General features: G+C 46.4%; 2 protein-coding genes across 2 annotated transcripts; both read right to left on the bottom strand.

The window, feature by feature from the left end:
- Nucleotides 1-11416: 11416 nt before the first annotated feature.
- LOC124006479 (ras-related protein Rab-38-like) lies at nt 11417-38457 on the bottom strand. The gene is made up of 3 exons (XM_046316520.1): nt 38137-38457; nt 23983-24263; nt 11417-11693 (listed from the first exon to the last, which is right to left on the bottom strand). Exons 1-3 carry the CDS (start codon nt 38333-38335, stop codon nt 11541-11543), a joined length of 633 nt encoding a protein of 210 aa, XP_046172476.1. The 5' UTR covers nt 38336-38457; the 3' UTR covers nt 11417-11540.
- A 200-nt stretch (nt 38458-38657) lies between these two features.
- On the bottom strand, nt 38658-44918 carry LOC124006475 (dipeptidyl peptidase 1-like). Its single transcript, XM_046316514.1, has 8 exons — nt 44532-44918; nt 44112-44257; nt 42973-43133; nt 41828-41983; nt 40868-40986; nt 39976-40107; nt 39656-39888; nt 38658-39523 (listed from the first exon to the last, which is right to left on the bottom strand). The coding sequence occupies exons 1-8, from the start codon at nt 44689-44691 to the stop codon at nt 39257-39259; spliced, it is 1374 nt and encodes a 457-aa protein (XP_046172470.1). The 5' UTR covers nt 44692-44918; the 3' UTR covers nt 38658-39256.
- Between the last annotated feature and the right edge of the window lie 20814 nt (nt 44919-65732).

Genomic DNA, 65732 nt, shown 5'->3' on the forward strand with positions numbered 1-65732 from the left:
CACGGTTGAATTATAATTATCCCTGTTCGTAGGAACTCTAAGGATTCATGCCACAATGACTACCACCCTGTAAATCACTTCTGTAATAATGAAGTGCTTTGAGAGGCTTCTTATGGCACACATTAACCATCCCAGACACCCTAGACCCACTCCAATTTGCATGCTGCCCAAATAGATCCATAGACGACGCAATCTCAATAAGAATAACAATAACGAGGCTATATACTGGGGGCCCCGGTACCGAGTCAGTGTGCAGGGGTACAAGCTAGTTGAGGTAATCTGTATATGTAGGTGGGGGCGAAGTTACTATGCATAGGTAACAAACACACAGCGAGTAGCAGCAACACAAGAAGGAAGGGGGGGGGTATTGTCAACGTAAATTGTTTGGTGGTGAGTTTTATGAATTGTTCAGCAGTCTGATGGTTTGGGGGTAGAAACAGTCTACAACTTGGGTGACTGGAGTCTCTGACAATTTTATGGGCTTTCCTCTGACACCGCCTATTATATAGGTCCTGGATGGCAGGAAGCTTGGCCCCAGTGATGTACTGGGCCGTTCGCATTACCCTCTGTAGTGCCTTACGATCAGATGCCGAGCAGTTGCCATACCAGGCGGTGATGCAACCAGTCAGGATGGTACAGCTGCAGAACCTCTTGAGGGAAAAGTTTTTGTTGTGCCCTCTTCACGACTGTCTTGGTATGTTTGGACCATGATAGTTTGTTGGTGGTGTGGACACCAAGGAACTTGAAACTCTCGACCCGCTCCACTACAGCCCCGTTGATGTTAATGGGGGCTTTTTTGGTCCACCTTTTCCAGTAGTCCATGATCAGCTCCTTTGTCTTGCTCACATTGAGGGAGAGGCTGTTGTCCTGGCACCACATTGCCAGTTCTCTGACCTCCTCCCTGTAGGCTGTTTCATTGTTGTCTGTGAACAGGCCTACCACTTTTGGCACAACAGTCAGCAAACTTAATGATGGTGTTGGAGTCGTGTTTGGCCACGCAGTCATGGGTGAAGAGGAAATGCGGGAGGGAACTAAGTACACACCCCTGAGGGGCCCCAGTGTTAAAGATTAGTGTGGCAGACGTGTTGTTGCCCACTCTTACCACCTGGGGGCGGCACGTCACGAAGTTCAGGATCCAGTTGCAGAGGGAGGTGTTTAGTCTAAGAGTCCTTAGCTTAGTGATGAGCTTCGTGGGCACTATGGTGTTGAACGCTGAGCTGTAGTTGATGAACAGCATTCTCACATAGGTGTTCCTTTTGTCCAGGTGAGAAAGGGCAGTGTGGAGTACAATAGAGATTGCGTCATCTGTGGATCTGTTGGGGTGTTATACAAATTGGAGTGGGTCTAGGGTGTCCGGGAGGATGCTGTTGATGTGAGACATGACCAGCCTTTTAAAGCACTTCCTGGCTATCGAAGTAAGTGCCACGGGGCGGTAATCATTTAGACAGGTTACCTTCGCTTCCTTGGGCACAGGGACTATGGTGGTCTGCTTGAAACACGTAGGTATTACAGACTCAGTCAGGGAGAGGTTGAAAAGGTCAGTGAAGACACTTGACAGTTGGTCCGCGCATGACAACGTCATCGATGCACTTATTGATGAAGCCCATGACTGAGGTGGTGTATTCCTCAGTGTCATTAGATGAATCGCGGAACATATTCCAGTCTGTGCTAGAAAAACAGTCCTGTAATATAGCATCCGCATCATCTGACCACTTCTGTATTGAGGGAGTCACTGGTACTTCCTGCTTTAGTTTTTGCTTGTAAGCAGGAATCAGGAGGATAGAATTGTGGTCAGATTTGCCAAATGGAGGGCGAGGGAGAGCACTGGCATCTCTGTGTGTGGAGTAAAGGTGGTCTAGGATTTTTTTTCTTCCCTGATTGCACATGTGACATGCTGATAAATATTTGGTAAAACTGATTTATGTTTGCCTGCATTAAAGTCCCCGTCCACTAGGAGTGCCGCTTCTGATTCCTGAACATCTAAATCAAATCAAATTTTATTTGTCATATACACATGGTTAGCAGATGTTAATGCGAGTGTAGTGAAATGCTTTTTTTTTTACAATAAGAACAAATTCTTATTTTCAATGACGGCCTAGGAACAGTGGGTTAACTGCCTTGTTCAGGAGCAGAATGACAGATTTTTACCTTGTTAGCTCGGGGATTCGATCTTGCAACATTTCGGTTACTAGGCCAACGCCCTAAACCACTAGGCTACCTGCTGCATCGATTCTACCTCCATCATCATTAAGTGATCCATACAGAATCTACCTCCATCACTCCAGCATCCCTGCACATGTAAATATGGTATTGGAAATGACTTTTTAAATATTTCCTGTATGTTTACCTCATATATATCTATTGTGTTTTAAATGTTTTTAATTTGAAGTAATACATTGTAATTGATTATTCCATTGTTGGGCTTTCCATTGTTGGGGTTTGCGAGAAAGACATTTAACTGTACTTGTGCATGTGACATGAAAAATATGAAACTTTAAACTTAAGTGATCGATAGAGTATTGAGGGACTTTGTCTTCATAATGTAATTTTTTAAATGAACTGTTTTGTCTTTTTCTCCTCAATTCTGTGATATCAAATGGGTAGGTACATTGTTGTCCCATCACTGTGTCGTGTCTTTGGCATCATTAAAAATGAAGACTTATTTATCAAATCACTCTCTGTAATTATTATTACGCAATTAAACTGATCAATCATGTAACTGTAATTAACTAGGAAGTCGGGGCACCAAGGAAAATATTCAGATTACAAAATTATAATTTTCCTAATATAACTTTCAGATATTTTAAAATCTGATCAATTAGTCTTCTAATTATTTAATTATTATTTACCTCATTCCAAACGTCATCCATACATCAATTGTCTTAAAATAGTTTATTTACTAACTAAGTAATTCACAGAAATGCAAAAACAAACAAAGTAGATATGGTTACAGAGAAATGACAGGGGATGTGCCCCTAGTGGGCTAAACCAGCATGGCAGCTTGGTAGACAAAAGGGGAGTGGGGGTCAGCTGAGAAGGCACTACAGAGTTGATCATTATAACAATTGAAATGCTAATCCTTTGCACATGAACGCTCACTCATTCGGGAATAATTGCAATCAATATATATATATATATATATATATTTATGCTCAGTGAGTCGTCGGGATCTCTGTTGAAAAGTTTGTTTTTGTTGGAGAGTCTCTGCTCAAACCTTGGCCCTCTCATGGTAAGCTGGTCTGCAACCTTTAGCCGTCTCGTAATTGAGGTAAGCTCAGTCTGGTGATAGAAAACCCAGGTGGGAGTTTTATTTGGGACATAGAAAAAGGCTGTCTCATAATGCCAGGTCTTGTCTGTGCCCCTGGGGGCGTGCCAATGACTTAGTGAAGCTTTTTAGGGAATTGGAGTTTCCTTCATTAAACAGTCCAAAATCACAGTACACAATTTCACAAACAGTATCATCCTCACTCATTCATTTTATACAACAATTAGATGTAAGCCTCATAACTGAGGCTATTGTATAAACAGTTTTATGGTAATGTGGCCGTATTGTCTCCCATGAGTTTCACAAACTTGTACCAAATGGACCAGTTGGTAGCTGGAATCTTCACCGATCTGTTATACCTTCTCCAGAACATAAATGTCGTTCTGTTCTCCAGTTCTGCGAGGTGGAAGAAATTCCTTTGTTCTCTCTATGAAACTCACTCTCTCTCTATACTGTGGCCATGAGGAGATAATCTCCTCCAGGAATTTACGACCTCTCTGACCACATCAGCCTGGTTGTAGGAGACAGAGAGAGATTGTGCCGAGGTAGGGGGATGGTGCTCGCAGTGTCCAAAGAGGGCAACGTCATGACAACTGCAAGTCCCGTACGAACTCGGGAGAGGCGAAGGTTGAGAGCCATGAGTCCTCCAAAACATGACTCTTCCAAGCTGCTTCTTGACACACTGGTCATTTAAGCCAGCCGCACCAATGTGTCGGAGGAAATACTGTACAACTTGCGACCGACGTCAGTGTGCATGACTGGCAAGCGGTACCGGAGCGCCAATTCTAGGTCCAAAAGCCTTCTCAATAGCTTCTAACCCCAAGCCATAAGACTGCTGAACATCTAATCAAATGGCTACACAGAATATTTGCATTGCCCCCCCACCCCACCCCCCTATTTTACGCTACTCTGTTTATTATCTATGCATAGTCACTTTAACTCTACCTAGCTGTACATATTAGCTCAACTAACCGGTGCCCCTGCACATTGACTCTCTACCCCCTGTATATAACCTCGCTGTCACGGCTGTTAAAAGGAGAGGACCAAGGTGCAGCGTGGTGAGCGTACATTTTCTTTTATTAATCAAAATGACGCTAAACAAAACAATAAACACTACAAAAACAAACCGTGAAGCTCAAAGGCTATGTGCCCTAAACAAAGTCAACTTCCCACAAAGACAGGTGGGAAAAGGGATACCTAAGTATGGTTCCCAATCAGAGACAACGATAGACAGCTGTCACTGATTGAGAACCATACCCGGCCAAAACATAGAAATACAAAATCATAGATAACAAAACATAGAATGCCCACTCCAAATCACACCGACCAAACCAGAGACATTAAAAGGCTCTCTAAGGTCAGGGCGTGACACTAGCTATTGTTATTTTACTGGTGCTCTTTAATTATTTGTTTTTATTATTCCTTACTTATCTATTTTTTACTTAACACATATTTTCTTAAAACGACATTGTTGGTTACGGGCTTATTAGTAAGCATTTCAGTGTAAGGTCAACATCTGTTGTATTCGGCGCATGTGACAAATCAAATTTGATGTAATTTCTAATCAGAGGAGTGAATATTGAAATGCTTGATAGAACATGTGGATATCTGTGGGGACATTCAGGTCATGGCAACCGGTGTGTGCTGAGAGAGATGAGGGAAAGGGGAGATACCTAGTCAGTTGTATAAGTGAACGCATTCAACTGAAATATGTCTTCGGCACTTAATCAACCCTCTGAATCAGAGAGGTGTGGGGTCTGCCTTAATAGACATCCACCTCAACAAGGGCAGAATGGTAATGTTTGAGATGTGAGCCTAATTCCGTGCCACAGGGAAGGAATCTGTTTTTCCTGAATCCAATAACAGTGATCCAAGTGGCTTGGGAATGTTTGGAGTTCTGATTGAACCAATCAAACAACAGGGTTTACAACGCATACTGCTTCATCCTGTTACCACTCTCTTTGTTTCTCTCGCTGTCTCACACACACACACACACACACACACACACACACACACACTCACACTCACACACACACACACACACACACACACACACACACACACACACACACACACACACACACACACACACACACACACACACACACACACACACACACACACACACACACACACACACACACACACACACACACACACACACACTTTATTACCTTGTATTCTCTGTTCACTGTGAGATGGTACACTGATATTTTATTCCCAAAACAGACATGAGAGGGACTGTGAGGACAGCGATCTGATTTTCTGAAGAGTCTACCGTCTGTCACATGGAAGGTCAATCAAAGGTCACTGCAATCAAAACAAACACGATTTGTTTTAATAGGCAATTACACACACAGAGAGAAAGAGCTCTAACACAGTGAGTCTCAAGTTGACACACAACAGGAAGTTGACAAATCATCTGAAAAGCTATGGTTTATTCAAAGTATAATCTCTAAAAGTGAATATAAATCTGTTATTACAACCTGGCTACATAGGTATGTACAGTTGATATATCTCTATTAATCTAATATTCAAACACATTACAGAAGGATCACAACACAACATTCATTAGATAAATACAACAAAATGTTGAGGTGGTTACATGATGGTCTGTGTTGCAATTCATTTAAACACCATATTTAAGATGAAAGTGAATAAAAACACATTGTCCGTTATAAAAGCAGCAGTCCAAGGATATTTGACTAACAGCTGTAACATATTGAGAACATAATGTACCGTGAACATAACACCAGCGCCACAAGAAATAATTAACAGATTATTACCACAATACTAAGAAGAGAATGTGTATGCAGTCCACTGTTGAGTGGACAGAGAGTGGACTGGCAGGGAAGTACTGTACTGTACTGGTGGACTGGCAGGGAAGTACTGTACTGTACTGGTGGACTGGCAGGGAAGTACTGTACTGGTGGACTGGCAGGGAAGTACTGTACTGGTGGACTGGCAGGGAAGTACTGTACTGGTGGACTGGCAGGGAAGTACTGTACTGTACTGGTGGACTGGCAGGGAAGTACTGTCCTGACAGAGAATGGACAGGCAGGGTAGTACTCTACTGTGTTACAGACTCTGTGGTAAAGCCTTGTAAATGTGATTGGTTAAATGTGGGAAACATGGGAGTTGTAGTCAGGGAAGAAGAGACAACAGAGAAAGAAAGAGAGAGATGCAGAGAAAGAGGTGATGGATAAAGGGAGAGAGAAATAAAGAGAGAAAGAAGGACGGATATATGGGGGCGAATCATTTAACAGAAGTAGCTAACCCAGAGCCGCGAAGTGTGTGTGTCTTCGTTAGCTCTGTCTCCATGGTTACAGAGACGGTGACAAGGCTCCGAGTCGCCTTGAGGGTGACCTTGTCTCTGATAAAAACCCACAGGCACAAATAAACACACACTTACAGAAACACACACAGCACAGCACAGGAGGCTGCTGAGAGGAGGACGGCTCATCATAATGGCTGGAATGGAGTAAATGGAATAGAATGGAATGGAGTGAAGGGAATGGAATGGAATGGAGTGAATGGAATGGAGTAAATGGAATAGAATGGAATGGAGTGAAGGGAATGGAATGGAATGAATGGAATGGAGTGAATAGAATGGAATGGAATGGAGTGAAGGGAATGGAATGGAATGGAGTGAAGGGAATGGAATGGAGTGAATGGAACGGAATGGAGAAGGGAATAGAATGGAATGGAATGAAGGGAATAGAATGGAATGGAATGAAGTGAAGGGAATAGAATGAATGGAATAGAATGGAATAGAATGGAGTGAATGGAATGGAATGGAGTGAATGGAATGGAATGGAGTGAATGGAACGGAATGGAGTGAATGGAATGGAGTGAATGGAATGGAATGGAATGGAGTGAATGGAATGGAGTGAATGGAATGGAGTGAATGGAATGGAGTGGAGTGAATGGAATGGAGTGGAGTGAATGGAATGGAGTGAATGGAATGGAGTGAATGGAATGGAGTGAATGGAATGGAGTGAATGGAATGGAGTGAATGAAATGGAATGGAATGAATGGAATGGAGTGAATGAAATGGAATGGAGTGAATGGAATGGAGTGAATGGAATGGAGTGAATGAAATGGAATGGAGTGAATGGAATGGAGTGAATGGAATGGAGTGAATGGAATGGAATGAATGAAATGGAATGGAGTGAATGGAATGGAGTGAATGGAATGGAGTGAATGAAATGGAATGGAATGAATGGAATGGAGTGAATGAAATGGAATGGAGTGAATGGAAGGGAATGGAGTGAATGGAATGGAGTGAATGGAATGGAGTGAATGGAATGGAGTGAATGGAATGGAGTGAATGGAATGGAGTGAATGGAGTGAATGGAATGGAATGGAGTGAATGGAATGGAGTGAATGGAATGGAGTGAATGGAATGGAGTGAATGGAATGGAGTGAATGGAATGGAGTGAATGGAATGGAGTGAATGGAATGGAGTGAATGGAATGGAATGGAGTGAATGGAATGGAGTGAATGGAATGGAGTGAATGGAATGGAGTGAATGGAATGGAGTGAATGGAATGGAGTGAATGGAATGGAGTGAATGGAATGGAGTGAATGGAATGGAATGGAATGGAATGGAGTGAATGGAATGAATGGAATGGAATGGAGTGAATGGAATGGAGTGAATGGAATGGAGTGGAGTGAATGGAATGGAGTGAATGGAATGGAGTGAATGGAATGGAATGAATGGAATGGAATGAATGGAATGGAATGGATGGAATGAATGGAATGGAGTGAATGGAATGGAGTGAATGGAATGGAGTGAATGGAATGGAGTGAATGGAATGGAGTGAATGGAATGGAGTGAATGGAATGGAGTGAATGGAATGGAGTGAATGGAATGGAGTGAATGGAATGGAGTGAATGGAATGGAGTGAACGGAATGGAGTGAATGGAATGGAGTGAATGGAATGGCATCAAACACATGGAATCCATGTGTTTGAAGTGTTCCATACCATTCCATTGATTCTGTTCCAGTCATTACCAGAAGCCCATCCTCCCCAATTAAGGTGCCACCAACCTCATATGACACACACACTGCACACTAACAAGAGAGACTTTTTGCACCTCAGAGACTATCTTGCACTGACTCACCACACATCGAATCCAATAACACACACACACACACCAATGCTGCTGTTCTGTATACTATTTATTCAACTGCGCGACCAAGACACTATCAACTCCATATTTGTAAATAAAGTCATAGCTGACATATTTAATTTATAATCTATACTGTACCTCTTATTATGTACATAGCAGTTGTATTACTATCCATATTACCATTTCATTACAATGAATCAATAATGAATCAATATTGTACTACAGTGTTGAGGGAGCTAGCAGGAAAGCATTTCACTGCACCTTTTATACCTGCTGTAAACTGTGTATGTGACCAATAACATGGGATGTTTTATATGATTTGGAAGAGGAGGGAGAGCTCCTGCACGCATCCTGTATTCTCTCCCTGCAGTTTACACATGCAGGAGGCCAGTGGAATGGAACACTGTTGTTCATATTCTGTCCACATCTGGGGGATGTGTGTAGTGGTGGAGGTCCTGGTGGAGGAGTGTGTAGTGGTGGAGGAGTGTGTAGTGGTGGAGGAGTGTGTAGTGGTGGAGGTCTGTGTAGTGGTGGAGGTCCTGGTAGAGGAGTGTGTAGTGGTGGAGGAGTGTGTAGTGGTGGAGGTCCTGGTGGAGGAGTGTGTAGTGGTGGAGGAGTGTGTAGTGGTGGTGGTCCTGGTGGAGGAGTGTGTAGTGGTGGAGGAGTGTGTAGTGGTGGAGGAGTGTGTAGTGGTGGAGGTCTGTGTAGTGGTGGAGGTCCTGGTAGAGGAGTGTGTAGTGGTGGAGGAGTGTGTAGTGGTGGAGGTCCTGGTGGAGGAGTGTGTAGTGGTGGAGGAGTGTGTAGTGGTGGTGGTCCTGGTGGAGGAGTGTGTAGTGGTGGTGGTCCTGGTGGAGGAATGTGTAGTGGTGGAGGAATGTGTAGTGGTGGAGGAGTGTGTAGTGGTGGAGGTCCTGGTGGAGGAGTGTGTAGTGGTGGAGGTCCTGGTGGAGGAGTGTGTAGTGGTGGAGGAGTGTGTAGTGGTGGTGGTCCTGGTGGAGGAGTGTGTAGTGGTGGAGGTCCTGGTGGAGGAGTGTGTAGTGGTGGAGGTCCTGGTGGAGGAGTGTGTAGTGGTGGAGGTCCTGGTGGAGGAGTGTGTAGTGGTGGAGGTTCTGGTGGAGGAGTGTGTAGTGGTGGAGGAGTGTGTAGTGGTGGTGGTTCTGGTGGAGGAGTGTGTAGTGGTGGAGGAGTGTGTAGTGGTGGAGGTCCTGGTAGAGGAGTGTGTAGTGGTGGTGGTCCTGGTGGAGGAGTGTGTAGTGGTGGAGGAGTGTGTAGTGGTGGAGGTCTGTGTAGTGGTGGAGGTCCTGGTAGAGGAGTGTGTAGTGGTGGAGGAGTGTGTAGTGGTGGAGGTCCTGGTGGAGGAGTGTGTAGTGGTGGAGGAGTGTGTAGTGGTGGTGGTCCTGGTGGAGGAGTGTGTAGTGGTGGTGGTCCTGGTGGAGGAATGTGTAGTGGTGGAGGAGTGTGTAGTGGTGGAGGTCCTGGTGGAGGAGTGTGTAGTGGTGGAGGTCCTGGTGGAGGAGTGTGTAGTGGTGGAGGAGTGTGTAGTGGTGGTGGTCCTGGTGGAGGAGTGTGTAGTGGTGGAGGTCCTGGTGGAGGAGTGTGTAGTGGTGGAGGTCCTGGTGGAGGAGTGTGTAGTGGTGGAGGTCCTGGTGGAGGAGTGTGTAGTGGTGGAGGTTCTGGTGGAGGAGTGTGTAGTGGTGGAGGAGTGTGTAGTGGTGGTGGTTCTGGTGGAGGAGTGTGTAGTGGTGGAGGAGTGTGTAGTGGTGGAGGTCCTGGTAGAGGAGTGTGTAGTGGTGGTGGTCCTGGTGGAGGAGTGTGTAGTGGTGGAGGTCCTGGTGGAGGAGTGTGTAGTGGTGGAGGTTCTGGTGGAGGAGTGTGTAGTGGTGGAGGAGTGTGTAGTGGTGGAGGAGTGTGTAGTGGTGGTGGTCCTGGTGGAGGAGTGTGTAGTGGTGGAGGTCCTGGTTGAGGAGTGTGTAGTGGTGGAGGTTCTGGTGGAGGAGTGTGTAGTGGTGGAGGAGTGTGTAGTGGTGGAGGTCCTGGTGGAGGAGTGTGTAGTGGTGGAGGTCCTGGTGGAGGAGTGTGTAGTGGTGGTGGTCCTGGTGGAGGAGTGTGTAGTGGTGGAGGTCCTGGTGGAGGAGTGTGTAGTGGTGGAGGAGTGTGTAGTGGTGGAGGAGTGTGTAGTGGTGGAGGAGTGTGTAGTGGTGGAGGTCCTGGTGGAGGAGTGTGTAGTGGTGGAGGTCCTGGTGGAGGAATGTGTCGTGGTGGAGGAGTGTGTAGTGGTGGAGGTCCTGGTGGAGGAGTGTGTAGTGGTGGAGGAGTGTGTAGTGGTGGAGGAGTGTGTCGTGGTGGAGGTCCTGGTGGAGGAGTGTGTAGTGGTGGAGGAGTGTGTAGTGGTGGAGGAGTGTGTAGTGGTGGAGGAGTGTGTAGTGGTGGAGGTCCTGGTGGAGGAGTGTGTAGTGGTGGAGGTCCTGGTGGAGGAATGTGTCGTGGTGGAGGAGTGTGTAGTGGTGGAGGTCCTGGTGGAGGAGAGTGTAGTGGTGGAGGTCCTGGTGGAGGAGTGTGTAGTGGTGGAGGTCCTGGTGGAGGAGTGTGTAGTGGTGGTGGTCCTGGTGGAGGAGTGTGTAGTGGTGGAGGTCCTGGTGGAGGAGTGTGTAGTGGTGGAGGACGGTGTAGTGGTGGAGGAGTGTGTAGTGGTGGAGGTCCTGGTGGAGGAGAGTATAGTGGTGGAGGTCCTGGTGGAGGAGTGTGTAGTGGTGGAGGACGGTGTAGTGGTGGAGGAGTGTGTAGTGGTGGAGGTCCTGGTGGAGGAGTGTGTAGTGGTGGAGGACGGTGTAGTGGTGGAGGAGTGTGTAGTGGTGGAGGTCCTGGTGGAGGAGTGTGTAGTGGTGGAGGAGTGTGTAGTGGTGGAGGTCCTGGTGGAGGAGTGTGTAGTGGTGGAGGAGTGTGTAGTGGTGGAGGTCCTGGTGGAGGAGTGTGTAGTGGTGGAGGTCCTGTTGGAGGAGTGTGTAGTGGTGGAGGAGTGTGTAGTGGTGGAGGAGTGTGTAGTGGTGGAGGAGTGTGTAGTGGTGGAGGAGTGTGTAGTGGTGGAGGAGTGTGTAGTGGTGGAGGTCCTGGTGGAGGAGTTTGTAGTGGTGGAGTTATTCTATGATTTGAAACAGGAGGAGCAGGTCCTGCCACTGCCAGAGTTTAATTGGGGGGAGATGGTGTCAGAGACTTCTGATTGGAGAAAATCGTTCTCGTTGGCGATGATGTGCTTCACCAGACAGTTAGCTGCTTCATCTATATTAATATTCTCCTAGAGAGAGAGAGAGAGAGAGAGAGAGAGAGAGAGAGAGAGAGAGAGAGAGAGAGAGAGAGAGAGAGAGAGAGAAAGAGAGAAAGACAGAGAGAGAGACAGAGAGAGACAGAGAGAGAGACAGAGAGAGAGAGAGAGACAGAGAGAAAGAGAGAAAGGAGAGAGAGAGAAGAGAGAGAGAGAGAGAGAGAGAGAGAGAGAGAGAGAGAGAGAGAGAGAGAGAGAGAGAGAGAGAGAGAGAGAGAGAGAGAGAAAAGACAATCCATTAATTTGATTAATTACTGTCCAACTCCAAGCCCACTGCATACAGTATGTGTGAATAAGTTGGTTCTGTTTCTGTGTGTCTGTGAGTGTATTACTGTGGCTGTGAGTGTATTACTGTGGCTGTGAGTGTATTCCTGTGGCTGTGAGTGTATTGTTGTGTCTGTGAGTATATGTCTCTTCAGTAGTGTCAGTGTATTGTTGTGGCTGTGAGTGTATCGTTGTGGCTGTGAGTGTATCGTTGTGGCTGTGAGTGTGTTGTTGTGGCTGTGAGTGTATTGCTGTGTCTGTGAGTGTATCGCTGTGGCTGTGAGTGTATTGTTGTGACTCTGAGTGTATTGTTGTGGCTGTGAGTGTATTGTTGTGTCTGTGAGTGTATTGTTGTGTCTGTGAGTGTGTTGTTGTGGCTGTGAGTGTGTTGTTGTGGCTGTGAGTGTGTTGTTGTGGCTGTGAGTGTATTGTCGTGGCTGTGAGTGTGTTGTTGTGGCTGTGAGTGTATTGATGTGTCTGTGAGTGTGTTGTTGTGGCTGTGAGTGTGTTGTTGTGGCTGTGAGTGTGTTGTTGTGGCTGTGAGTGTATTGTCGTGGCTGTGAGTGTGTTGTTGTGGCTGTGAGTGTATTGATGTGTCTGTGAGTGTATGGATGTGTCTGTGAGTGTATTGATGTGGCTGTGAGTGTATTGCTGTGTCTGTGAGTGTATTGCTGTGTCTGTGAGTGTATTGCTGTGTCTGTGAGTGCATTGTTGTGGCTGTGAGTGTATTGATGTGTCTGTGAGTGTATGGATGTGTCTGTGAGTGTATTGATGTGGCTGTGAGTGTATTGTTGTGGCTGTGAGTGTATTGATGTGTCTGTGAGTGTATTGTTGTGGCTGTGAGTGTATTGATGTGTCTGTGAGTGTATGGATGTGTCTGTGAGTGTATTGATGTGGCTGTGAGTGTATTGTTGTGGCTGTGAGTGTATTGATGTGTCTGTGAGTGTATTGATGTGTCTGTGAGTGTATGGATGTGTCTGTGAGTGTATTGCTGTGTCTGTGAGTGTATTGTTGTGGCTGTGAGTGTATTGATGTGTCTGTGAGTGTATGGATGTGTCTGTGAGTGTATTGATGTGGCTGTGAGTGTATTGATGTGTCTGTGAGTGTATTGTTGTGGCTGTGAGTGTATTGATGTGTCTGTGAGTGTATTGTTGTGGCTGTGAGTGTGTCTCTTCAGTAGTGTCAGTGTGACGTTTTGATGCTGTAAAATAAAAGTTGGTATCCATCAATCAATCTCAAACGCTCACAGACACACAGACGCATACACAGAGCCACACAACGACACAGATGCATACACAGAGGCACAAAACGAAACAGACACACAGACACATACACAGAGCCACACAACGACACAGACGCATACACAGAGCCACACAACGACACAGACGCATACACAGAGGCACAAAACGAAACAGACACACAGACACATACACAGAGCCACACAACGACACAGACGCATACACAGAGCCACACAACGACACAGACGCATACACAGAGCCACACAACGACACAGACACATACACAGAGGCACAAAACGAAACAGACACACAGACACATACACAGAGCCACACAACGACACAGACGCATACAAATCAAATCAAATCAAATTTATTTATATAGCCCTTCGTACATCAGCTGATATCTCAAAGTGCTGTACAGAAACCCAGCCTAAAACCCCAAACAGCAAACAATGCAGGTGTAAAAGCACGGTGGCTAGGAAAAACTCCCTAGAAAGGCCAAAACCTAGGAAGAAACCTAGAGAGGAACCGGGCTATGTGGGGTGGCCAGTCCTCTTCTGGCTGTGCCGGGTAGAGATTATAACAGAACATGACCAAGATGTTCAAATGTTCATAAATGACCAGCATGGTCAAATAATAATAAGGCAGAACAGTTGAAACTGGAGCAGCAGCACAGTCAGATGGACTGGGGACAGCAAGGAGCCATCATGTCAGGTAGTCCTGGGGCACGGTCCTAGGGCTCAGGTCCTCCGAGAGAGAGAAAGAAAGAGAGAATTAGAGAGAGCATATGTGGGGTGGCCAGTCCTCTTCTGGCTGTGCCAGGTGGAGATTATAACAGAACGTGGCCAAGATGTTCAAATGTTCATAAATGACCAGCATGGTTGAATAATAGTAAGGCAGAACAGTTGAAACTGGAGCAGGAGCATGGCCAGGTGGACTGGGGACAGCAAGGAGTCCTCATGTCAGGTAGTCCTGGGACATGGTCATACACAGAGCCACACAACGACACAGACGCATACACAGAGGCACAAAACGAAACAGACACACAGACACATACACAGAGCCACACAACGACACAGACGCATACACAGAGCCACACAACGACACAGACGCATACACAGAGGCACAAAACGAAACAGACACACAGACACATACACAGAGCCACACAACGACACAGACGCATACACAGAGCCACACAACGACACAGACGCATACACAGAGCCACACAACGACACAGACGCATACACAGAGGCACAAAACGAAACAGACACACAGACACATACACAGAGCCACACAACGACACAGACGCATACACAGAGCCACACAACGACACAGACGCATACACAGAGCCACACAACGACACAGACGCATACACAGAGGCACAAAACGAAACAGACACTCACTCACTCATGGGTTGATGTGCAGTGACACATCTGCATCTTCTACCTATTGCAACGGTTTGATAATGAGACTAAAACACCAATCCACACGTTAATAATTTGGTGTGGTTTCTGTAACGAAGCCTTCGGGGTTGAGGTGAACTATGGGATCAAGTCAGGAGAGGACAGGGTCAGTGATCACTAATGAGAAGTTAATGAGAGGGAGAACATTTAGGACAGGGATAAAAGTCTACAGTCTGATTTTAGAACATTTCAAGCCTCCAACAGCTGCTTCGCCAGCGACACACACACACGCGCACGCGCACACGCACACGCACACACACACACGCACATACACACACACAGTCTTCCTCAGACCATGGGGTGAGTTGGGCAGCAGAATTACTTGGTTGAATATTGAATCTTCATTAGGTCCTTTATCAGCTTGCTCAGCAGGATGTGACATAATGTAGTCTGCAGCAGACTTCCTCTCTAATAACATCTTACATTACCACACAGACAGACAGACAGACAGACAGACAGACAGACAGACAGACAGACAGACAGACAGACAGACAGACAGACAGACAGACAGACAGACAGACAGACAGACAGACAGACAGACAGACAGACAGACAGACAGACAGACAGACAGACAGACAGACAGACAGACAGACAGACAGACAGACAGACAGACAGACAGACAGACAGACAGACAGACAGACAGACAGACAGACAGACAGACAGACAGACAGACAGACAGACAGACAGACAGACAGACAGACAGACAGACAGACAGACAGACAGACAGACAGACAGACAGACAGACAGACAGACAGACAGACAGACAGACAGACAGACAGACAGACAGACAGACAAAATTCAGAACGGGTTCATGTAACAGAGGGGCTTTATCTAATAGCAGCCACATGACTGGTCCACACACACACATCTCAAAGCTCTTTCTGAGAAAATCAGTCATTTGCGTCATCTTGCGTTTCCACTAAGACGTGAAGAGAAACACGTCGTCATGGAGTCTTCAGGGAGATGGACCGGACAACTCAACACCACTGGAAGGATCAAGGAATTGTCTTAATGTTCTGCACACCCCTCTCTACACCACTGTCTATAGCACTCCATACACCCCTCTCTACACTAGTCTATAGCACTCCATACACCCCTCTCTACACCACTGTCTATAGCACTCCATACACCCCTCTCTACACCCCTCTCTACACCACTGTCTATAGCACTCCATACACCCCTCTCTACACCACTGTCTATAGCACGCCATACACCCCTCTCTACACCACTGTCTATAGCACGCCATACACCCCTCTCTACACCACTGTCTATAGCACGCCATACACCCCTCTCTACACCCCTCTCTACACCACTGTCTATAGCACTCCATACACCCCTCTCTACACCCCTCTCTACACCACTGTCTATAGCACTCCATACACCCCTCTCTACACCCCTCTCTACACCACTGTCTATAGCACTCCATACACCCCTCTCTACACCACTGTCTATAGCACTCCATACACCCCTCACTACACCACTGTCTATAGCACTCCATACACCCCTCTCTACACCACTGTCTATAGCACTCCATACACCCCTCTCTACACCACTGTCTATAGCACGCCATACACCCCTCTCTACACCCCTCTCTACACCACTGTCTATAGCACTCCATACACCCCTCTCTACACCACTGTCTATAGCACTCCATACACCCCTCTCTACACCACTGTCTATAGCACGCCATACACCCCTCTCTACACCCCTCTCTACACCACTGTCTATAGCACTCCATACACCCCTCTCTACACCACTGTCTATAGCACGCCATACACCCCTCTCTACACTACTGTCTATAGCACTCCATACACCCCTCTCTACACTACTGTCTATAGCACTCCATACACCCCTCTCTACACTACTGTCTATAGCACTCCATACACCCCTCTCTACACTACTGTCTATAGCACTCCATACACCCCTCTCTACACCACTGTCTATAGCACTCCATACACCCCTCTCTACACCACTGTCTATAGCACTCCATACACCCCTCTCTACACCACTGTCTATAGCACTCCATACACCCCTCTCTACACCACTGTCTATAGCACTCCATACACCCCTCTCTACACCACTGTCTATAGCACTCCATACACCACTCTCTACACCACTGTCTATAGCACTCCATACACCCCTCTCTACACCACTGTCTACATCACTCTATATCCCTCTCTACACCACTGTCTACATCACTCTATATCCCTCTCTACATCACTCTATACATCACTCTATATCCCTCTCTACATCTCTCTTCATCACTCCATATCCCTCTCTACATCACTCTCTACATGACTCTATACATCACTCTCTACATCACTCTATACATCACTCTCTACATCACTCTATACATCACTCTATATCGCTCTACACATCACTCTATATCGCTCTACACATCACTCTCTACATCACTCTATATCCCTCTATACATCACTCTATATCCCTCTCTACACCACTGTCTACATCACTCTATATCCCTCTCTACACCACTGTCTACATCACTCTATATCCCTCTATATCACTCTATATCCCTCTATACATCACTCTCTACATCACTCTCTACATCACTCTACACATCACTCTCTACATCACTCTATATCCCTCTATACATCACTCTACACATCCCTCTATACATCACTCTACATCGCTCTACACGTCCCTCTATATCCCTCTATACATCACTCTATATCGCACTACACATCACTCTCTACATCACTCTACATCGCTCTACACATCCCTCTCTACATCACTCTCTACATCACTCTATATCACTCTATATCACTCTCTACATCACTCTCTACATCACTCTCTACATCACTCTCTACATCACTCTATATCACTCTATACATCACTATATCCCTCTATACATCACTCTATACATCACTCTATATCCCTCTATACATCACTATATCCCTCTATACATCACTCTATATCCCTCTATACATCACTCTATATCCCTCTATACATCACTCTATATCCCTCTATACATCACTATATCCCTCTATACATCACTATATCCCTCTATACATCACTCTATACATCACTATATCCCTCTATACATCACTATATCCCTCTATACATCACTCTATATCCCTCTATACATCACTCTCTACATCACTCTATACATCACTATATCCCTCTCTACATCACTCTATATCCCTCTACACGTCCCTCTATATCCCTCTATACATCACTCTATATCCCTCTATACATCACTCTATATCGCTCTACACATCACTCTCTACATCACTCTATATCCCTCTATACATCACTCTATATCGCTCTACACATCACTCTCTACATCACTCTATACATCACTCTACACATCCCTCTATACATCACTCTATATCGCTCTACACATCACTCTCTACATCACTCTATATCCCTCTATACATCACTCTACACATCACTCTCTACATCACTCTATATCCCTCTATACATCACTCTATAGCCCTCTATACATCACTCTATACATCACTCTATATCCCTCTATACATCACTCTATATCCCTCTATACATCACTCTATACATCACTCTCTACATCACTCTATATCCCTCTCTACATCACTCTATATCCCTCTACACATCACTCTATATCCCTCTATACATCCCTCTATACATCACTCTATATCCCTCTATACATCACTCTATAGCCCTCTATACATCACTCTATACATCACTCTATATCCCTCTATACATCACTCTATATCCCTCTATACATCACTCTATACATCACTCTCTACATCACTCTATATCCCTCTCTACATCACTCTATATCCCTCTACACATCACTCTATATCCCTCTATACATCCCTCTACATCACTCTATATCCCTCTATACATCACTCTATAGCCCTCTATACATCACTCTATACATCACTCTATATCCCTCTATACATCACTCTATACATCACTCTCTACATCACTCTATATCCCTCTCTACATCACTCTATATCCCTCTATACATCACTCTATACATCACTCTCTACATCACTCTATATCCCTCTCTACATCACTCTATATCCCTCTCTACATCACTCTATATCCCTCTATACATCACTCTATACATCACTCTCTACATCACTCTATATCCCTCTCTATATCCCTCTATATCCCTCTATACATCACTCTATACATCACTCTCTACATCACTCTATATCCCTCTATACATCCCTCTATATATCACTCTACATCGCTCTATACATCACTCTATATCCCTCTACACATCACTCTCTACATCACTCTATATCCCTCTATACATCACTCTATATCCCTCTATACATCACTCTATACATCACTCTCTACATCACTCTATATCCCTCTCTACATCACTCTATATCCCTCTACACATCACTCTATATCCCTCTATACATCCCTCTATACATCACTCTATATCCCTCTCTACATCACTCTATATCCCTCTATACATCACTCTATACATCACTCTCTACATCACTCTATATCCCTCTCTACATCACTCTACATCGCTCTATATCCCTCTATATATCACTCTACATCGCTCTATACATCACTCTATATCCCTCTACACATCACTCTCTACATCACTCTATACATCACTCTCTACATCACTCTATATCCCTCTCTACATCACTCTACATCGCTCTATATCCCTCTATATATCACTCTACATCGCTCTATATATCACTCTACATCGCTCTATACATCACTCTATATCCCTCTACACATCACTCTCTACATCACTCTATACATCACTCTATACATCACTCTCTACATCACTCTATATCCCTCTATACATCCCTCTATATATCACTCTACATCGCTCTATACATCACTCTATATCCCTCTACACATCACTCTCTACATCACTCTATATCCCTCTATACATCACTCTATATCCCTCTATACATCACTCTATACATCACTCTCTACATCACTCTATATCCCTCTCTACATCACTCTATATCCCTCTACACATCACTCTATATCCCTCTATACATCCCTCTATACATCACTCTATATCCCTCTCTACATCACTCTATATCCCTCTATACATCACTCTATACATCACTCTCTACATCACTCTATATCCCTCTATACATCCCTCTATATATCACTCTACATCGCTCTATACATCACTCTATATCCCTCTACACATCACTCTCTACATCACTCTATATCCCTCTATACATCACTCTATATCCCTCTATACATCACTCTATACATCACTCTCTACATCACTCTATATCCCTCTCTACATCACTCTATATCCCTCTACACATCACTCTATATCCCTCTATACATCCCTCTATACATCACTCTATATCCCTCTCTACATCACTCTATATCCCTCTATACATCACTCTATACATCACTCTCTACATCACTCTATATCCCTCTCTACATCACTCTACATCGCTCTATACATCACTCTATATCCCTCTATACATCACTCTATACATCACTCTCTACATCACTCTATATCCCTCTATACATCCCTCTATATCCCTCTACACATCACTCTATATCCCTCTATACATCCCTCTATACATCACTCTATATCCCTCTACACATCACTCTATATCCCTCTATACATCCCTCTATACATCACTCTATATCCCTCTACACATCACTCTATATCCCTCTATACATCCCTCTATACATCACTCTATATCCCTCTCTACATCACTCTATATCCCTCTCTACATCACTCTACATCGCTCTATACATCACTCTATATCCCTCTCTACATCACTCTATATCCCTCTATACATCACTCTATATCCCTCTCTACATCACTCTATATCCCTCTATACATCACTCTATACATCACTCTCTACATCACTCTATATCCCTCTATACATCACTCTATAGCCCTCTATACATCCCTCTATATATCACTCTACATCGCTCTATACATCACTCTATATCCCTCTATACATCCCTCTATATCCCTCTATACATCACTCTATATCCCTCTATACATCACTCTCTACATCACTCTATATCCCTCTATACATCACTCTATACATCACTCTCTACATCACTCTATATCCCTCTATACATCACTCTATAGCCCTCTATACATCCCTCTATATATCACTCTACATCGCTCTATACATCACTCTATAGCCCTCTATACATCCCTCTATACATCACTCTACATCACTCTATATCCCTCTATACATCCCTCTATACATCACTCTATATCCCTCTATACATCACTCTATAGCCCTCTATACATCACTCTATACATCACTCTATATCCCTCTATACATCACTCTATACATCACTCTCTACATCACTCTATATCCCTCTCTACATCACTCTATATCCCTCTACACATCACTCTATATCCCTCTATACATCCCTCTACATCACTCTATATCCCTCTATACATCACTCTATAGCCCTCTATACATCACTCTATACATCACTCTATATCCCTCTATACATCACTCTATACATCACTCTCTACATCACTCTATATCCCTCTCTACATCACTCTATATCCCTCTATACATCACTCTATACATCACTCTCTACATCACTCTATATCCCTCTCTACATCACTCTATATCCCTCTATACATCACTCTATACATCACTCTCTACATCACTCTATATCCCTCTATACATCACTCTATACATCACTCTCTACATCACTCTATATCCCTCTATACATCCCTCTATATATCACTCTACATCGCTCTATACATCACTCTATATCCCTCTACACATCACTCTCTACATCACTCTATATCCCTCTATACATCACTCTATATCCCTCTATACATCACTCTATACATCACTCTCTACATCACTCTATATCCCTCTCTACATCACTCTATATCCCTCTACACATCACTCTATATCCCTCTATACATCCCTCTATACATCACTCTATATCCCTCTCTACATCACTCTATATCCCTCTATACATCACTCTATACATCACTCTATACATCCCTCTATACATCACTCTATATCCCTCTCTACATCACTCTACATCGCTCTATACATCACTCTATACATCACTCTCTACATCACTCTATATCCCTCTATACATCACTCTATAGCCCTCTATACATCCCTCTATATATCACTCTACATCGCTCTATACATCACTCTATATCCCTCTATACATCCCTCTATATCCCTCTATACATCACTCTATATCCCTCTATACATCACTCTCTACATCACTCTATATCCCTCTATACATCACTCTATACATCACTCTCTACATCACTCTATATCCCTCTATACATCCCTCTATATATCACTCTACATCGCTCTATACATCACTCTATAGCCCTCTATACATCCCTCTATACATCACTCTCTACATCACTCTCTACATCACTCTATATCCCTCTATACATCCCTCTATATATCACTCTACATCGCTCTATACATCACTCTATATCCCTCTATACATCACTCTATATCCCTCTATAAATCACTCTCTACATCACTCTATATCCCTCTATACATCACTCTATATCCCTCTATACATCACTCTATAGCCCTCTATACATCCCTCTATACATCACTCTCTACATCACTCTATATCCCTCTATACATCCCTCTATATATCACTCTACATCGCTCTATACATCACTCTATATCCCTCTATACATCACTCTATATCCCTCTATAAATCACTCTCTACATCACTCTATATCCCTCTATACATCACTCTATATCCCTCTATACATCACTCTATAGCCCTCTATACATCCCTCTACATCGCTCTACACATCACTCTATATCCCTCTATACATCACTCTACATCGCTCTACACATCACTCTATATCCCTCTATACATCACTCTACACATCACTCTCTACATCACTCTATATCCTCTATACATCACTCTATATCCCTCTATACATCACTCTATATCCCTCTATACATCACTCTATATCCCTCTATACATCACTCTATATCCCTCTATACATCACTCTATATCCCTCTATACATCACTCTACATCGCTCTACACATCACTCTATATCCCTCTCTACATCACTCTATATCCCTCTCTATATCCCTCTATACATCACTCTATATCCCTCTACACATCACTCTCTACATCACTCTATATCCCTCTATACATCACTCTCTACATCACTCTATATCCCTCTACACATCACTCTCTACATCACTCTATATCCCTCTATACATCACTCTCTACATCACTCTATATCCCTCTCTATATCCCTCTACACATCACTCTATATCCCTCTCTACATCACTCTATATCCCTCTCTATATCCCTCTATACATCACTCTATATCCCTCTACACATCACTCTCTACATCACTCTATATCCCTCTACACATCACTCTCTACATCACTCTATATCCCTCTACACATCACTCTCTATCACTCTCTTGTATTTGAGTGAAGAGGCTGAATGCTTCATGCGGTTCAATTTCCATTCCAAAGAGTCGTCTCCTCATTTCTTCCCTCTTCCTCTTCCACTCCTCAATCCAACTGGATAGGTGGAAGTCTATGCAGAACTACCTTCTGGAGAGAACAAAGGCAGTCAGATAGGGACAACTTTTCAGAAATAAAATGCAGCTGCATAAATCTGGTAACCCACGGTAACGACCTTTCACTTTCTTCTGACTCTCAGTATGTAGAGCTCCACTGGCACACAGGGTTTCCGGGACAGGAGAGTGTGTGTGTGTGATCCAACTGACAGTGCTCACTTTCAGTTCATTTGTGAAATTCCAGAGCTGTACAAGGTGCCATGACTCCATCGCATGTGAGCAGGCTGGGGCTGTATACTGTTTATACCATATACCGGGGTATTTCAATAGCGTTTTCAAACATTTAAAAATGTAAAATAAATTGTGTGGAGGTTGCGTGCTAAATGATCTCCAGCTCCGGGCTCCAGCTATGCATAGTATTGCTAAGTGGCTAGATGTCAACATCAAGCTTCTTGGTTACAGCAGAATCATTGAATCCCCTCCTGAATCAAGATCCATGTTTCCTAAATTGTTTTTGCTTCAATTTCTTAATATTTTTATATAATAATAATAGCTCCACTGTGTGTGCACTTCCGGTAATACCGTATACCACAGTATGGAAATGGATTGAACATCTGGACACCACCCAACTCTACATGGGAGTGTGCGTGTGTCAGTGTGTTAACAATATGTACGGAGGTGTGAGTGTGTGCGTGTGTCAGTGTGTTAACAATATGTACGGAGGTGTGAGTGTGTGTGGAGGTTTGGTAAGACATTCTCATGAATCTACTTCTGTGTGTGTACGTGTGTGTGTGTGTGTGTGTGTCTGTGTTCTTACCTTGGCAGAGGTCTCGTACCATCCCACAAAGCCGTTCTCCTGACAGAATTTCTCCATCTGGATCCCATTGTTGGTCAGCACGTCCTGCCCCTGGTCGCACTTATTAGCCAATAACACAGCGGCCACATTTTTCCCATTGGCCAGCGTGAGTTTAGAGTCCAGGTCCTCCTTCCACTTGGTGACGGCCTCGAAGGAGGACGGCCGCGTCATGTCAAACACGATGAACGCCCCCATGGCCTCACGGTAGTAGACCCGGGTCATGTTCCCAAACCGCTCCTGACCTGACACACACACACACACACACACACAGTATTGTTAGTACTGATAGGACTAAACGCTATACCTTAGCCTTGTGATAAAACATGTGCCTTGTTGCCACACCACCCCTGACCCTAATACCATATCATAAGCCCTGGTAACACCACTGAGATGAAGGTTACTTTAGGCTGTAAACAACCGTTTGCCTCAGGGCAAAGAGTCGACTACACAGTCCTCGTCACAGTTGTAGAGGGTCAAATTCATGAATCAATCCCGGTAAAATACGACAACGTGGACAGACAGGGTACATCTCACTCCACACATAGATCAAATATACAGCACCAGTCAAAGGTTTGTCACACCTACTCATTCAAGGGCTTTTATTTATTTTTACTATTTTCTACATTGTAGAATAATAGTGAAGACATCAAAACTATGAAATAACACATATGGCAAAGTGTTAATCCAAATTCTTCAAAGTAGCCACCCTTTGCCTTGATGACAGGTTTGTACACTCTTTGCATTCTCTCAACCAGCTTCAATGCTTTTCCAACAGTCTTGAAGGACTTCCCACACTTCCCATATATAAATCAGAGTCACCAGCAAAGCACCCCCACACCATCACGCCTCATCCTAGTCCATCTGTAAATAGCCCACCCAATCTACCTACCTCATCCCCATACTGTTTTTGTTTTATTTACTTTTCTGCTCTTTTGCACACCAGTATCTCTACACACCAGTATCTCTACACACCAGTATCTCTACACACCAGTATCTCTACACACCAGTATCTCTACACACCAGTATCTCTACACACCAGTATCTCTACACACCAGTATCTCTACCAGTATCTCTACACACCAGTATCTCTACACACCAGTATCTCTACACACCAGTATCTCTACACACCAGTATCTCTACACACCAGTATCTCTACCAGTATCTCTACACACCAGTATCTCTACACACCAGTATCTCTACACACCAGTATCTCTACACACCAGTATCTCTACACACCAGTATCTCTACACACCAGTATCTCTACCAGTATCTCTACACACCAGTATCTCTACCAGTATCTCTACACACCAGTATCTCTACACACCAGTATCTCTACACACCAGTATCTCTACCTGTATCTCTACACACCAGTATCTCTACCTGCACATCATCATTTATCACTCCAGTGTTAATCTTATTAACTCTTCGCTCCTATGGCCTATGTATTGTCTTCCTCCTCATGCCTTTTGAACACACTGTATATAGACTTTCTTTTCTCTACTGTGTCATTGACTTGTTTGTGTTATTGGCTTGTTTATTGTTTACTCCATGTGTAACTCTGTGTTGTTGTCTGTGTCACACTGCTATGCTTTATCTTGGCCAGGTCGCAGTTGCAAATGAGAACTTGTTCTCAACTAGCCTACCTGGTTAAATAAAGGTGTTCTCAACTAGCCTACCTGGTTAAATAAAGGTGTTCTCAACTAGCCTACCTGGTTAAATAAAGGTGAAATAAAAATATTAAAACCCTCCATGCTTCACGGTGGGAACCACACATGCGGAGATCATCCGTTCACCTTCTCTGTCTCTCACAAAGACATGGCGTTTGGAACCAATAATCGCAAATTTGGACTCATCAGACCAAAGGACAGATTTCCACCGGTCTAATGTCCATTGCTCGTATTTCTTGGCCCAAGCAAGTCTTTTCTTCTTATTGGTGTCCTTTAGTAGTGGTTTCTTTAAAGCAATTCAACCATGAAGGCCTGATTCACGCAGTCTCCTCTGAACAGTTGAAGTTGAGATGTGTCTGTTACTTGAACTCTGTGACGCATTTATTTGGTTGAAATTTCTGAGGCTGGTAACTAATGAACTTATCCTCTGCACCACATGTAAGTCGTGGTCTTCCTTTCCTGTGAGGGTCCTCATGAGAGCCAGTTTCATCATAGCGCTTGATGGTTTATGTGACTGTACTTGAAGAAACTTTAAAAGTTATTGAAATTTGATGATGAACTGTCGTTTGTCTTTGCTTATTTGAGCTGTTCTTGCCATAATATGGACTTGGTATTTTACCAAATAGGGCTATCTTCTGAATACCACCCTACATTCTCACAACACAACTGATTGGCTCAACGCATTAAGAAGGAAATAAATTAACTTTGAACAAGGCACACCTGTTAATTGAAATGCATTCCAGGTGACTACCCTCAGAGAGAGAGAGAGGGAGACCACCAGAGAGAGAGAGAGGGAGACCACCAGAGAGTGAGAGAAAGAGGGAGCTCACCAGAGAGAGAGAGAGGGAGACCACCAGAGAGAGAGAGAGGGAGACCACCAGAGAGAGAGAGAGGGAGACCACCAGAGAGTGAGAGAAAGAGGGAGCTCACCAGAGAGTGAGAGAAAGAGGGAGCCCACCAGAGAGTGAGAGAGGGAGACCACCAGAGAGAGAGAGAGAGGGAGACCACCTCTACAGAGGGAGACCACCAGAGAGTAGAGGGAGACCAGTAGACTACACACCAGTATCTCCACCAGAGGAGAGAGAGGGAGACCACCTAGACACCAGTATCTCCACCAGAGAGAGATCTCTACAGAGAGGAGACCACCAGAGAGAAAGAGAGAGAGAGGGAGACCACCAGAGAGACACACCAGAGAGTGATCTCACCACACCAGAGTATCTCACCAGAGAGAGAGAAGAGGGAGCCCACCAGAGAGTGAGAGAAAGAGGGAGCCCACCAGAGAGTGAGAGAAAGAGGGAGCCCACCAGAAGAGAGAGAGAAAGAGGGAGCCCACCAGAGAGGGAGCCCACCAGAGAGACAGGGAGCCCACCAGAGAGAAAGAGGGCCCACCAGAGAGAAAGAGAGAGGGAGCCCACCTAGAGGCCTAAGAGAATTGAGCCCTCCCATGAGAGAGAGCCCACCAGAGAGTGAGAGAAAGAGGGAGCCACCAAGAACAGCCCACCAGAGAGAAAGACTTTCTTTTCACTTGACTTGTGTCAGAGGGAGCCCACCAGAGAGAGAGAGAAAGAGGGAGCCCACCAGAGAGATGAGAGAAAGAGGGAGCCCACCAGAGAGCCCACCAGAGAGAGAAAGAGGGAGCCCACCAGAGAGAGAGAGAGAAAGAGGGAGCCCACCAGAGAGAGAGAGAGAAAGAGGGAGCCCACCAGAGAGAGAGAGAAAGAGGGAGCCCACCAGAGAGAGAGAGAGAGAGAGAGCCCACCAGAGGAGCCCACCAGCTATGCTTTAGAGAGGCCAGGTCGCAGAGCAAAGGAGAGCCCACCAGACAGAGAGAGAGAGAGAAAGAGGAGCCCACCAGAGAGAGTTAAGAGAAAAGGTGTTCACCAGAGGGAGCCACCAGAGAGAAAGGGAGACCACCAGAGAGTGAGAAAGAGGGAGCTCACCAGAGAGTGAGAGAAGGGAGCCCACTAGTGAGAGAAAGAGGGAGCCCACCAGAGAGTGAGAAAGAGGGAACCAGAGAGTGAGAGAAAGAGGGAGCCCACCAGAGAGAAAGAGGGAGCCCACCAGAGAGAAAGAGGGAGCCCACCAGAGAGAAAGAGGGAGCCCACCAGAGAGAAAGAGGGAGCCCACCAGAGAGAAAGAGGGAGCCCACCAGAGAGAGAGAGAGGGAGACCACCAGAGAGAAAGAGGGAGCCCACCAGAGAGTGAGAGAAAGAGGGAGCCCACCAGAGAGTGAGAGAAAGAGGGAGCCCACCAGAGAGTGAGAGAAAGAGGGAGCCCACCAGAGAGTGAGAGAAAGAGGGAGCCCACCAGAGAGAGAGAGAGAAAGAGGGAGCCCACCAGAGAAAGAGGGAGCCCACCAGAGAGAGAGAGAGAAGAGAGAGAGCCCACCAGAGAGAGAGAGAAAGAGGGAGCCCACCTTCTTATTGGTGAGCCCACCAGAGAGAAAGAGGGAGCCCACCAGAGAGAAAGAGAGAGAACAGGGATTCCCACCAGACCACCAGAGAGAGAGGGAGCCCACCAGAGAGTGAGAGAAAGAGGGAGCCCACCAGAGAGAGAGAAAGGGAGCCCACCAGAGAGTGAGAGGAGCCCACCAGTTGAGAGAAAGAGGGAGCCGACCAGAGAGAGAGAGAGAAAGAGGGAGCCCACCAGAGAGAGAGAGAAGAGAGGGAGCCCACCAGAGATTTTGAGAGAAAGAGGGAGCCCACCAGAGAGAGAGACTAAGAGGGAGCCCACCAGAGAGAGAAAGAGGGAGCCCACCAGAGAGAGGAGCCCCAGAGAGAAAGAGGGAGCCCACCATGAGAGAAAGAGGGAGAGAGAGCCCACCAGAGAGAAAGAGGGAGCTTTGTTTATTTGAGACTTGAGAGGGAGCCCACCAGAGAGTGAGAGAAAGAGGGATTGAGATTTGAGAGAGAGGGAGCCCACCAGAAAGTGAGAGTTTGTCTTGAGTGAGAGAAAGAGGGAGCCCACCAGAGAGTGAGCTGGAGCCCACCAGAAGAGAGAAAAGGAGAGAAAGAGAAAGAGGGAGCCCACCAGAGAGAGAGAGAAAGAGGGAGCCCACCAGAGAGTGAGAGAAAGAGGAGCCCACCAGACTGAGTGAGAGAAAGAGGGAGCCCACCAGAGAGTGAGAGAAAGAGGGAGCCCACCAGAGAGTGAGAGAAAGAGGGAGCCCACCAGAGAGAGAGAGAAGAGGGAGCCCACCAGAGAGAGAGAGGAGGGAGCCCACCAGAGAGAGTGAGAGAAAAAGGGAGCCCACCAGAGAGAGAAAGAGGAGCCCACCAGAGAGAAAGAGAGGAGCCCACCAGAGAGAGAAAGAGAGAGCCCACCAGAGAGAAAGAGGGAGCCCACCAGAGAGAAAAGGGAGCCCACCAGAGAGAGAGAGAGAAAGAGGGAGCCCACCAGAGAGAAAGAGGGAGCCCACCAGAGAGAGAGAAAGAGGGAGCCCACCAGAGAGAGAGAGAGGAGACCACCAGAGAAAGAGGGAGAGAAGAGGGAGCCCACCAGAGAGTGAGAAAGAGGGAGCCCACCAGAGAGAGAAGAGGGAGCCCACCAGAGAGAGAGAAAGAGGGAGCCCACCAGAGAGAAAAGGGAGCCCACCAGAGAGAAAGAGGGAGCCCACCAGAGAGAGAGAGACCGAGGGAGCCCACCAGAGAGAGAGAAAGAGGAGAGAGAGAAAGAGAAAGGAGGCCCACCAGAGCCCACCAGAGAGAGAGAGAGAGAGAAAGAGGGAGCCCACCAGAGAGAGAAAGAGGAGCCCACCAGAGAGAAGAGAGGGAGCCCACCAGAGAGAAAGGGAGCCCACCAGAGAGAGAGAGAGGGAGCCCACCAGAGAGAGAGGGAGCCCACCAGAGAGAAAGAGGGAGCCCACCAGAGAGAAAGAGGGAGCCCACCAGAGAGAAAGAGGGAGCCCACCAGAGAGAAAGAGGGAGCCCACCAGAGAGAAAGAGGGAGAGAGAGTGAGAAAGAGGGAGCCCACCAGAGAGTGAGAGAAAGAGGGAGCCCACCAGAAAGTGAGAGGGAGAAAGAGGAGCCCACCAGAGAGTGAGAGAAAGAGGGAGCCCACCAGAGAGTGAGAGAGAGAGCCCACCAGAGAGAGAGGAGCCCACCAGAGAGAGAGAGGCCCACCAGAGAGAAAGAGGGAGCCCACCAGAGAGAGGGAGAGAGAGAGAGAGGGAGCCCACCAGAGAGAGAGAGGGAGAAAGAGGGAGCCCACCAGAGAGAGAAAGAGGGAGCCCACCAGAGAGAGAGAAAGAGGGAGCCCACCAGAGAGAAAGAGGGAGCCCACCAGAGAGAGAAAGAGGGAGCCCACCAGAGAGAGAGAGAAAGAGGGAGCCCACCAGAAAGAGAGAGAGAGCCCACCAGAGAGAAAGAGAGAGGGAGCCCACCAGAGAGAGAGAGAGAGAGAGAGAGAGCCCACCAGAGAGAGAGGGAGCCCACCAGAGAGAGAGAGAGAAAGAGGGAGCCCACCAGAGAGAGGAGCCCACCAGAGAGAGAGAGGGAGACCACCAGAGAGTGAGAGAAAGAGGGAGCCCACCAGAGAGTGAGAGAAAGAGGGAGCCCACCAGAGAGTGAGAGAGAGGAGCCCACCAGAGAGAGAGAGAGAGGGAGCCCACCAGAGAGTGAGAAAGAGAGGGAGCCCACCAGAGAGTGAGAGAAAGGGAGCCCACCAGAGAGAGAGAGAAAGGGAGCCCACCAGAGAGAGAGAGCCCACCAGAGAGAGAAAGAGGGAGCCCACCAGAGAGAGAGAAAAGGGAGCCCAGAGAGAGAGAGAGAAGAGAGGAGCCCACCAGAGACCAGAGAGAAGAGGGAGCCCACCAGAGAGAGAAAGAGGGAGCCCACCAGAGAGAAAGAGAGCCCACCAGAGAGAAAGAGGGAGCCCACCAGAGAGAAAGAGGGAGCCCACCAGAGAGAAGAGGAGAGCCCACCAGAGAGTGAGAGAAAGAGGGAGCCCACCAGAGTGAGAGAAAGAGGGAGCCCACCAGAGTGAGAGAAAGAGGGAGCCCACCAGAGAGTGAGAGAAGAGGGAGCCCACCAGAGAGAGAGAAAGAGGGAGCCCACCAGAGAGAGAGAAAGAGAAAGGAGCCCACCAGAGAGAGAGAGAGAAGAGGGAGCCCACCAGAGAGAGAGAGAGGAGCCCACCAGAGAGTGAGAGAAAGAGGGAGCCCACCAGAGAGTGAGAGAGAGAGCCCACCAGAAAGTGAGAGAAAGAGGGAGCCCACCAGAGAGTGAGAGAAAGAGGGAGCCCACCAGAGAGAGAAAGAGAGAGAGAGAAAGAGGGAGCCCACCAGAGAGAAAGAGGGAGCCCACCAGAGAGAGAGAAGAGGGAGCCCACCAAAGAGAGAAAGAGGGAGCCCACCAGAGAGCGAGAGAGGGAGCCCAAAGAGAGGAGCCCACCAGAGAGAGAGAGAGAGAGCCCACCAGAGAGAGAGAGAGAGAGCCCACCAGAGAGAGAGAGAGAGAGAGCCCAGAGAGAGAGGGAGCCCACCAGAGAGAGAGAGAGGAGCCCACCAGAGAGAGAAAGAGGAGCCCACCAGAGAGAGAGAAAGAGGAGACCACCAGAGAAAGAGGAAGACCACCAGAGAGACCACCAGAGAGAAAGAGGAAGACCACCAGAGAGGAAGACCACCAGAGAGAGAAGAGGGAGACCACCAGGAAGATCACCAGAGAGAAAGAGGGAGCCCACCAGAGAGAGAGAGGGAGACCACCAGAGAGAGAGAGGGAGCCCACCAGAGAGTGAGAGAAAGGGAGCCCACCAGAGAGTGAGAGAAAGAGGGAGCCCACCAGAGAGTGAGAGAAAGAGGGAGCCCACCAGAGAGTGAGAGAAAGAGGGAGCCCACCAGAGAGAGAGAGAAAGAGGGAGCCCACCAGAGAGAGAGAGAGAGAGAGAAAGAGGGAGCCCACCAGAGAGAGAGAGAGAAAGAGGGAGCCCACCAGAGAGAGAGAGAGAAAGAGGGAGCCCACCAGAGAGAGAGAGAGAAAGAGGGAGCCCACCAGAGAGAGAGAGAGAGAGAGAGAGAGAGGAGCCCACCAGAGAGAAAGAGGGAGCCCACCAGAGAGAAAGAGGGAGCCCACCAGAGAGAAAGAGGGAGCCCACCAGAGAGAAAGAGGGAGCCCACCAGAGAGAAAGAGGGAGCCCACCAGAGAGAAAGAGGGAGCCCACCAGAGAGTGAGAGAAAGAGGGAGCCCACCAGAGAGTGAGAGAAAGAGGGAGCCCACCAGAAAGTGAGAGAAAGAGGGAGCCCACCAGAGAGTGAGAGAAAGAGGGAGCCCACCAGAGAGTGAGAGAAAGAGGGAGCCCACCAGAGAGAGAGAGAAAGAGGGAGCCCACCAGAGAGAAAGAGGGAGCCCACCAGAGAGAAAGAGGGAGCCCACCAGAGAGAAAGAGGGAGCCCACCAGAGAGAAAGAGGGAGCCCACCAGAGAGAAAGAGGGAGCCCACCAGAGAGTGAGAGAAAGAGGGAGCCCACCAGAGAGTGAGAGAAAGAGGGAGCCCACCAGAAAGTGAGAGAAAGAGGGAGCCCACCAGAGAGTGAGAGAAAGAGGGAGCCCACCAGAGAGTGAGAGAAAGAGGGAGCCCACCAGAGAGAGAGAGAAAGAGGGAGCCCACCAGAGAGAGAGAAAGAGGGAGCCCACCAGAGAGAGAGAGAGAAAGAGGGAGCCCACCAGAAAGAGAGAGAGAAAGAGGGAGCCCACCAGAGAGATAGAGCGAGAGAGGGAGCCCACCAGAGAGAGAGAGAGAGAGAGCCCACCAGAGAGAGAAAGAGAGAGAGAGAGCCCACCAGAGAGAGAGAGAGAGGGAGCCCACCAGAGAGAGAGAGAGAGAGAGAGAGAGAGAGAGAGGGAGCCCACCAGAGAGAGAGAGAAAGAGGAAGACCACCAGAGAGAGAAAGAGGAAGACCACCAGAGAGAGAGAAAGAGGAAGACCACCAGAGAGAGAAAGAGGAAGACCACCAGAGAGAGAGAGAAAGAGGAAGACCACCAGAGAGAGAAAGAGGAAGACCACCATAGAGAGAGAGAAAGAGGAAGACCACCAGAGAGAGAGAGAAAGAGGAAGACCACCAGAGAGAGAAAGAGGAAGACCACCATAGAGAGAGAGAAAGAGGAAGATCACCAGAGAGAAAGAGGAAGACCACCAGAGAGAGAGGTCATAGGTGTGTAAATTCCTCTGCTTACAGCAGTGTAATAAGTGGAATGTGCTACTATGACTCCGTCTCCCATCACTGACTCCCACGGTCAATATGAAAGCTGTTAACCAGTGTGTCCAGATGTTATCACAGACTCCCACGGTCAATATGAAAGCTGTTAACCAGTGTGTCCATATGTTATCACAGACTCCCACGGTCACTATGAAAGCTGTTTACCAGTGTGTCCAGATGTTATCACAGACTCCCACGGTCACTATGAAAGCTGTTTACAGTGAGATACACCTGCTGGAGCGCGTGCTACGGATGGGTGTTGCCATCGTGACCAGTGAACTGAGATAAGGCGGAGCTTTACCTAGCATGGCCTTTTAGATGACCTGGAGCCAGTGGGTCTGGCGACGAATATATAGCGAGGGCCAGCCGACTAGAGCATACAAGTCGCAGTGGTGGGTAGTATAAGGTGCTTTAGTGACAAAACGGATGGCACTGTGATAAACTGCATCCAGTTTGCTGAGTAGAGTGTTGGAAGCAATTTTGTAGATGACATCGTTGAAGTCGAGGATCGGTAGGATAGTCAGTTTTACTAGGGTAAGCTTGGCAGCGTGAGTGAAGGAGGCTTTGTTGCAAAATAGAAAGCCGACTCTTGATTTGATTTTCGATTGGAGATGTTTGATATGAGTCTGGAAGGAGAGTTTGCAGTCTAGCCAGACACCTAGGTACTTATAGGTGTCCACATATTCAAGGTCGGAACCATCCAGGGTGGTGATGCTAGTCGGGCATGCGGGTGCAGGCAGCGATCGGTTGAAAAGCATGCATTTGGTTTTACTAGCGTTCAAGAGCAGTTGGAGGCCACGGAAGGAGTGTTGTATGGCATTGAAGCTCGTTTGGAGGTTAGATAGCACAGTGTCCAATGACGGGCCGAAAGTATATAGAATGGTGTCGTCTGCGTAGAGGTGGATCAGGGAAAGAGTCGGCCCGAGAATTGAACCCTGTGGCACCCCCATAGAGACTGCCAGAGGACCGGACAGCATGCCCTCCGATTTAACACACTGAACTCTGTCTGCAAAGTAATTGGTGAACCAGGCAAGGCAGTCATCCGAAAAACAGAGGCTACTGAGTCTGCCGATAAGAATATGGTGATTGACAGAGTCGAAAGCCTTGGCAAGGTCGATGAAGACGGCTGCACAGTACTGTCTTTTATCGATGGCGTTTATGATATCGTTTAGTACCTTGAGTGTGGCTGAGGTGCACCTGTGACCGGCTCGGAAACCAGATTGCATAGCGGAGAAGGTACGGTGGGATTCGAGATGGTCAGTGACCTGTTTGTTGACTTGGCTTTCGAAGACCTTAGATAGGCAGGGAAGAATGGATATAGGTCTGTAACAGTTTGGGTCCAGGGTGTCTCCCCCTTTGAAGAGGGGGATGACTGCGGCAGCTTTCCAGTCCTTGGGGATCTCAGACGATATGAAAGAGAGGTTGAACAGGCTGGTAATAGGGGTTGCGACAATGGCGGCGGATAGTTTCAGAAATAGAGGATCCAGATTGTCAAGCCCAGCTGATTTATACGGGTCCAGGTTTTGCAGCTCTTTCAGAACATCTGCTATCTGGATTTGGGTAAAGGAGAACCTGGAGAGGCTTGGACGAGGAGCTGCGGGGGGGGCGGAGCTGTTGGCCGAGGTTGGAGTAGCCAGGAATGGTCCAATTCATTTTATCAAGAGAACATCTGGTCATCCCTACTACCGCTGATCTGGCGGACTCACGAAATACAAATCATTTGTTTGTAAATTATGTGTGTTTGGAGAGGGCACCCGGCTATCAGTAAATTTAAAAAACAAGAAAATCAAAGTCTGGCTTGCTTAATATAAGGAATTTGAAATTATTTATATTCTGAACTAGAATATAAAAGCAACCATTTCAAAGATTTAACTGAGTTACAGTTCATAGAAGGACATCAGTCAAGAGAAATCCTTTCATTAGGCCCTAATATACAGATTTCACATGACTGGTCAGGGGCGCAGCCATAGGTGGGCCTGGGAGGGAATAGGCCCACCCACTTGGGAGCCAGGCCAACCCACTTTGGAGCCAGGCCCAGCCAATTAACATTAAATTATCTGGCAACAGCTCTGCCTTACATTCCTGCAGTCAGCATGCCAAATGCACAGTGCCTCAAAACGTTGTGGCATTGTGTTGTATGACAAAACTGCACATTTTAGAGTGGCCTTTTGTTGTCCCCAGCACAAGGTGCAACTGTGTAATGATCATGCTGTTTAATCAGCTTATTGATATGCCACACCTGTCAGGTGGATGGATTATCATGACAAAGGATAAAATGCTCACTAACAGGGATGTAAACAAATCTGGGCAAAACCTTTGAGAGAAATACGCTTTTTGTGTACAGTTGTGGCCAAAAGTTGAGAATGACACAAATATTAATGTTCAAAGTCTGCTGCCTCAGTGTCTTTAGATATTTTTGTCAGATGTTACTATGGAATACTGAAGTATAATTACAAGCATTTCATAAGTGTCAAAGGCTTTTATTGACAGTTACATGAAGTTGATGCCAAGAGTCAATATTTGCAGTGTTGACCCTTCTTTTTCAAGACCTCTGCAATCCAACCCTAGCATGCTTCTGGGCCACATCCTGACTGATCGCAGCCCATTCTTGTATAATCAATGCTTGGAGTTTGTCAGAATTTGTGGGTTTTTGTTTGTCCACCCGCCTCTTGAGGATTGACAACAACTTCTCAATGGGATTAAGTTCTGGGGAGTTTCCTGGCCATGGACCCAAAATATTGATGTTTTGTTCGCCGAGCCACTTAGTTATCACTTTTGCCTTATGGCAAGGTGCTCCATCATGCTGGAGAAGGCATTGTCCGTCACCAAACTGTTCCTGGATGGTGGGAGAAGTTGCTCTCAGAGGATCAAATCAAATCAAATGTATTTATATAGCCCTTAGTACATCAGTTGATATCTCAAAGTGCTGTACAGAAACCCAGCCTAAAACCCCAAACAGCAAGCAATGCAGGTGTAGAAGCACGGTGGCTAGGAAAAACTCCCTAGAAAGGCCAAAACCTAGGAAGAAACCTAGAGAGGAACCAGGCTATGTGGGGTGGCCAGTCCTCTTCTGGCTGTGCCGGGTGGAGATTATAACAGAACATGGCCAAGGATGTGCTGGTACCATTCTTTATTCATGGCTGTGTCCTTAGGCAAAATTGTGAGTGAGCCCACTCCCTTAGCTGAGAAGCAACCCCACACATGAATGGTCTCAAGATGCACTCACACCTGCCTGCTGCCATTCCTCAGAAAGCTCTGTACTGGTGGTGCCCTGATCCTGCAGCTGAATCAACTTTAGGAGACGGTCCTGGCGCTTGCTGGACTTTCTTGGGCGCCCTGAAGCCTTCTTCACAACAATTGAACCGCTCTCCTTCAAGTTCTTGATGATCCGATAAATGGTTGATTTTGGTGCAATCTTACTGGCAGCAATATCCTTGCCTGTGAAGCCCTTTCTGTGCAAAGCAATGATGACAGCGCGTGTGTCCTTGCAGGTAACCATGTTTGACAGAGGAAGAACAATGATTCCAAGCACCACCTCCTTTTGAAGCTCCCAGTCTGTTATTCTAACTCAATCAGCATGAGAGAGTGATCTCCAGCCGTGTGTTAACGAGAGAATCACTGACATGTCAGCTGGTCCTTTTGTGGCAGGGCTGAAATGCAGTGGAAATTTTTGGGGGGGATTCAGTTCATTTGCATGGCAAAGAGGGACTCTGCAATTAGTGGCAATTGATCACTCTTCATAACATTCTGGAGTATATGCAAATTGCCATCATGCAAATTGAGGCAGCAGACTTTGAAAATTAATGTGTCATTCTGAACTTTTGGCCAGGACTGTATGTAAAACTGAGATCTTTGATTTTAGGTCATGAAATCAACACTTTACATGTAGCTTTTATTTTTCATACATTTATATTTCATTTTTATAAAGTATATTTAAAATCAAATAATTTTAGACTTACTCAAGTAGTATTTTACTGGGTTAGTTTCACTTGAGTACGTTTCTATTAAAATGTATCTTTACCTTTACTTAAGTATGACAATGGGTAATTTTTCCACCACTGCCGAGACCTAGACCCTACGCCTTATAAAGGATTGGATTTGATTGATGAAAGCAATACGTTCAAGCTTCCACCTGTTAAATACTCTCAGATATCCACAAGTACATAGAACGTAAGGTCTTGCCTACAGGTACATCTGAGATCGGGCCTGGGTGTGACATTCCACAAGTGTATGATCAATAGAGCAAGGCTAGTTTAAGCAAAGCACAAACTCCAGTCTGAGTTAACGTCAGCTGGCTACCAGCTGACTACATCAAGCTAAACTGAGAAACCATCCACATGACATTGCTATTTTGGTACGGCGCTCTATTTAAATTGACCACATCGACACACGAGTTCTCCTGACTCAACTGTACTAGCTTAGCGGTTTTGTTGCTGCAAGACGTGTTTCCTTCCAAGGCTTTGAAAGCTTGTGATCATGTAGTTACTGACGGGAATTAGTCAAAACCCCTGCGTAATGAAGGTTGAGAGCTCTTATCAGAGGCCATTTAAGGCAACACTAAAACACTGGGACGTTGCAATGTCTCATGAACACATCCACTTAAATTAAATTATGGGTATGAGAAAACAGTTCACAATATCCCTCCAAATTGAGCTGAATGAAGCAATGCAGCAATCTATTCTGAATACAATAGGTAGCAGGGCATTCTCGATCCCGGAAGTCTTGTCGGTTCTCATTCACGATAAACCCATTCTGAGCCTCAAATCTCCCTCACGAGTGCGAGACACATGACTGTACATGCAGGCGTGCGCACCGGCTGTACCGGCCAGAGAGTATAGAACAGAGAGCGCGCACAGAAGCATCAGACGACTTTCTCCAATAACCGCCACTCACGTGAGATAAGGCCAATACGCATACGGTGTAATTTAACTACCATCGGTTCCCAACAGCACACGAACATGACTGTTGTGTAATACTAAACATAAAGCTCCCTAAAATGGTTGTATTACATGTTGCCGTCAGTATACAATACATCCAATATTTTTGATACACATACTCCGTTGACCACTCCACAGAACCTAAACTACAGTTCTCTCCCGTCTCCCCATCCCGCTTCTTACGTTACAACTTTGAAAGCCTTCAAACCTCTTACATTAATGACATGTAATTTATCCACGTGAGGACAAATAGCATAATACTAAAACGGGCCTGCCTGTGACCCCATTGGAGCAGTGTCACGCGTAATGCTTCTCCTACCTGCTATGTCCCAAAGCTGTAGCCGTACGGTTTCATGGTCCCAGTTAAGGACCTTCAGGGCGAAGTCCACTCCTATTGTGGCTCGGTAGTTTGGGCTGAAGTTCTGGTGGACATAGCGCTTGATGATGCTAGTCTTGCCCACCCCCAGGTCCCCTATTACCAGGATCTTATAGAGGTGCTCCTTGTGATTGTTCTGCATGGCGACCGCGGAGCGCTCCGGTAGGACATTAATACGCCGTGATGACGGTAGAGAAGAGACTGTGGAGCGGTGTGCTCCAGCGATCCTAAAGGAACGCCCAGAGAAGCGGAGCAGAAGAGTGTAACAGCGGGACCTTGTGACTGGCGCGCCTAAGGCGTGAGAGCTCGCAGCTGGGCTGACCCCATCTGAAGTTCATACAGTTATCTGAAAATGACTTAATTCTGAATAAATGGCAAGACATGCAACGTTCGATCAAGAATATTGAAGTTGAGCACATATAGTTTAAGATTTGCCCAGATGTCAATATATAAAAGTCATTGAACATATTTCTAAAACTTTATTTTCTCAAATTATAAAATGGCAAACAAAATCTGAACATGCATGATATGATATTATTGGAAAACTGACATTTCTAATGAAAGGCAACCACTTCTGAAGTGATAAAGGGACCAACATTGAATCATATTGCATCCCTTCCAACATCATGAGCCAGTCCCTTTCAACATTCCCAGGAGACTCCAATTTACAGCATCAGCAGAGATAGGAGAGGACAGTACAGAGATGACTAGCAACAAGGAATATATTTAAGATCACAGGACAGTCTCCCCTGAGATTACAGATAAAGAGCAGAGGTTCTATGCCCTCCTATTAATCACCAGACTGACTACAAAATACTAATAAAACTACAAATCCCAGTTATAGGGAATTATAGCAGGTTCCCTTTTGGCATCATTCACAAAAATGCATCTGACTGGCAAGGATCATACTGTCTAGTGAGCCTGGGGAACACTTTTACAGTTACACTCTGACAACATCCCAGCCATTTCAAAATATTAAATTTATATGCAATTGCAGACTTCAGGCTAGGTTCCAGTTGGGAAAACTAAAGATGAACCCTTTCCCTTCTACCCCGTAGACCCTCTACAGTTTAGGGATGGGCTTGGCTGCCACAGCGATGCTCTCAATGGCACACTCGTCAGACCCCCGTCTGACCCTGAAGAAGCCCTCCTCGCCCCACTTCGTCCCCCAGCTGTTCTTCACCACCCAGAACTTCTGACCAGTGACGTGACATTGGCCGTAGCCCACCAGCAGCACCGCGTGGTTGGTCAGCTCAAACGGGTTGTAGGGGTCATGGAGGCCTGTGTGGTGGTAGATACCCTCCTTGTAGTGCATGAAGTCAGGATACACCTGGACGAGAACAGTGTGAGGAAGACACCTGGCCATTTTGACTTAGAAAAACTAATACTGGCCATTATTCATAGAGCTAACCAATGCTCAAACCAACGTGTGTGTGTGTGTGTGTGTGTGTGTGTGTCCCACCTCAAAAGCCACCCCCATGGGTCCGTTCTTGACCAGTTCCAGCATCATGGCAGACTCGCTGCAGCCTCCGTAGAACCCTCCGACGTAGCTGTAGTCCGAAGTGTAGTGGCGGAGACAGCCTTCGGGAACGTCACACGGGGAATCTGTCCCAGCGTACGGATAACACGACTCTTCCACGATCCCAAAGTCCTGGACGTACTTCCCAATGAGGTAGGGGAAGCCACCATCACAACCTGAGAGGGAGGAGAGGGAGAAGTAAGAGGGCTTAGATATGGGAGAAATACACAAACACCGTTATGCAGAGTGTGTTCGCTCATTACCTTGGGAGTACTGGGAGCAGGACACGACCTGCTGTGGGCTGAAGATGGGAGTCTCGCTGTTGTTGGTTTGGAGCCGGACACGAGCCTCCAACATTCCCATTAAGGCAAAGGAATAGCAGCTACCACACGAAGCTGGAGCCCACAGAGTACCAATCAAACACTGCACTGTCACAACCAATCAAAAACCTCACTGTAATATCAGCCACCACTAAGAACCAGACACCCGGTCAAGCAGTCCGTGGATCATCTTTAACCTGCAACTAGAGATCTGTGGGAATTAATCCTAAAAGCCCATTTATGCTGGAGATGAAAATGTGGTCAGAGGTTTCACATGGAGGGTGAAGCAATTGTGGAGCCTCCGGAGGTATGCAGAGGCAAAATGAAACTCTGTACCACATCGAGCCTCCAATTGTAACAACGCAGAGGGCGCCGTATAGCTCTATTGACGTGATTGGTTGACAGGTGGGGGCGGTACATCCTGTATAAACAAACTCACTTCCTTCACAATAGTTCTGCAGTAAATGCTGTACGGCCACTGTCGACCATGCAGAGCCTTCAGTAAGGGCCCCACTTCCTCACACAGCTATTAAAAGCCCTCAACGGAGCCCCTAAAGCCCTGCCCTCTCAGCCAGCTATGCAACAACTCACGACACACAAGCATGTTGTCTGTGGGGTTGAGACGGGAACGTTGGCCACTGTAATCCAGGAGGAACCATTGATTTAGCAGTTCTCTAACTAGGACAGGCAGTGGTACGGCATGCCCTGTAGAGGACATTCCCAAGGCCTCAGACACAGCAGAAAGGCTGAACATTAAACACATGGGTTGTGAGAGGAGACATTTTGCCAAGAGTCACGATAGACAAGTGTAGGTATTTGACCCAGCGTGCGTTACCCTGGTTGCGGACAGGACTGAGGTAGTTGACTCCATTGACATCTCTCCAGTCCCAGCGCTCAGGGAGGCCGGCCGCCATCTTGGCTAGCGTTGATGTCACAGGGGCGGGGCCAACACGTCTGGGGAGGAGCATAGACTCATACAGTAAGGGTACACCATGGACATGTTTTGCAATGAATCCAAAATTAGTGTTCCTATTGAACACCTTTAGGTACTACCTCAGTTTTAGAGTCCCGTTTCATACCTACTGACCACCACCAAGGTGATCTCTACCCCACGGTCTCCTGAGGTGATCACTAGTCCCCCCCCCCACACTATGGATTGGTGTCACCGTAATGACTGTACTTAGTTCAACATATTTCTGACACCAAACCATTCCTTTAAAACCCATAAGGGGGAGTGAACGAGTGGAGAGAAATACAACTCAGCTGGGGGTTGAGAGAGAAAGAAACCTCAGGCATTTGTAAGCCCTTGTACAGAGTGCCTCTTACTATCAGTCATACCAGAGCAGTCTAGACGAGTTGGGGCCAGAGACCGTGTCCCATTATCCTAAAACAGAACCCTCAAGCCTTGGACTCATCTGCCATGACTATTCTCCCCAGGGGCACAACTGTCACTGTGGACCTGTCCCTCCCACATTATGAAATTGCTTTTGTCACCCACAGTTTGATCATTGGAATGTGATGCAAAGTGAGGCGAAGGTGTGCATTAGGACCATGCGGACGCCACAGAGCAGTCAGGTAGGCTGTGTGGAGTGTTTGACAGGATAAAATATATGATGCCCCCCCCACACTTAAACTAAAGTTAAGTCTGTGATTGTCCCCCTTTTCTTTCAGAAGTAACAAATCTCACAGCTGACAGACTCATCCTGCTTCTTCCTTGTGTGAAGTTCACCAAAATGAGTTACATAATAATTGAATTCCTGTTTCAATACATAGAGTCACAAGTGAGTGACTGTACCTGGGGATGTGTGAAGCTGCTCCCCCAGCTCTGTGCATTAGCTGCTGCAGAGTGTAGGTCTCATGTTCGCTGTAGGCCATGGCTTTCCAGGAGCTCTGGGCCACGTTGATGGAGTCAATGAAGTCCAGGTTGTGTTTGTAGGACCTCTGGAGGAACCTGGGGGAGGGGAGGGAGGAGTAAACAGACCTACACAAACCTGGGGAGGAGCAAACAGACCTACACCAACCTGGGGGAGGAGCAAACAGACCTACACCAACCTGGGGGAGGAGCAAACAGACCTACACCAACCTGGGGGAGGAGCAAACAGACCTACACCAACCTGGGGGAGGAGCAAACAGACCTACACCAACCTGGGGGAGGAGCAAACAGACCTACACCAACCTGGGGGAGGAGCAAACAGACCTACACCAACCTGGGGGAGGAGCAAGCAGACCTACACCAACCTGGGGGAGGAGCAAACAGACCTACACCAACCTGGGGGAGGAGCAAACAGACCTACACCAACCTGGGGGAGGAGCAAACAGACCTACACCAACCTGGGGGAGGAGCAAACAGACCTACACCAACCTGGGGAGGAGCAAACAGACCTACACCAACCTGGGGGAGGGAGGAGCAAACAGACCTACACCAACCTGGGGGAGGAGCAAACAGACCTACACAAACGTAAAGACTGATTCTACCTCTGCATTGCTTGCTGTTTGGGGTTTTAGGCTGGGTTTCTGTATAGCACTTTGTGACATCGGCTGATGTAAAAATCAGGCTTTATAAATATAAATTTAAATGACTTGATTGACATATACCCCACAGGAAAGGAGTAAACAGACCTACACAGCCTGAAGGAAGGAAAACAGAATGAACAAATGCAGGAGCACTAGAACAGCCAGAGGGAGAGAGCACTGCTCAGACCAGAACACATGAATCACACAACACACAAGCAGTGACTGACAGCCAACGTAACAGAGTCTAAACTAAGCAGCCTGCTTGTTTTTCAATATGAGCAATGCTCACACTAAAATGGGACCATGGATGAAAATAGCCTTCTAGCCAATTATAGGACTTTAATGGGAAAACATAGGTGATTATTGGAGAGCATTATTACTGGGCACAGAGTGTCAAGCCTGCTATTAAACCCTGAGGCTACTCACAGGTCATTGGGATGGTAGCGGTGTGTGTCTACGGAGCGAGGGGGTGTTGGGACAACCCTCTTGGCAGTGAAGCAGGCCCAGTTGTTTCCCAGAGAATCATGGACCCAGCCTGGCAGAGTCTGGTCACAGTAGCTGGTCACCTCAGAGCCCTGCTCAGAGTACTGGAACAGAGAGGAGAAAAATCAGTCTGTACGAGGCGTCCCTGTGTGTTGTGTAGAAAGAGGACGATCACATATTGAATCTTTATGGCCCGAGTTAAAGATTAAAAAACACAAGAGCTACAAGTCAGTGATGTTTTATGCAAGTGGATGTGGCAGTTACCCTGATAACCGCTTTCAATATGAGAGAGTGAGCAGACAGTGTGGCGTTATGAACAGCAGCCATGAGTAAGTAACACTGGGCTTTTCCAGTGAAGCATGTGGTGTGTCACTGTGCTGAAACAAGTCCAGACGGTTTCAATAAGGAAGTACAAGGGACGAGCAGCCGTCTGCTAAACCATGTAGGAGGGACAACACTGAACATTTCCCCTGATAGTCACAAGGAAGTCACGTGACAAAGCCAAACGAAATACAACCCCGAATGAAAAAGTATCAACACAACACTGAAAGTATCTTTGAAACACAAGCCTGAATATATCAATGTAGCAACTGAGATGTAAAAGTCAGATTAGTGATTGAACCACCAACCCTGCAATAACAGGAAAGGTGAGCAGCCATGTGTCTGAAACGTAACGTACAAGGCTACAAGGTAGGAGGACTTCCATCACGGCAATGACAGTTCCTCTCAACCAGTGGCTTATGGGCTTTAGGTGGGAGCTGATGCCACCCTTTGATAATCAGTGTCCACTGTCAAAGACAAGGATGTGAAATATGTATTGTCCATTCCCAGCACACCTCTCCAGGGAGCTGCTATAGAAACATCTTTGCAGCACGTCAACATCCCATCAACAATCCTGTAGCAGATAGAATATGGTGGAACAAGGATGTGGTCTTTTCTGTAGCCTACAGGCTGGAGATTAAATGACAATGTAATTCCTTATCCACAAAAAGTGTTCCAGACCTCTTGACAGAGATCGTAGTATGCTACTGTTATAGACTAAAGTGGAACCCTGAATGAAACAAGTGAGAGCTTAAACCTGCCTTGAAGAAGCCAAACCACTTGTAGTCGTTGAGGACAACCTCAAAGCCCTGATTGTAGATGAGGGTGAAGAATCCCGTGTTCCCCAGGTCGTCCACCGCCACAGACAGCTTCTCCAGGCGCACCGTTATCGACTTATCAATGGTGTCTTTTTAAAAACAGAGACATTTTGGTAATTACTTCTCAATTAAACTTTGGGCTTCTTATGTATTGCAAAGTAAGACGGGGTAGACATTGTAACATTGGGCAGAGGTGAAAGTTGTAATAATGACACAATGCTCGATACAAAAGCTAAATCAATAGCTTACAAACTAAGGCAATAGACTACCGGGTCAAGTTAACACTTGAACCAATTAAAAGTTTGTTACATAGCCTCCTTGATTGCTTAAAGTGTGAGGTCGATCCGTATTTCCAGCTCTTACCCATCATGGAGCAGTTGATGCCTTTGTCTTGTCCCCCCTTCGATACATGGAACACCCAGGAGCCCAACAGGTCTTCATATGTGCAGTTGGCAGGAGTATCAGCCTGGGAGCCCTCCACCCAGAGCAGGAACACACACAACAACACACCGCTCACCTTCATCGCGTCTCACCACGCTCCTGTTCACAGCACTACGCAGAGATTTGAATCTACGATAATAACTAGCAAGGAACTTGAGTCTACGTATAAGAACAAATTGAAACCGTTAAGCTATATTTCCCTAAACTGCGATGCACCTGCGATACGGGTTTGTGCTAAGTCCTCTGCGATTTTGTACAAACAGAAGGAACTTTCCCTTCAGTCATATGATCTGTTGCAGCTTATCACGTGACTCACTGGGGCTTTTTGAGAGAAGACAAAGATTATTTATTATATTATCAAGAAAGTCGAGTGACCCCCTCTTACAACGGAAATACATGTCCTCAATGATTGAAGGCAAATTAGGTCAGGTGGAACCATTGTAGCCAATGATGCACAACTTAGTCATTTTTCTCAAAGTTGCCGGAATGCAACGTGAATCCAATTATATCAGTACATTTGTAACAGCCTAAACATTACGAAACTTATATTTGATCAAATTAGCCTCTAGTAACTCGACACTTTCACATACAGATTTTGGGCGAAGTAAATCCTCTCGCTTCACCTGTTCCTGTCTGGAGGAGAGGATCGAATTGGAAAGGGAAACTGCAATTGTCGGTAATGACTTTGGGGTGTTCCTTGTTGAGGCAAATTACATTCAATTGGTTTTCAGCTGTGAAGACACTTCACTTCAGCAACTCTGCTGTTGCTGACTTTTAGAATCTGTAAGTCTTTCATCAGTGAAAGACAAGAGTTTTATTGGATAATGAGAACATTCAATATAATTTTTTATGTTTTTTAAAGGTGTGTGTACAGGATATAAATTCAGCAACAACAATAAACGTCCTTTCACTGTCAACTGCGTTTATTTTCAGAAAACTTAACATGTGTAAATATTTGTATGAACATAACAAGATTCAACAACTGATACATAAATTTAACAAGTTCCACAGACATGTGACTAATGTAACGGATGTGAAACGGCTCGCTTAGTTAGCGGTGCGTTTTCAATTGGTGACGTCACTTGCGCTGAGACCTTGAAGTAGTAGTTCTGATGTTATACTGTTAAACTAACATACATGGTACAATGTGTCCCTGAACAAGAAAGGGGGTTCAAAAGTAACAGTCAATATCTGTTGTGGCCACCAGATGCATTAAGTACTGCAGTGCATCTCCTCCTCATGGACTGCACCAGATTTGCCAGTTCTTGCTGTGAGATATTACCCCACTCTTCCATCAAGGCACTTGCAAGTTCCCAGACATTTCTGGGGGGGAATGTCCCTATCCCTCACCCTCCGATCCAACAGGTCCCAGTCGTGCTCAATGGGGTTGAGATCTGGGCTCTTCGCTGGCCATGGCAGAAAACGGACATTCACGACAATCACGCACAGAACAAACAGTATGGCTGGTGGCATTGTCATGCTGGAGGGTCATGTCAGGATGAGCCTGCAGGAAGGGTACCACATGAGGGAGGAGGATGTCTTCCCCTGTAACGCACAGCATTGATATTTTATTTTTATTTTATTTTTTTATTTCACCTTTATTTAACCAGGTAGGCTAGTTGAGAACAGGTTCTCATTTGCAACTGCGACCTGGCCAAGATAAAGCATAGCAGTGTGAACAGACAACACAGAGTTACACATGGAGTAAACAATTAACAAGTCAATAACACAGAGAAAAAAAGGGGAGTCTATATACAATGTGTGCAAAAGGCATGAGGAGGTAGGCGAATAATTACAATATTGCAGATTAACAATGGAGTGATAAATGATCATGTACAGGTAGAGATATTGGTGTGCAAAAGAGCAGAAAAGTAAATAAATAAAAACTGTGGGGATGAGGTAGGTGAAAATGGGTGTGCTATTTACCAATAGATTATGTACAGCTGCAGCGATCGGTTAGCTGCTCAGCTAGCTGATGTTTGAAGTTGGTGAGGGAGATAAAAGTCTACCACTTCAGCGATTTTTGCAATTCGTTCCAGTCACAGGCAGCAGAGAACTGGAACGAAAGGCGGCCGAATGAGGTGTTGGCTTTAGGGATGATCAGTGAGATACACCTGCTGGAGCGCGTGCTACGGATGGGTGTTGCCATCGTGACCAGTGAGCTGAGATAAGGCGGAGCTTTGCCTAGCTATGGCCTTGTAGATGACCTGAAGCCAGTGGGTCTGGCGACGAATATGTAGCGAGGGCCAGCCGACTAGAGCATACAAGTCGCAGTGGTGGGTCGTATAAGGTGCTTTAGTGACAAAACGGATGGCACTGTGATAAACTGCATCCAGTTTGCTGAGTAGAGTGTTGGAAGCAATTTTGTAGATGACGTCGCCGAAGTCGAGGATCGGTAGGATAGTCAGTTTTACTAGGGTAAGCTTGGCAGCGTGAGTGAAGGAGGCTTTGTTGCGGAATAGAAAGCCGATTCTTGATTTGATTTTCGATTGGAGATGTTTGATATGGGTCTGGAAGGAGAGTTTGCAGTCTAGCCAGACATGAATTCTGCCTGAATCCTTACCAAGGTAATTATAGGTGTCCACATATTCAAGGTCGGAGCCATCCAGTGTGGTGATGCTAGTCGGGCATGCAGGTGCAGGCAGCGATCGGTTGAAAAGCATGCATTTGGTTTTACTAGCGTTTAAGAGCAGTTGGAGGCCACGGAAGGAGTGTTGTATGGCATTGAAGCTCGATTGGAGGTTAGATAGCACAGTGTCCAATGACGGGCTGAAAGTGTATACAATGGTGTCGTCTGCGTAGAGGTGGATCAGGGAATTGCCCGCAGCAAGAGCAACATCATTGATATATACAGAGAAAAGAGTCGGCCCGAGAATTGAACCCTGTGGCACCCCCATAGAGACTGCCAGAGGACCGGACAACATGCCCTCCGATTTGACACACTGAACTCTGTCTGCAAAGTAATTGGTGAACCAGGCAAGGCAGTCATCCGAAAAACCGAGGCTACTGAGTCTGCCAATAAGAATATGGTGATTGACAGAGTCGAAAGCCTTGGCAAGACCGGTGAGGAGAAGGAGTTGGCTCGGATGACCTGGACTGATGAATTAACAAAATGTCCGCAACTCGATGAAGACGGCTGCACAGTACTGTCTTTTATCGATGGCGGTTATGATGTCGTTTAGTACCTTGAGTGTGGCTGAGGTGCACCCGTGACCGGCTCGGAAACCGATTGCATAGCGGAGAAGGTACGGTGGGATTCGAGATGGTCAGTCACCTGTTTGTTGACTTGGCTTTCGAAGACCTTAGATAGGCAGGGCAGGATGGATATAGGTCTGTAACAGTTTGGGTCCAGGGTGTCACCCCCTTTGAAGAGGGGGATGACTGTGGCAGCTTTCCAGTCCTTGGGGATCTCAGACGATATGAAAGAGAGGTTGAACAGGCTGGTAATAGGGGTTGCGACAATGACGGCGGATAGTTTCAGAAATAGAGGGTCCAGATTGTCAAGCCCAGCTGATTTATACGGGTCCAGGTTTTGCAGCTCTTTCAGAACATCTGCTATCTGGATTTGGGTAAAGGAGAACCTGGAGAGGCTTGGGCTGGGAAGGAGCTGCGGGGGGCCGGGGCTGTTGGCCGAGGTAGGAGTAGCCAGGCGGAAGGCATGGCCAGCCGTTGAGAAATGCTTGTTGAAGTTTTCGATAATCATGGATTTGTCGGTGGTGACCGTGTTCCCTAGCCTCAGTGCAGTGGGCAGCTGGGAGGAGGTGCTCTTGTTCCCCATGGACTTCACAGTGTCCCAGAACTTTTTAGAGTTGGAGCTACAGGATGCAAACTTCTGCCTGGAGAAGCTGGCCTTAGCTTTCCTGACTGACTGCGTGTATTGGTTCCTGACTTCCCTGAACAGTTGCATATCGCGGGGACTGTTCGATGCTATTGCAGTCCGCCACAGGATGTTTTTGTGCTGGTCGAGGGCAGTCAGGTCTGGAGTGAACCAAGGGCTGTATCTGTTCTTAGTTCTGCATTTTTTGAACAGAGCATGCTTATCTAAAATGGTGAGGAAGTTACTCTTAAAGAATGACCAGGCATCCTCAACTGACGGGATGAGGTCAATGTCCTTCCAGGATACCCGGGCCAGGTCGATTAGAAAGGCCTGCTCACAGAAGTGTTTTAGGGAGCGTTTGACAGTGATGAGGGGTGTTCGTTTGACTGCGGCACCGTAGTGGATACAGGCAATGAGGCAGTGGTCGCTGAGATCCTGGTTGAAGACAGCGGAGGTGTATTTGGAAGGCCAGTTGGTCAGGATGACGTCTATGAGGGTGCCCTTGCTTACAGAGTTAGGGTTGTACCTGGTGGGTTCTTTGATGATTTGTGTGAGATTGAGGGCATCTAGCTTAGATTGTAGGACTGCCGGGGTGTTAAGTATATCCCAGTTTAGGTCACCTAGCAGAAAAAACTCTGAAGCTAGATGGGGGGCAATCAATTCACAAATGGTGTCCAGGGCACAGCTGGGAGCTGAGGGGGGTCGGTAGCAGGCGGCAACAGTGAGAGACTTATTTCTGGAGAGAGTGATTTTCAGAATTAGTAGTTCGAACTGTTTGGGTATGGACCTGGAAAGTATGACATTACTTTGCAGGCTATCTCTGCAGTAGACTGCAACTCCTCCCCCTTTAGCAGTTCTATCTTGATGGAAGATGTTATTGTTATGCAGGTGAATGAGGACCCAAAAGCGACTTTACAGAAACAGAGTTTATTCCAAGTCAAAACAGGAATACTGAAACCCTCTAGTCAGTAGAGGGGAACAACTGAAGATGCGACCACAGACTGCAGGTCGCTTCGGGAAGGCGCAGGCCGTAGCTGATCAAGACACCTGCTCACACGCAGCATCTGAAGAAGGCAAAAAACATGACAGGACGGAACGAGGACAAGAACAGCGAACATCAAACAAGGATCCGACAAGGACAGAAGCGGAAAACAGAGGGAGAAATAGGGACTCTAATCAGAGGGCAAAATAGGGGACAGGTGTGAAAAGAGTAAATAAGGTAGTTAGGAGAATGAGGAACAGCTGGGAGCAGGAACGGAACGATAGAGAGAGAGAGCGAGAGAGGGAGAGAGGGAGGGGGAGAGAGAGGGATAGAAAGAGGGAAAGAACCTAATAAGACCAGCAGAGGGAAACGAATAGAAGGGAAGCACAGAGACAAGACATGATAATCAATGACAAAACATGACAGTTATAGTTGGGTATGGAAATCTCAGAATTTTTGGTGGCCTTCCTGAGCCAGGATTCAGACACGGCAAGGACATCAGGGTTAGCAGAGTGTGCTAAAGCAGTGAGTAAAACAAACTTAGGGAGGAGGCTTCTGATGTTGACATGCATGAAACCAAGGCTTTTTCGATCACAGAAGTCAACAAATGAGGGTGCCTGGGGACATGCAGGGCCAGGGTTTACCTCCACATCGCCTGCAATGACAACAAGCTCAGTCTGATGATGCTGTAATAATGTGAAATAGATGCTCTTAAATTCAATTCAAGGGCTTTTTTTGGCATGGGAAACATATGTTAACTTTGCCAAAGCAAGTAAAGGAGATAATTAACAAAATGAAAGAAACAATACAACTAAACTTTACACACAGAAGTTCCAAAAATGTAATTTCAAATATCATGTGTCTATATACAGTGTTGTAACGATTTGCAAATAGGTAAGGTACAGTGGTCAGGTATTCTGCCGCTGTGTACTCTCTGTTTAGGTTTAAATATAATTCTTGTTTGCCCTGTTTTTTTGTTAATTCTTTCCAATGTGTCAAGTAATTATTTTTTTGTTTCTCATGATTTGGTTGGTTCTAATTCTGTTGCTGTCATGGGGCTCTGTGGGGTCTGTTTGTGTTCGTGAACAGAGCCCCTGTAACGGCCGTTGTTGGTGGTGGAAGAAGAGGAGGACCAATGCGCAGCATGGTAAGTGTCCATATTGATTTAATAGAACAATCAAACACTGAAACAAAAGAATAAAGCGACAACGAACAACACAAACCAGTCACTCTGTAGGTGATGATTTTGTTATGGAAGGTTTGGGAATAAGACTCATAAATATCAAAAAGAAGTAACAAAGACAAATAAATTGTAGTGTATAAATACAAATGAAAAAGGGAATTGAATTGTTACATTATTATCCTACTGCTAACAAAAAACACAAATAAAACTAAATTGCACAAATCCTATAATCACACAAATACACAAACAGAAACACACGTATGAATATAATAACCTGATTATTACACTTCAAACAGAAACACAAACTAAATTGTACAACTAATTGCATTACTAATTGCATTCGTACTGTTCAAAGTTATAGGGGAGCTATTTGATAGATTCACCACTCCCCCTTCCTCGGGCTTCCAATGGGGAGGCCTGAGGTCAACCTACCCCCGCCCCCCTTCCTCGGGCTTCCAATGGGGAGGCCTGAGGTCAACCTACCCCCGCCCCCTTCCTCGGGCTTCCAATGGGGAGGCCTGAGGTCAACCTACCCCCGCCCCCCTTCCTCGGGCTTCCAATGGGGAGGCCTGAGGTCAACCTACCCCCGCCCCCCTTCCTCGGGCTTCCAGTGGGGAGGCCTGAGGTCAACCGCCCCCTCCCCCCTCCCCCGGGCTTCCAGTGGGGAGGCCTGAGGTCAACCTACCCCCGCCCCCCTCCTCGGGCTTCCAGTGGGGAGGCCTGAGGTCAACCTACCCCGCCCCCTCCCTCAGGCTTCCAGTGGGGAGGCCTGAGGTCAACCTACCCCCCCGCCCCCTCCCGGGCTTCCCCTCCCCATCTCATACTTCTGAGTGGGAGACCTTCCCAGGTAGTAGCCTGCCTAGCTCACCAACTAGAATCAGGGCTCCCACTCCGACAAGGTTAATTGACCCAGAGTCCCACACGGTGACATGATATCATTGACGTGACGAGCAAATGAGAGACAGAAAACTGATTACGCAAATGTCTCCATTCTGAATAATTTGTGATTTTAATTTTTTGTGCGGGTGTCCCATGCCACCCCCGGGAAGATGCCGCTCTGGGCGGCGGCCATGTTGCCTATGCCTAAATCCTCCACTGCTCTCCCCTCCGAGACAGTGAGGAGTCATTGACACATCTCACATCCTAATTGGGTCTGTCTTCTGAGCTGAATCACACAGGAAAGACCAACCCATGGTATGAGACCCCATCCCTCATATTCTCCACTACTACTTAGTGACTTAGTGTCTGCACGAGCATTAGGCCTCATCTATACAGACGCACGCACACACACACACACACACACACACACACACACACACACACACACACACACACACACACACACACACACACACACACACACACACACACACACACACACACACACACACACATACACACACACACACACACACACACACACACACACACACACACACACACACACACACACACACACACACACACACACACACACACACACACACACACACACACACACACACACACACACACACACAGCACATACACACACACACCTAGGCCTACACACACACCTAGGCCTACACACAGTTATACACACACTAGCTGGTATGTACCATTCACATAAGTGACAAGCAGCATGTCTCAACTTCTCAGAGCTCAATCTGGCCTAACCACCAGTGTTTAATGTTATTAGATAACACCACTGTGACAACACTCTGCTGTGCTCAGTAACTAAACACACACACACACACACACACACACACACACACACACACACACACACACACACACACACACACACACACACACACACACACACACACACACACACACACACACACACACACACACACACACACACACACACACACACACACAGCACTCTGCTGTGCTCAGTAACTAAACACACACACACACACACACACATACACACACACACACACACACACACACACACACACACACACACACACACACACACACACACACACACACACACACACACACACACACAGCACTCTGCTGTGCTCAGTAACGAAACCCCCACACACACACACTCTGCTGTGCTCAGTAACGAAACCCACACACACACATACTGTCAAATATTAAAATGATCTGATGCACTTAGCTATCGGCCGATATAATGACGCCATAAACATAGCCGTCATTAAACGCTCAACAACTTTTACTCTTCGTTGGCAAGGTTTTGTGTGTGCACCTGGGGAGGTGTGTGCACCTGGGGAGATGTGTGGCCTGTGTGTGTATGTGTGTGTGCACCTGGGGAGGTGTGTGTATGTGTGTGTGTATCCAGTTGTTAAAAGGCTTATTTTATCTGATGGACACTGAAAATATGGGGTCTGAGTCTGGGACAGACACATTGATTATCATGGTTGCATGGTAGGAAACTGACTCATCTGCTTAACAGGCCATAATAAGCACTGATCGAATGGAGAGGAGAGTAGAGGAATTATGTGTGTGTGTGTGTGTGTGTGTGTGTGTGTGTGTGTGTGTGTGTGTGTGTGTGTGTGTGTGTGTGTGTGTGTGTGTGTGTGTGTGTGTGTGTGTGTGTGTGTGTGTGTGTGTGTGTGTGTGTGTGTGTGTGTGGGGGGACAGAGATAGCGTAAAGGAAAAATATGGGTAGAGACAGAGACACAGAGAGAGAGCGAGAGAGACAGAGACACAGAGAGAGAGCGAGAGAGACAGAGACACAGAGAGAGAGCGAGAGAGACAGAGACAGAGAGAGAGCGAGAGAGACAGAGACAGAGAGAGAGCGAGAGAGACAGAGACAGAGAGAGAGCGAGAGAGACAGAGACAGAGAGAGAGCGAGAGAGACAGACACAGAGAGAGAGCGAGAGAGACAGAGACAGAGAGAGAGCGAGAGAGACAGAGACACAGAGAGAAAGAGAGGAAACAGACAGGAAACAGACAGAGTTGTGTTGTTCTGTATGATCTCTTTGAGAGACTCATTGAAGCTCTATGTTTCCATCCTGATGCCTCTCTGTCCGGCACAGCGAGGAAATGAACACTACTCACTTTAGTTTCGCTCCTGCTTCAATGAAACCCACAGACCTATCACCCTAATACCACACACACACACACACACACACACACACACACACACACACACACACACACACACACACACACACACACACACACACACACACACACACACACACACACACACACACACACATCTCCCAGTGTATGTGAGTGAGAGATATAGAGTGAATGTGTCTATGTTATTGTGAGATTGTTCCCTTCTTGCGATTCACTGCACGGCAACTAGGCTCCTACCTCCATAAATCTCTTTGTTTCATTTACGATGTAGTTTGTCAGAACGTGCCAGTCGGTGGCCGTAGCCATGATTTAATCCACAAACAGATCATTCTACCTGCTCACAGCTCCACAAAATGTCTGATTGTGAGTAAATGGAAACCAGATAAAGTTGAACGGACTGCTGCAGCAGACCCAGACTTATGACGTATGCCCAAAGCAGATATGACACACACAACACATGCATGCACAAACACACAACACATGCATGCACACACACATGCACACACACAAACACATGCATGCACACACACATGCACACACACAAACACATGCATGCACACACACAACACATGCATGCACACACACATGCACACACACAAACACATGCACACACATACAGACCCAACCCCATGCTACTGCACATCTCGCCTACACAACTTACATCCTAAGCCCCATCCCACAATAGAAAAACCCTCCAGTACATGATGTTTACATAACAACACTCTAATTTTAGATGTGATACACGTGAGTAATGTGTAGTATGTTCAAGTACGCCACGTATGTACAGTATGTTGTAGGTGGTTTTGGACTTGGAATTCGCTATGCCTCTGACTGTACATAGCAACAATATCCTCTGGAGACAATCAATTGCTGGAATCAATCAATAGTTGGAATCAATCAATAGCTGGAATAAATCAATAGCTGGAATCAAGCAATAGTTGGAATCAAGCAATAGTTGGAATCAATCAATAGCGCGAATCAATCAATAGCTGGAATCAAGCAATAGTTGGAATCAATCAATAGTTGGAATCAATCAATAGCGCGAATCAATCAATAGCTGGAATCAAGCAATAGTTGGAATCAATCAATAGTTGGAATCAAGCAATAGTTGGAATCAAGCAATAGTTGGAATCAATCAATAGCAGGAATCAATCAATAGTTGGAATCAATCAATAGTTGGAATCAATCAATAGCTGGAATCAATCAATAGAACAGTGAAATTAAGGGTTGTTTATTCTGATTGCCATGTGTGAAATCAAGGCCAGGATTCAGTATGAATATGGATTTGGACAAATAAAGGTCATTTATCTGCAGTGTTACCGTGAATGTGATTAATGGGGGAACATTGCCTTTCAAACGTACATTGCGGGCATAGCGTGATTGGACTGAATCCCAGCCTAAATCCCTCCAATAATGCTGTAATGTCCACAAAAAAAAGGGGAATGGATTTCTCAGTGTAGGGGAGGTGTGTATTTCCCTGTGTAGGGGAGGTGTGTATTTCTCTGTGTAGGGGAGGTGTGTATTTCTCTGTGTAGGGGAGGTGTGTATTTCTCTGTGTAGGGGAGGAGTGTATTTCTCTGTGTAGGGGAGTTAACCATCTGCTACAATTCCCTCATGCTGAATTAGTGGAGGCTCCTCAGAGGAGGAAGGGGAAGATCATCCTCCTCAGTGAATTTCATAAAAATAAAAATAGTGAAACAAAAAAGTTGTAATTTTTAGAAAAAACTGTACTAAATATATTCACGTCACCAAATAATTGATTAAAACACACTGTTATGGAACAGCACTCTGTAGGGTAGCACCATCGTGGAGCTGGAGGACAGTTAGCTTCAGTCCTCCTCTGGGTACATTGACTTCAAAACAAAACTTCTCATGGTTCTCACCCCCTTCGATATACTTATACAGTAATTATGACAACTTCCGGAGGACATCCTCATACCTATCAGAGCTCTTGCATCATGCATTAGAGAATGAATCTAGTACTGAAAGCATAAGCTACAGCTAGCTAGCACTGCAGTGCATACCATGTGTTAGTTAACTCAAAGAGAAAGACAATAGTTGAACTGTTTTGAACAAATTAATTTAGAAAACAATTAAGGAGACGGAAGAGAGGGAGAGAGAGAGATATTTTGTCACTTTTTCACTTTCACTTACTTAGCTAGCAAATGCAGCAAGCTAAACTCAGCCCTGTCTTTCAAAGATAATTCATAACAGTCCAAATAACTTCACAGATCTTCATTGTACAGGGTTTAAACACTGCACAAGATGCTCTTCACTGACGAGTCGCGGTTTTGTCTCACCAGGGGTGATGATCTGATTCGCGTTTATTGTCGAAGGAATGAGCGTTACACTGAGGCCTGTACTCTGGAGCGGGATCGATTTGGAGATGGAGGGTCTGTCATGGTCTGGGGCGGTGTGTCACAGCATCATCGGACTCATCGGGCTGAGCTTGTTGTCATTGCAGGCAATATCAACGCTGTGCGTTACAGAGAAGACATCCTCCTCCCTCATGTGGTACCCTTCCTGCAGGCTCATCCTGACATGACCCTCCAGCATGACAATGCCACCAGCCATACTGTTTGTTCTGTGCGTGATTTCCTGCAAGACAGGAATGTCAGTGTTCTGTCATGGCCAGCAAAGAGCCCAGATGTCAATCCCATTAAGCATGTCTGGGACCTGTTGAATCAGAGGGTGAGGGCTAGGGTCATTCTCCACAGAAATGTCTGGGAACTTGCAGGTGTCTTGGTGGAAGAGTGGGGTAACATCTTACAGCAAGAACTGGTCAATATTGTGCAGTCCATCAGGAGGAGATACACTGCAGTACTTAATGCAGCTGGTGGCCACACCAGATACTGACTTACTTTTAACCCCCCTTTTGTTCAGGGACACATTATTCAATTTCTGTTAGTCACATGTTTGTGGAACTTGTACATTTTATGTCTCAGTTGTTGAATCTTGTTATGTTCATACAAATATTTACACATGTTAAGTTTGCTGAAAATAAACACAGTTGACAGTGAGAGGACGTTTCTTTTTTTGCTGAGTTTAGTTTAGCCTACTCAAACACCTGGCTCAAACAGAGAGGAATGCTATGTTGGCTAGCTGGCTATGGCTATCCAATGCTGGAAGTCTTCTAAGTCAAGGTAAGATTTTGGTTTTATTAATTTATTGCCACCGTGTCCACTGTTGTAACTGCTAAACTGCTTGCTGACTGTACACTGTACTGCATGAGTGTAGCGTATTTACTGTTTACTGTGTTTAATGTTAGTTCTAGTAGCTTTGTTGACCATGACGTTAGCTAATGGTGACAACGATGTAGGCTGTGTGTAGCGGTTATGATATGAAGGTTTGGCTTGGAAAAACATTTTTCACCTGGTCACAGACAGCTGATGTATTGTGCACCGAAGTCCACAAGTGAAGGGAAAAGATGAGAGGAAGAGAGTGCGTAGATGCGAGAAGGAATTATACAACGATCAAAGGGATCAGGCTGTTTGTATGTGGCTTCTATGAAAATGAAATGTGTTTGCGTGTGATCAGGGATGTGTTCATTCAGACGATTCTGTTGAAAAGTGGAACGAAACGGGGATAAACATACCTGAATTTGTCCAATAGAAACTCTTGTTTGCAACTGTTGGACAAATAATTACACCCTATATCAGCTAGATCCAGGCAAGAGTGTGCAAGGATGTATTGAATGTCACTGTCTGTCACCTCAATTACTCAAATTTCTTTCAATGTGTGCACCTACGTTGTAAACTTTCATTCATAGGCTAGGTTGTAACAACCTCATGGGTATAGGGAAAATTAGAGTATCATGTAGTAGCCTAAACCTATCGATGTTACATTGAGCTGGGTGAATGGAATATGAATCACAGTCATCCAATATGCTGTAATAGAAATAAAACCATTCTCACCAAAACATGTATCGTCCTCACTCATCTTAAAAGGCACCAACCTCCAGCGTGCTGAATCCATGTGTTGAGAGAGAGAGAGAAACAGAGTAAGTGAGAGAGGTGAGGGATGAGAGAGAGGAGAAGGGGAGGAGAGAGAGAGAGAAACAGAGTAAGTGAGAGAGGTGAGGGAGGAGAGAGAGGAGAAGGGGAGGAGAGAGAGAGAGAAACAGAGTAAGTGAGAGAGGTGAGGGAGGAGAGAGAGGAGAAGGGGAGGAGAGAGAGAGAGAAACAGAGTAAGTGAGAGAGGTGAGGGAGGAGAGAGAGGAGAAGGGGAGGAGAGAGAGAAACAGAGTAAGTGAGAGAGGTGAGGGAGGAGAGAGAGGAGAAGGGGAGGAGAGAGAGAAACAGAGTAAGTGAGAGAGGTGAGGGAGGAGAGAGAGGAGAAGGGGAGGAGAGAGAGAGAGAAACAGAGTAAGTGAGAGAGGTGAGGGAGGAGAGAGAGGAGAAGGGGAGGAGAGAGGGAGAGGAAGACAGCATAGTTTTGGCATTGCCATCCATAGTGTCTCCTAATTGACTGTAGTCATGACCAAAAAGCCCTCTTTGTCCTCATCGCTGGAATATTATTCATATTTTTCACAATTTCATAATTAAGTAAAACTTATAAAAATGTGGTGTTTCAATGTCAAACAGTTTTGTTATATTTGAGTCTACTGTGATGTACATAAAGTGTAATATTGGGATGCAAACTCAAAATGGAATACATTTCATCTCTATATCTGACATGGTGCAGGCATCTTATTTCTTTAAAGCCCATAACCATGTGTGTGAGGTGTATACGTTTGTTTCAAAGGAGATGTTTTAAAGATGAACAAGAATCACTCAGTGTGACCCTGATTTAGCCCACTGCAGTAAAAGGTTAAGTCTGATTCATAGTGGGCCAATACAGTCTAATGTCTGGGATGTCACGGTGACTGATTCTGAGGGTTTGCAGGTCAGTCTGCTTGGATGAGTTGTTGAAATATCAGAGCAGCTGATCATTGGCCACAGCTACAACTATCTCAGCCAATCCACAGCTCTGACTATCTCAGCCAATCCAAATACCTTTACCTATTAAATAACAGTTGAGTCTTGCAGTAGGACATTACAATGAGAGGTTTTTAATAATGATTCAGAAGTTACTCTGCAGTACAGTTACACAATGATTCTGCAATGGCTAGGAAACGAAAGCAAAAACCTGCCACATTTCCTACCTTACGTACCACAGCCCAGTGGATCCCAAACCTTTGTGACCCACCTGAGCCCAGCTGGGACCAAGAGAAACCGTCTGTGACCCAGCTGCGACCAAGAGAAGCCGTCTGTGACCCACCTGAGCCCAGCTGGGACCAAGAGAAACCGTCTGTGACCCACCTGAGCCCAGCTGGGACCAAGAGAAACCTTTGTGACCCACCTGAGCCCAGCTGGGACCAAGGGAAACCTTTGTGACCCACCTAAGCCCAGCTGGGACCAAGACAAAACCTTTGTGACCCACCTGAGCCCAGCTGGGACCAAGAGAAACCTTTGTGACCCACCTGAGCCCAGCTGGGACCAAGAGAAACCTTTGTGACCCACCTGAGCCCAGCTGGGACCAAGAGAAACCTTTGTGACCCACCTGAGCCCAGCTGGGACCAAGGGAAACCGTCTGTGACCCATCAGAGGGCCCCGGCTCACCGTTTGGGAAACACTGCTCTGTAGGCTAGACTTCCCTCTCCTACTCCTTCAAAAGTAAACATGTTTCTAAACAGCCGTTAACATATATTCTCACGTTTTACGAAGCTGAATGAAACGACTAAATATATCATCAAATATCAACAGAAACCATCTCCAATATCACACCGATAGCATCGTGTTACATTCTACACTTCTACACGGTATAGAAAGCTGCTGAACCCCAAACCCAAAGTCCACTAACTTAGGAGAGCTGCAGACACAGTTGCTTATCAGATTTTGTGTCAGCAGTAAACATGGCCTGTAGAGATTCTATAGAGTCGGCACTGAGGGAAGGAGGTTGGTATCAGAGCCATGTCTTTTTAGAGAGTTGAGAAAATTTTAGAATGTTGAATATTGACCTAATTCTAGACATAAAGTTACATAGCAATATTCAAATATGCCCCATGTCATGTTAATGGGGAGCTACCATATAATGTTGCAGTGTCATGTAAATGTGTCATAATGCAGAAACTTCTGGAAATACATGGCTCTGGTTGGTATGAATGAACCTTGCAAATGCTCTGTGGAGTGTAGATAGTGTCAGTGTACATCTGTCCTCTGATCTTAGCTGTTTGTCAGTGAATGAGTACGGCTGACATCTTGATAGGGTAGAAATGCAGAGACCATTTCATGCATTCCATGTACACAGATGAATTATTGAGCTGCCTTGCCTTTGCCTATTGGAATTCTACATGGTTCATCACTGTTTCTCATGAAATCACAAAGCTAGCACAAATATATGCTGATAAGCTTGATAAATAATCATCACGATGTGATTTAACAACATAAACTGGATTATCTCAAGTGAGCAGTACGAATGTAAACAGCACTGTAATTCTAGGCAACATTCATCATCTTATTGACATCTCTAATGAACATAGAATCTCCATGAATAGAATCTCATTAGAATCACTGTCTTAGTCGTGATTATGGGAGTAAGAAGATATATAATCATTTAGGAATTACAATTATTTCTCAAATCTTTGTCTTAATTGAACGGATAAAGAGTACAGTGTACCATGTCATAAATCTTACACTATTTTGTCACATATGTAGCTTAAATTGGACAATGGTGTTGACTCTGATGAGATCGTTCTCTGAATCTTACAGATGCTCAAATACAATTTAGTTCACACGTTTCAACCCATGGAGTGAACTTGAGCACATAGCCATGTCGTGTACAAGGCATATAAAAACATCCCACATTCAATTCAGCAGCTTCAACATTCATACCAAAATAGGGTTGACAATATCTCAGATATCTAGAACAGCTCTCTGTGACTCATATATTTGAACGAATCTCCAGTTTCTCTATGTTTTACACAGTAAACATGGTTTGGGGTAAGTTCATCCGAACAGTTTTAATATAGAGCAGACTGAAATACTAACTTCACAGAGTCTTGATATTTATTTATTTAAACATTTTTACCTTTATTTGACTAGGCAAGTCAGTTAAGAACAAATTCTTATTTTCAATGACGGCCTAGGAACAGTGGGTTAACTGCCTTGTTCAGGGGCAGAACAACAGATAATTACCTTGTCAGCTCAGGGATTCGATCTTGCAACCTTTCAGTTACAATTCCAACGCTCTAAACACTAGGCTACCTGCCGCCCCATGCCAGAGTCTCGAAATGTCATGCAAATCTCTCAATCATTGTATGATTTGAGCAACTAAGACGTGAGTATCACAAGTTAGGACACAGCCCTGTAGGAGGAGAATGTGTGTTCTGTCTGTCTCACTGTGGAAATCTCCAACCCTGTGGTACGAGCTGTGTTCTGTCTGTCTCACTGTGGAAATCTCCAACCCTGTGGTACGAGCTGTGTTCTGTCTGTCTCCCTGTGGAAATCTCTAGCCCTGTGGTACGAGCTGTGTTCTGTCTGTCTCACTGTGGAAATCTCCAGCCCTGTGGTACGAGCTGTGTTCTGTCTGTCTCACTGTGGAAATCTCCAGCCCTGTGGAACGAGCTTTGTTCTGTCTGTCTCCCTGTGGAAATCTCCAGCCCTAGCTGATGTGTACCATTTTACATTCACAAATATGAGCTCAGGTCAGTTTTCCACAGATCAGTTTAGCATTTCTAGGGTTGATCTTAGTGTTGTTTATAGGAATCAGCCTTATAAATAATAGAATGGAATATGAGGAGTTACTGTGAATCCTGTGTTTCTGCCAAGGCAGCAGAGTAACAGCCCAGTGGGGCAACATGGAGTCAAAGTGCTGAGTCAAGCTGCTGCTGCCGCCACGCACGCACGCACGCACGCACGCACGCACGCACGCACGCACGCACGCACACACACACACACACACACACACACACACACACACACAACAAGCTGCATCAATACTGTGTTATCTCAACATAAACACAGGTAAATTACACTCCATAGCCACAACAAAGCTATCTCTATCTCATCATTGTTTAAAGGTCATTAGTCAATGGCACTGTTCTGTGATGAATGGTTTCTTAGAGAGTTGTAGGTAGAAGGGAGCGGTGTGTATAGCTGTGATAGGAGACTGAGGTTCTCCAGACTACGGGACTTGTACCCAGTGCAGATGTGTGTCACGTATGGGTAGTATTGCTTAAGGTTTGAAAATCTGGAATATATTTATATAGAAAATATCCAAAACAATAAAACAGTTTACTTTTACGAAACCACCCAACATGTTACCCTCCCTCCCAAGCCCTCACACCCTTTGGCACGATAATATTTTTTTTAGGTATTTCTGTATTTTTGACATTTGACATTTGAATAGTAACCTACACTCTCACATTCAATGTAACACCATTTTTTTGTCATATTGGTACTGTATATGTCACAACATAATCATAATTTGAAAAACATTTATTTTTGTAAATCTTTTTTTTTTTAAACCTTTTTGATATGTAAATGTAAATATAATTTTAGGATCTGTCATTGCATGCCCTTGTTATGTACAGAACCAGTATGTCTGAGAGAAGCTGTTCTCTCTACTGGCCCGTGTCTAAGTGAACAATGGTACCAAGTCACAGGTAGACGTTTATTGTCATGAATCTTGCCCTGGAGGCAGAAGTGAGAGATTTGTGCTAGATGGGCCAGTCAAAATGGGAAACAAAAATAAAGAAGAGCTTTTTGATCGTAAATTTAAAGGTTACACGTTAGGGTTAATAGTGTGGTCAAGGTTGAGGTTTCTAAATCAGCTTTTATGACTTTGTGGCTGGCAGGTTAGTGTTTTTCGTTATGACTCTTGTTCTGGAGGCAGTTCTGCAGAGTGGTCACTAGCTGGCACAGACACAAAGTCATCTAATCTCATTTTAAACCTACATTTGCAGCTGGCATATATAAGGGGAAATCACTCATTTCTGACTCCAGGGCAATAAATACCAACTTGCTACAAAGTCACACACATTGTTATGCCAGAAGTGGATCCGTTTCTGCAAAATTCCTCTGGATCTCACAAATATTCTCATTCTGGCCCTCCTAACTCTAGAGCCAGAGGGGATACACAGCGCTAAATCAGTGTGCCATAACATCTACAAGCCCTTCTGCCAGCATGAAGCAAACATGACTTCAGACATCAGTCTTAGACAGGGGGCTGGGTGCAATGTGTGTGTGTTGGTGCGCAGACTGCCGTGCAGCTCCCCTGAGCCCGCCGTGCAGCTCCCCTGAGACTGCCACTCAGAAGAAATATCAGCCCACAGAGAGTAGCACGAGGTTGAACTTTACTCAACTTTCTAGAGCAGTGGTCACCAACCGGTCGATCAAGATTGACTGGTCGATCTCCAAGGCATTCCTAGTCGATGGTCAAACATTTCTGTACCCAATGATAGGGCATTGTGCTCCTATATTTTTGAGGCGATAGGTGCACCCGATTCAGCTGCCCTGAGTGTTGGGTAGGCGAACTGTTGCCATTTGAACCATTTCATGTGTCTGAGGTACAAACGTTTTCTTCCCTGGAAAGCCCAGAGAGAAAATCAAATGCACTATAGGTCTACCGCTGGCCAATCAGATGGCTCAGATGACTGAGTCTGCAGTAATGTAGCAGGCATCAAAGAAAGCTACGGCAAAGTTGATACTGTGAGATTTCAAAACATTTAAAACCCTGACTAGAGAGAGACTGTCAACGAATACAGCAAAGAGCTGCTGTTTTTATGAGTGCATGTTTCAGTTGTTACTCAGCCCTGTCAACACTTTGTATTCAACACTTTTAGAAGACATAAAATGAGCGTTCTTCCTATTTCCACTCAGCGCTACAACAAGCACTGCAGCAGTAATGAATGAGGTGGAAATGGTGTCTATAGGCTTGTGTTGTTATTATTATTATTAGTGGTTTGGGTTTTAATACCATAGAATATTTCACTCTCTGTTCATAGGAGGAACAACATGAATTTGTGCATGAGGCAGAAATGATGCGGTGCGACTCGAGTTTCGTCATCAGCTGGAAGACGGTTTCCCTTTATGGTCAGAGTCAGTGGAGGAAAGGGAGAGAGGAAGGATGTTGAGAGACTGACCCTCAGTCTGCTGCTCTCTCTCTCCGCTGAGACTGACCCTCAATCTGCTGCTCTCTCCCTCCGCTGAGACTGACCCTCAATCTGCTGCTCTCTCCCTCCGCTGAGACTGACCCTCAATCTGCTGCTCTCTCCCTCCGCTGAGACTGACCCTCAATCTGCTGCTCTCTCCCTCCGCTGAGACTGACCCTCAATCTGCTGCTCTCTCTCTCCGCTGAGACTGACCCTCAATCTGCTGCTCTCTCTCTCCGCTGAGACTGACCCTCAATCTGCTGCTCTCTCCCTCCGCTGAGACTGACCCTCAATCTGCTGCTCTCTCTCTCCGCTGAGACTGACCCTCAATCTGCTGCTCTCTCCCTCCGCTGAGACTGACCCTCAATCTGCTGCTCTCTCCCTCCGCTGAGACTGACCCTCAATCTGCTGCTCTCTCCCTCCGCTGAGACTGACCCTCAATCTGCTGCTCTCTCCCTCCGCTGAGACTGACCCTCAATCTGAGACTGACCCTCAATCTGCTCCGCTGAGACTGACCCTCAATCTGCTGCTCTCTCTCTCCGCTGAGACTGACCCTCAATCTGCTGCTCTCTCCCTCCGCTGAGACTGACCCTCAATCTGCTGCTCTCTCCTCCGCTGAGACTGACCCTCAATCTGCTGCTCTCTCCCTCCGCTGAGACTGACCCTCAATCTGCTGCTCTCTCCCTCCGCTGAGACTGACCCTCAATCTGCTGCTCTCTCCCTCCGCTGAGACTGACCCTCAATCTGCTGCTCTCTCCCTCCACTGAGACTGACCCTCAATCTGCTGCTCTGAGACTCCCTCCGCTGAGACTGACCCTCAATCTGCTGCTCTCTCCCTCCGCTGAGACTGACCCTCAATCTGCTGCTCTCTCCCTCCGCTGAGACTGACCCTCAATCTCTGCTCTCTCTCTCCGCTGAGACTGACCCTCAATCTGCTGCTCTCTCTCTCCGCTGAGACTGACCCTCAATCTGCTGCTCTCTCTCTCCGCTGAGACTGACCCTCAATCTGCTGCTCTCTCCCTCCGCTGAGACTGACCCTCAATCTGCTGCTCTCTCCTCCGCTGAGACTGACCCTCAATCTGCTGCTCTCTCCCTCCGCTGAGACTGACCCTCAATCTGCTGCTCTCTCCCTCCGCTGAGACTGACCCTCAATCTGCTGACTGAGACTGACCCTCAATCTGCTGCTCTCTCCCTCCGCTGAGACTGACCCTCAATCTGCTGCTCTCTCCCTCCGCTGAGACTGACCCTCAATCTGCTGCTCTCTCTCTCCGCTGAGACTGACCCTCAATCTGCTGCTCTCCCTCCGCTGAGACTGACCCTCAATCTGCTGCTCTCTCCCTCCGCTGAGACTGACCCTCAATCTGCTGCTCTCTCCCTCCGCTGAGACTGACCCTCAATCTGCTGCTCTCTCTCTCCGCTGAGACTGACCCTCAATCTGCTGCTCTCCCTCCGCTGAGACTGACCCTCAGTCTGCTGCTCTCTCTCTCCGCTGAGACTGACCCTCAATCTGCTGCTCTCTCCCTCCGCTGAGACTGACCCTCAATCTGCTGCTCTCTCTCTCCGCTGAGACTGACCCTCAATCTGCTGCTCTCTCCCTCCGCTGAGACTGACCCTCAATCTGCTGCTCTCTCTCTCCGCTGAGACTGACCCTCAATCTGCTGCTCTCTCCCTCCGCTGAGACTGACCCTCAATCTGCTGCTCTCTCCTTCCGCTGAGACTGACCCTCAATCTGCTGCTCTCTCCCTCCGCTGAGACTGACCCTCAATCTGCTGCTCTCTCCCTCCGCTGAGACTGACCCTCAATCTGCTGCTCTCTCCTCCGCTGAGACTGACCCTCAATCTGCTGCTCTCTCCCTCCGCTGAGACTGACCCTCAATCTGCTGCTCTCTCCCTCCGCTGAGACTGACCATCAGATGGAGGCACCATCAGCCCAGTAAAATAAAAATAAAAAGCTAATTATTTAAA

This window comes from Oncorhynchus gorbuscha, linkage group LG19 (assembly GCF_021184085.1).
Source record: "Oncorhynchus gorbuscha isolate QuinsamMale2020 ecotype Even-year linkage group LG19, OgorEven_v1.0, whole genome shotgun sequence".
Classification (NCBI taxonomy): Eukaryota; Metazoa; Chordata; class Actinopteri; order Salmoniformes; family Salmonidae; genus Oncorhynchus; species Oncorhynchus gorbuscha.

Coding starts and splice junctions, on each gene's coding strand:
- LOC124006479 (XM_046316520.1), bottom strand. CDS start 38,335: ATGCAGAACAATCACAAGGAGCACCTCTATAAGATCCTGGTAATAGGG. Junction 24,264..38,136: donor ACAGCTTTGGGACATAGCAG/GTAGGAGAAGCA, acceptor TGTGTGTGTCAG/GTCAGGAGCGGTTTGGGAAC. Junction 11,694..23,982: donor GGTACGAGACCTCTGCCAAG/GTAAGAACACAG, acceptor CTCTCTCTCTAG/GAGAATATTAATATAGATGA.
- LOC124006475 (XM_046316514.1), bottom strand. CDS start 44,691: ATGAAGGTGAGCGGTGTGTTGTTGTGTGTGTTCCTGCTCTGGGTGGAG. Junction 44,258..44,531: donor CATCAACTGCTCCATGATGG/GTAAGAGCTGGA, acceptor GTTTTTAAAAAG/ACACCATTGATAAGTCGATA. Junction 40,108..40,867: donor CAGTCCTGTCCGCAACCAGG/GTAACGCACGCT, acceptor TGTGGGCTCCAG/CTTCGTGTGGTAGCTGCTAT.